Source organism: Rhincodon typus, chromosome 1 (assembly GCF_021869965.1).
Source record: "Rhincodon typus isolate 14 chromosome 1, sRhiTyp1.1, whole genome shotgun sequence".
NCBI classification, from domain to species: domain Eukaryota; kingdom Metazoa; phylum Chordata; class Chondrichthyes; order Orectolobiformes; family Rhincodontidae; genus Rhincodon; species Rhincodon typus.
In genome coordinates this window covers 45,659,167-45,731,255 of record NC_063332.1, presented here as the reverse complement: position 1 = coordinate 45,731,255, position 72,089 = coordinate 45,659,167, and the positions used below count along the sequence as shown (strand labels likewise).

General features: G+C 40.9%; 3 protein-coding genes across 3 annotated transcripts in view; 1 reads left to right on the top strand and 2 right to left on the bottom strand.

Annotated features, from left to right (window-relative positions):
- The window catches only part of ubap2a (ubiquitin associated protein 2a), a 108,922-nt gene extending 105,015 nt beyond the window's left edge, over positions 1 to 3,907 (bottom strand). Inside the window, exon 1 of the mRNA XM_048611363.1 lies at positions 3,840 to 3,907. The gene's annotated coding sequence lies outside the window, so the exon portion shown is untranslated. The remainder of the gene's footprint in view (positions 1 to 3,839) is intronic.
- A 17,356-nt stretch (positions 3,908 to 21,263) lies between these two features.
- Positions 21,264 to 67,700, bottom strand: LOC125485752 (DDB1- and CUL4-associated factor 12-like). Its single transcript, XM_048610452.1, has 6 exons — positions 67,661 to 67,700; positions 66,262 to 66,455; positions 62,266 to 62,331; positions 53,333 to 53,495; positions 41,189 to 41,376; positions 21,264 to 27,594 (listed from the first exon to the last, which is right to left on the bottom strand). The coding sequence occupies exons 1-6, from the start codon at positions 67,698 to 67,700 to the stop codon at positions 27,436 to 27,438; spliced, it is 810 nt and encodes a 269-aa protein (XP_048466409.1). The 3' UTR covers positions 21,264 to 27,435.
- Positions 67,701 to 70,245: 2,545 nt separating this feature from the next.
- The window catches only part of nol6 (nucleolar protein 6 (RNA-associated)), a 110,431-nt gene continuing 108,587 nt past the window's right edge, over positions 70,246 to 72,089 (top strand). The window contains exon 1 of the mRNA XM_048604782.1: positions 70,246 to 70,257. Within this exon, the coding sequence (XP_048460739.1) occupies positions 70,246 to 70,257 (12 nt within the window). The remainder of the gene's footprint in view (positions 70,258 to 72,089) is intronic.

Below are 72,089 nucleotides of genomic sequence, written 5' to 3'. Positions count from 1 at the left end.
GGCCTGCTGTGTTCCTCCCGCTCCACACTGTTATCAAATCATCTTTGATGCCCAGTTTAGAGTTAGCAACATTCCATGATTCTGCCCAGGCTTACATAAAAAGAGGCATTATAAGCCAGCAAGGGACCATGAAATTGAGATAAATACATTCAGAAGAGGCGTCACAGGGAGAGAGGTTGGAGACAAGAAGAAGAGGGATGACTCTTCCACAATGATTTTTAGAAAGGCAGGTATCCCAACTTCTTTGTCAAAAGAAACTTGAATGTTCTTCTTTCAAAGTCAGTCTATTCTAATGGCTAAATCTATTGCATTGAATGAGATTCATTCAACTCCAGTGGTTTACTGTAAGGCATAGCTTTAATAGCAATGGGAAATTCACCTTAGTACTTTAATGAACATCATAATGTACTTCCATAAATTGTTAAAAGCAGTGTCAAAACATGCACAATCCTTGCTACCTCCTTTTCTTGTAGATTCTCTATCCTCTCCTTAATATCTTTGTCAGACAGTCCTCAGGATTAGATGGCTTGTTTCTTTGCTTTTATGAGTTGCACGATATCTGGAAAATTCTCTGATCAAAACAAAAGACATGTCCAAATTGTTTGTGGTCTTCCTGGAAGTCTCCTTCCATTCTGTGCATGCTCTACCCAACAAAACTGGCTTTGAATCATAACTGCCTCTACACCAGGCACGTTTGCTTGGGGACAGATGCTACTATTGGATTGTATTTCTTGCCATTGAATACAAAGCTGGGTGGAAGGGTGAGCTGTGAGAAGGATTCAAAGATGTTACAGTACTTTGGACAGGCTGACTGAGTGAGCAAATATGCATGCTAATGCAGCATGTGGATAAATGAGGTTATCCACTTTGGTAGCAAAAACAGCAAGGCAAATTATTTGAAGACTGCAAGTTGACAGGGGAAATGTTCAGCAAGACCTGGTGTCCTTGTGCACCAGCAGTAAAAGCAGCAAATTACTGACCTTCAAGAGCAAGAGGATTTGATTATAGGAGCAAGGATATCTTACTGCAATTACACAGAGCATCACTGAGGCCACATCGGAATAACGTGCAATTTGAGTCTCCTTATCTTAGGAAGGATGTTCTTGTAGAGGAAGTGCAGCGAAGATTTGCCAAATTGATTCCTGGGATGACAGGTCTGATGTACAAGGAGAGAATGAATCTGTTAGGACCGTATTAACTGGAGTTCAGAACAATGAATTGGGAGTGGACGGAATTTCTTAGAAACCTACAAGTTTCTAAAAGCACTAGACAGGTTGGATGCAAGAAGGGTGAGGAGTCCGGAACCTGGGGTCATAGGATAAGGAATAAACCTTTAGGACTGAGATGAGGAGAAATTTCTTCACCCAAGTGAGCCTGTGGAATTCACTACCATAGAATGTGATTGAGGCCAAAACACAGTTTTCAAGATTATGGTAGATATAGCTCTTGTAGGTCAGAGGATATTGGCAGGGGGTGGGGGAGGAGGTGGTGGTGGTGGTGATCGTGGTCGTGGTGGTGTCATCATACTGAATGGCAGAGCAGGCTCGAAAAATCAAATGGTCTACTCCTGTCTTCTAGTTCCTATGAATTTTGAAGAATCTTGAGAACCTGGTGGTACTTCTCAAATGCACTCAAGTGGCAGCTGTCAGTTGTGCAAGCCTCCGAAACACATGGAAGGTGGTAATCACTGTTGCCCAATAAACCAGGAACTTTAGTCTCAGGTCCAAGATCCTGACAGTCTTTCCCTCAAATGGGAAATGGTCTAGTTGGCAAAGTGGAGGCAATGATGAATTTTGTCATTTTGCCTCCCTTTGTCCAGAGATGCCTCCCAAAATACAGAAAAGAATCCATGTTCCAGGATCTTGCCATTGATTCAAATCAGATGAGAAGTACAGTTCTGTGGAAGCATATTGAAAAACGAACATGGTTTTCCATGTGTTCATTAAAAGGCTCATTTTCCCATACAAGAATGTCGATGATAAGCAGGCATTCAGTTAATACCAACTGAATTCTTAAGTCGCAAGGTTCAACATTCCAGTTGCACTCCAAACCTTGACAGCAAAAAACATCAAGGCGAATAACTCATGCGGCCTGACTGAAGCACTGTCTTTAGGCTAATCAAGTCACCAGAGGCTCATTTCCTTCTTGGTAGGATGTAAGACAGGTGGTGGGCTTACTTTCCTGTGTCCTGGCCTACATATATTCCTCAATCAACAGATTATCAAGTCATCAAAATTGGTTGTCTATGGGAACCTGTCGTGAGTTTCTAACATTACAACAGTGAATACATCTTACAAGTACTTGGACAGCTGTTAAATGTTTTTGAGGCATCCGTGAGTGTGAAAAGCACGATATAATTACGTTTTTAATCGCCTGCCACTCCTGCCCAATTCAGTTCCCCACGTTATCACAACCACAAATATTCCCCACTTTAGCCTAAACAGGAGGAAACAGGAGGTTAGCAGACTGCACAACTGTAACAACAAGAATGCTCAGCGAACTAACATGTTCAACAAGACCTGGTACTGGACTAAAACCTGATTTTTCTGAGTTAGTTGCACTGAAGCCAAATCCAACACTTACGCACACTGGGCAAGTCCATCCTGGCCTCTCCTCAAGTTTAAACTTCAAAAAAGTTAATGGCAAAACAGCAATCTATTTTTAAGCCCAGAAAGCTAAAACCTAATGACTATGTATCTGAGAAATATTGTAACTCAAACTAACACACCATATTGACCTGTAACGTTTTGATAACTTCAGTACCTGGGGCTCCAAGAATAAAATTTAAGGCAGTTCTCAAGTCTAAAAATAGGATGTCTGGTATTTTGTAATCAGGAGGGTCAAGCTCATATTTCTTCCCCCTCCCAACCACAATTTCTTTCCTCCCTATCCACGAATCAAACTGACCTCAAATGAAAGCTGAGGTTCACGCAAACCAGCCTTAAATTTTATTCTACAAGATTTTATTCACATTTCAGTTAAAACGTTAAGATTTCAACACTCAATCGAAATAAGCACATCCTCCGTTTAATTCCAACTACAGATTAAAAGTACATCTCATTGATGGTAAACATCGAATTCAAGATTGCATTCTTTCCAACTCGAGGGTCTTGAATGTGCGTTAAAGCTACCATTTGATCTCTTAACCGCACACCGTCTCCAATAGGATCCCACCTTACTAACGGGCTTCATCAACTGACTTTCGTCAGTTCTTTGAACCGATAACAGGGCATACTGAAACAACTACCAAACAAAAAGGAAAACACCCAACTTCAAAATTAAACTACTGACGGTTTAATTAAACTAGTAGGAAAGCAGAGATGTCTCCCCCAGTACACCCTGTCCACAACAATGACAGCTTAACACCACAATATACCAAATACCACAGGAGCTGAAAACGTGAGATGGGGTGGGGATAGAAAACGCTGGAAATACTCGGGTCCAGATAAAACAAAGCTAACGGTTCAGGTCGATGACCTTCCATCAGAAACGTGGCTACCGGTCCAAGACCCAGGTCTGGATCGTGGTGAGGCTGCGTTTGAAGAGTGCCCGGAAGAGAAGATGTGAGTAGATCAGAAGCCCCGAATCCCTGGGGTGGGCGATTTGGGACACAGAGTCCGCTCTCCAGGAGTAGGCCCCTGCCATTAGTCCCCATCCCCCACCGGCCTCGGACCGACACCATCGAGCCCACGCCGCACGCCAAAGAAGCGGCCTCCAGCCCACGCGCACACCGTCACCTTTCCGTTAGCTCTGCGCTGAATTGAAAAGGCCCAGGTGCGGCCACGAGCCGCACTCAGAGCGTGCCTGCGGCGTGAGCGCTCCTGCCGCCGCTCATTTACCTGCTAATGTGCTCACAAAGCCGCGCGGCCCACGTGACTGCCTCAAATCCCCGCCGCCATCTTAACAATGTGACGTCATGGAGCGTCGCACCGTCAACCGCTCCTTTTCAGAAAAAGCCTTTTCCGAATCAATAATAGTAACAACTGTTTCATTAAGATCATTCGTTTGGTTTTCCATTCCAAAGGACAAAATAATTTTCCGCCCCTCTCCCTCCTCGTTTTTCCCTCTTGTGACTCGATGACTGACGTCATTTTCGAGCGCCGTTGCTCGTGGTGATGGTGACTGTATACTGCTTTGGTGGAGCGACTGGAGTTTAGTAATTTGGACAAAGGTTATATAAATTACAATTAAAATTAATATAAAAGCTCTAAATATCCAAAGTTAAACAAAAATAAAGTCTTAAAAGCATTCATTTGGTTAGGTTCTTTGAAGAGGATATAGACGTAGAGACCATCTACTGTTGTTTTGCATAGAGAATGGTGAAGGGAAGAAAACTGTTACTACTTTGTTTTTCTTCATTTATTTTGAATGAAGATGCAGACTGAGACTGAATTATAACACTGTGTGATATCGTTCTCAAGGGCAACTGGGGATGGGCAATCAATGCTGGCCGATCAGTCAGCGATGCCAGTGTCCCATGACTGAGTATAAAATCCTCTTTATGTATGGGAGTGATAACAGAGCATTAAACATAAATGTGATGAACTTGGGAACTACTGCTGTCAGTGGTGGGAAAATTACTGAAGGGTTGTCAAGGATAACATTAATTTTTTTTTCAGAATTACATAGGATATACAGCAGAGAAACAGCCCATTAGACCCAAACAATCCTGCAAATGCAAATGTTTTTGCTCCAGCCACCTTCTCTCATTTAAATCTATCATTGTACACCTCTTCCCATTTACCACTCATATACTTATGTCCCTTCCTCTTAAACGCATATATACTGTTCAGTTTAGTCACTTTTTAGGGTAGCAAGTTCCAGAATCCTGCCTCTATTTGGGTTTTGTAGTAGGAACTGCCGATGCTGGAGTCTGAGATAACATGATGTAGAGGTGGATGTATGCAGCAGGCTGTTTTCATCCCGCTCTACACCTTGTCATCTCTTTCGGTGGGTACGTTTCTTCAGAATTTCCTATTTCTTGGTGACTACCTTTATATTGACAACCCCGAGTTATGTTTGTCCTAGTTAACATGAATATTAACTCTGGATCCACTTGGTTAAACAAGACAGCCAGTAGAGATTGTTAAAGGCAAATCAATCTGATTAACCTCATTGACCTGATGTGACTTCTCTGATTAAGTCACAGGGAGGGCTGATGGGCTTGTACAGTTGACATTATTTATCTGTGTTTGTATGTATAAATTTTATTTGTGTGTATAGTTAACATAAATACTTGCAAAATGCATCTGTTAAATCAGATTGGTCACAACATAGAAAGATGCTATTCAGCCATTTGCATTGTGCAGTTCACTGTGAAGTCAATTCAACAAGAGCCATGCACTCAACTTCATTCCCTGACCATGTTTCCCCCTCAGATAATTCTCCAACACCTTTTTGAAAGACAGTGTTTTTGGTAATATCCTTGGTCCTGTTATGCTGCTAAAGAATATTTAGAGTCTGCTAAGGAATACATTAACTTTATTTAGAATCATAGAGTTATAAAGTTATACAGCGCAGAAACAGACCCTTTGATCCAACTCGTCCATGCTGACCAGATATCCTAAACTGATCTTGTCCCATTTGTCAGCATTTGGGATGTATCCCTCTAAACCCTTCCTTTTAAATGTTGAAATTTACCAGTCTCCACCACTTTCTCTGACAGCTCATTCGATGCACACACTACCCTCTGCATGAAAACATTGCCGCTTAAGTTCCTTTTAAATCTTTCCCCTCTCAAGTTAAATCTATGCCCTCTAGTTTTGGACTCCCCTACCCTGCCAAAAAGACTTTGGCTATTCACCCTATCCATACCCCTCATGATTTAATAAACCTCTGTAAGGTCACTCCTCAGCCTCCGATGCTCAGGGAAAATAGCCTCAGCCTATTCAGCCTCTCCCTACAGCTCAAACCCTCCAATCCTGCCAACATCCTTGTAAATCTTTTCTGAATCCTTTCAACTTTAACAACATCGTTCCTACCGCAGGGAGACCAGAATTGCACACAGTATTCCAAAAGTGGCCTCACTAATGTCCGGTACAGCTGCAACATGACATCACAAGTCCTATACTCAATGCACTAACCAATGAAGGCAAGCATGCCAAATGCTGCCTTCACCACCCTGTTTACCTGCAACTTTACTTTCAAGGAACTGTGAACCTGCATTCCTCGGTCTCTTCGTTCAGCAACACTCCCCAAAATCCTTTCATTAACTGTATAAGTCCTGGCCTGGTTGGCCTTTCCAAAATGCAACACCTCACACTTATCTAAATTAAACTCCATCTGCCACTCCTTAGGCCATTGGCCCATCTGATCAAGGTCCCATTGCACTCTGAAATAATCTTTGTCACTGTCCACTACACCACCAATTTTGGTGTCATTTACAAACTTACTAATCATACCTCCTATATTCACATCCAAATCATTTATATAAACAGCAGTGGACCCAGCACCGATCCTTACAGCACACCACCAGTCACTGGCCTCCAGTCTGAAAAGCAACCCTCTACCACCACCCTCTCCTAACTTCAAACTAATTTTGTATTCAATTGACCAGCTCCCCCGGATTCTGATTTAAGAACTATCTTACTGTGAATTCTTTTTGCCACGAGACTGCAAGACAGCATGATCATTTGACATTGTATCACATCCTCCAATAATATATACTGTGCCTCTCTGGCATATCACAGTGAGACTTGGCTCCTTCTATGACACTTGCCAGATTACTGCTAGCCTACACAGGAAGTGGAGCAAAACTAAAACTTCTGGTTATTTTAAACTGAAAATTATTCCAAAAATCAATTTTCCTGAAGTTTTTGTGTATGTCCATAACAATGGTAGTATGCATGAAGACGGAGTGAAATTGTGAATCAATAATGTGTGAAATAGGCTTCCCAGTGGCCTGTGTAAAAATTGCAGCACATTTGTGTGTTCTTGTGGTACAGTGGTGGTGTCCTCACCTCTGAGCCAAACAGTCTGGGTTCAAGTCCCACCTGCTCCAGAGCTGTATGATAACATCTCTGAACAGAATTATTAGAAAATATCCAATTAGTATGTCATAGAGTCATAGACGTATCCAGCACATAAATAGACCCTTCGGTCCAACTCGTCCATGCCGACCAGATTGCCTAAACTGAACTAGTCCTATTTGCCTGCATTTGGCCCGTATCCCTCTCAATCTTTTCCATCCATGTATCTGCGTACCACTTCCTCTGGCAGCTAGTTCCATATATGCACCACCCTCAGTGTGAAAACGTTGCCTCTCATGTTCCTTTTAAATCTTTCCCCTCTTACCTTAAACCTATGCCCTCTAGTTTTGTTTTTCCACTGCCTTGGAAAAAGACTTTTGCTATTCACCTCATCCATGCCCCTCATGATTTTATAAACCTCTATAAGGTCACCCCTCAACCTCCTATGCTCCAGGGAAAAAAGTCCCAGCATGTTCAGCCTCTCCTTATAACTCAAACCCTCCAATTCTGGTAACATCCTTGTAAATCCTTATTGCACCCTTTCCAGTTTAATAACCATCTTCCTACAATGGGGTGATCAGAATTTACACAGTACTCCAAATGTGGCCTTACCAATATCTTGTATAGCTGTAACATAATGTCCCAACTCCTGTACTCAATTCTCTGACTGATAAGACAAGCATGCCAAATGCCACCTTCATCACTGTGTATACCTGTGATGCCACTTTCAAGGAACTATCTACCTGTACCCCCAAGTTACCTCTGTTCAACAAAATTCCCCAGTAAGTCCTGCTCTGGTTTGTCTTACCAAAATGCAACACCTCGCATTTATCTAAATTAAATCCAACTGCCGTTTCTCAACCCACTTGATCAAGATCCCAGTGTACTCTTGAGATAAGCTTCTTCACTGTTCACTACACTGCCAATTTTGGTGTCATCCACAACCTTACTAAGCATGCCTCCTATATTCTCATCTAAATCATTTATATAAATGAACAATGGCGAACCCAGGACCAATTCTTGTGGCCACTGCTGGTCACAGGCCTCCAGTCTGAACAACAACGCTCTACCACTGCCCTATGTCTCCTACCATCAAGCCAATTGTGTATCCAGTTAGCTAGCTCTCCCTGGATTCTAATGAGTCTATCTTGAGGAATCTTGTTGAAGGCTTTGCTAATGTCCATGTGGACAATGTCTACCACTCTGCCTTCATCTATCTTCTTCGTAACCTCTTCAAAATATTCAAATTTGAGAGACATGATTCCCCATGCACAAAGCTATGCTGGCTATTCCTAATCAGTCCCTGTTTTCCAAAGGCATGGAGATCCTGTCTCTCAGAATCTGTAGTTCTGTGGCTTTTTCCTTGCAACCTTTCTTAAAAGAATGGCACAACATAAGCCACTCTCCAGTCTTCCAGCACCTCACCTGTGGCTGTTGATAAAACAAATACCTCCGCTAGAGGCCCCACAATTTTTTCCCTGGCTTCCCACAACATCCTGGGTGATATGTTTAGATCCGCTAGCTAATGAGATCAAAGTCATCTTAATAAATAAAATCCAACTTGCAGTTATAAGCAGGGGGTGTAATGTCCATAGTTTAACCTTTGGATGTGTGACTCAACAGGCCAGTCATGGCTCATATCTATGCTGACTAGAATAGGTAGATCATTATCTTTTTCATCAATCTTCACAGTGGGGAAAATGCATTCCACTCTGTTTAATTTTTTGTTTTGCTTCATCATCAAATGCACCAGTATCATCAGATAAGTCAACAAATGCAAAATATGCAATTCGATGTATGGAGAGCAAGATATTTTGTGGAGGGAAGATTCTGAAACATAAAGTGCCACAATTTATCCAGAGTGGGTTATTTACTGCAGTCAAAAGTGAAGCCATAGCCAAAGTGGGTCAGAATGAATTTGATGAATCCTTTGCATTGAAAGGCAAGGTAATTTATGGGTTTGAAAACTGATTGTGGTTAAAAGGTATTTCTGCAGAATTATTTCATTCAATAAACTATGCTTTTTGCTGTCCCTGAAGAGAACCTGCAGTGATATGCCATCCTTGTACTATCATCACCATCTGCTGCAGCTTGTCTGCAACTACCTTATGATATGCATTATCCAACTACACCTAAGTCACCTAAATACCCTCTACCTTGAGCTTTATAAGATCTTTGTAGCTTTTGAGTATTGATCAACTACTAACATTTTCCATTCTGAATGTCATTTTGTAGAATTCTTGCTCTTATAATTTCACACACCTCAACATTTGTCTTTTGTTCTGAATACGGATTTTTAGCACAATCTTAGTGCCTACATTTCAAAGGCTTCTATTTTATCCACATAGATCTTATTATTATCTAGGTTCTTTTAGGTCAACAGAAAAGTGAACAGAATGTGGCATCTTATGAGGTTTGTTTTTCTTGTTACAAGTTGAGTTTTCTTGTACTTAACATGTTTTATATCTGCAAAAAAATTACTTGTGACTATCTCTATCCTTCTCCGAACTTCAGCATCACATTGGTTGTTATCATTTGTCCCTCATGTACAAATTTACATAGTCCAATGTGACTCCATCTACTTTGACTTCCTTCTCATGATGTTCTGATGTTCACGCTTAAACCAAATTCCAAGCATCAGGATTTTCCTTGATCTGCAAGATTTTGTAAGACCTCTTCCAATTCCACAAGCAGCACTCTGTCATTAGTATACAAGTTTATGTTCTTGCCTTCACTTTTTAATCCAAGGATATATTTAATTCTAGAAATTTGATGAGCGCAGAATTAATAATTCTGATAACAGTACATAACTACGTTGTACTCCTCTCTTCATTTGAAAAAGGTCTGAATGGCTGTCTTCGAGACTCGCTATTTGGTCCCAATATAGGTTCTGGATAAATCTCTAACCTTTGATGTTTATGTCACATTTCAACAACACTTTCAATTTTTGGTGATAAACATGATTGCCTGCTTTTCACAGTTCACAAAGCATTTTTTAAAATATTCACTTGTGCTATGTGGGCATCACTGGCTGGCCAGCATTTATTACCCATCCCTAGTTAGCCTTGAGGAAGTGATGGTGAGATGCCTTCTTGAATTGCTGGAGTCCACATGCTGAAAGTTGGTCCACCACACCATTAGGCAAGAAATTTAAGGATTTTAACCCAGTGACAGTGAGGGAACAGTGATATGTTTCCAAGTCAGGCTGGTGAGTAGCTTGGTGGGGATCATGCAGGTGGTGGTGTGTCCATATATCCGCTGCCTCTGTACTTCTAGATGGAAGTGACCATGGATTTGGAAGGTGCTGTCGAAGGATGTTTGGTGAATTTCTGCAGTGCATCTTGTAAATAGTACACACTGTTGCTACTGAGCGTCAGAGGCTTGTGGATATGGTGCCAATCAAGCAGGCTGCTTTGTCCTGAATGGTGTCAAACTTCTTGAATGTTGTTGGAACTGCATTCATCCAAGTTACTGGGAAGCATTCCATCACACTCCTGACTAGTGCCGTTTAGATCGTGGACAGACTTTGGGGAGGCAGGTGAATTACTTGCAGCAGTATTCCAAGCCTTCAACATGCTTTTGCAGTCACTATATGTTAATGTAGTGAGTCAAATTGAATGGCTGGTCAATGGTAACCTCCAGGATATTGATTGTGGGGGATTCAGTGGTTGAATGTCAAGACACAGTGGTTAGATTGCCTTTTTATTGGAGATGGCCATTGCCCGGCCTGTGTGATGTGACTGTTTTAGTGGATATTTATTCAAGATTGTTCTTAAGTTAAACATTCCCTCTCCTATTCCTACATCAGTTCTAAATCCAGACTGGATTTCACTAATTTCTGCTTTAAATGTGTTATTATTTTTTATGTTATGATTATCAAGTTCACTTTAAGATGACTAATCATGATTAGCTCTAAAATGATGGCACTCCACCACGAGGCTTCTTCAGTAAACCATGCCTTAGAAGTAAAATATCAATGAATAGAACAATGTTAAATTCAGATTTCAAAATATTGATCAAAAACAGTTCACATTGTATATTCGGTTTTGAGTTGATCAGTTTTTTGGAAGGATTATGGAGGCTTCAGAGTTTGACATATGTAACATATTGCAGAACATCGTGCATAAGAATGACTAACATTATGGGGAACAAGAGTCAGCACGGACACAATGGCCAACTACTCTCTTGTGATAGTGGGGACTGCCGATGCTGGAGAATCTGAGATAACAAGGTGCAGAGCTGGATGAACGCAGCAGGCCAAGCAGCAAAGCTGACGTTTCGGGTCTGGACCCTTCTTCGGAAAACAGTTTTCTGAAGGGTCCAGACCCGAAACATCAGCTTTGCTGCTTGGCCTGCTGTGTTCATCCAGCTTTATACCTTATTATCTCATACTCTCCTTCTGTGCTGTATTATCTCATGATTCTAATCCACGACTTTATTTTTTTAAGCGACATTATCAAAAATTGCTTTAATAGGATGGTGTGGTAAACATTACTGTATATACTGGTGCTCAAGGTTTGGTCTGGGATACAATGATTAATTAGCAAAGAGCAAGTGGTGCACTAACTGCAGTTTAAGATGTTTGACACACATATGGGGTGCATGGAATTGCCTTTGTTTCCTTGCACTTTGAAATGAGAAGTATTGTCTCTCTCTGCACCAACATTCCTCACTTTGAGCTCAAAAATTCACACCAAGGTTTTCAAAATTTCAATAATTTATATAAAATAGGTTAGAAAGAATTCTAACAAGTTGTAAGTAACACAAATACAAAATTAGTTCTGTCAGTGTACATTTTCAGCAGTGGATTTCACAGAATGCAGACATGAGACATACCACACTTCAAAATCTATATTATGGTTAAGTTAGTTCCATGTTTAAAGGTGCACAAAGAGATAAATAAGTGAATGCTTAACCATCACAAAACATAATGTTGATCACTACCTCTTTTTAAGTATCTTACAAAGGTTGACATCAGTACTTATACGTGCCTGATCAAAACTGTACAAAGCAGGCAAAATAGAAAAAATGCATTTCGTAAGCAGGTTCCATTAAAATAAACAGCTGCATATGTTTCAAGAACATAGTACAAAGACCTGCTTTAAAACAAATTATAGCCGAGAATGTTATTGAAACTTATTTCAACAAGATATTTTGCGTATGTACAAACTTAAATATATTTAGAAATCATAGCCCAGCCCACATAACTGTTTACACACCCAGATCAAAGTATTGCCCATGCCAAGTTTCTGCTAATTCTGCTTTTGAGGAGAATCTTCAAGTTAAGCTCATTCCATTAGCAAGGCACTAGACGAGTAGGCACATTTCAAGTTCTTTAAATATGAAAAATATATTCACATACTATCAAACTTGGGTGCCATAAAAGTTCTGCAAAAACAGACTAAAGTACAACACTGATAGTAATAGATAATTCAAGACTGTTTAGTATTGCTCTTAAAAAGTAATTCTCAGTGATTTTAAATCAGTTTACTCACATGGTGCAACAGACACTTTTACTCAAATATTTGTGCTAACTAAATTGTCATTTTTGAGCACAAAATATTGCATGTTTTATGTACATTTTGTACAAATTTTTTTTAGTTGTTAACATGAACTTTAAATTATGAGTAGGTCAAATTTTAAGTGGAATGTCAAACCAATTATTTTATTTGGAAGTAAAAATGGTCCCATAAGAAGAAAATGTCAGTACTAAAATCAATTGAAAATGTTCCTCTCATGTTAAGTTGTAGCTAAGTAAAACGAGCTTGCCTTCGCCATGCTATAGCAGTTAGTGATACTGCTGTACAATTACATGTTTCTTTTAACCAATCTGCACTGCAAATTTGACAATTCGTTTAATGATAATTAATAATTACCCAGAAGTAATGTTATGATTGTTGTGCTTTGTAGCAGAAAGTAAACGCTTTTCCTTTAAGTTAAAACTTTAAGGGATGTTTACTGTCTCAGTTTGTTAAGTAATGGGAGAAACAGAAAAATGCTGTTCAGTTACTAAAAAGGTAATTATTTTTTCAAAACCAGTCCGGCCTTAACCTGCAAAAGGTCAACTTCCAACACTGCATCCTGAAAACTTACTTGCTCCAAAGTTTAACTTTCTTTTGCCATTCTCTTTCTGGCTCTTGGTCAGTTAAATGGACTGAGGTACGACATATTGAGGCAGTAATGTCTTTCTGAAATGCAGCACAAAGGTCACTGACATTTTCGGTCTTGCCACAGTATTCCCTTTTATCTGAACGAGAGCAGACCCTGCAGCAACAATTTAATTGCACCAGTGAATCCCACTATTCAGCTTCATTTTGGCAACTTATTCTTATTCAGATCAGGGTGTAAACCTGACTGCGACCACAGACCTATCGAGCGGAGTTCTGTGATGGGATATAACACTGCAGGAAGTTTGGGACTGAGAGGTTTCAAGGCTGAATGTGACAGTTGAATTCTAATTCTGTCCCTCCAGATTGGTCCAGTGCAACTTGAGGAGCTGGAATCATTTGGAAGAGTGGTCAAATTCCCTAACTGATACCAAAAACCTCACATGGAAAATACATTCTCTTAAATAACTCAGCATATGAGAAATGACTTCATCTTCCAATAAATGCCTTCCATCAGCTTTTCCAGGTAGACACTGTTCCTGTCAAGCTCTGCTGTGCATGTCACCTTCTGATGTCCTATAGCTGACTCTTTAAATTCTCCAGGGTGCCTTTAAACTGGTGAGTGGATAGGGCAAGTGCAGTGATAGGGTAATTGTAATTGATGTTTAGTGAGGGATTCCAGGTTGACCTACCTATCGGACCTTAAACTTCTGCAAAGACAGAAAAAAAATGTTAAGGTAATTAGTTTTAGTTTACCCAAAAAGGCAATCATGATTCATTGAGCAATAGCACTTTAAATAAATAATATTTGAGCAGGTTAGAGCACAATATGAAGGATGGACAGCGTAGAATGCCAACTTTAAACTGAAAATGGGACACACCTGCCTGCTTTCCCATTTCAAACCACTTCATGAATGTTGCAGTCTAAATTTACATGGACCATTTCCACAAAAGAATTGAGATGCTATTAGTCATTTCTGTTTTCAAAATTATGAATGGATTGGAGTGTGATTAGGTAGAAAGAATTTGAGTCACTGAGAAGGGGTTAGTGGTCAAAATGATCAGAGTGGATACCGCGGTTACGAAACTTCTGAATTTTGCTCAGTGACCATACCAGGAATGAATGCTTTTTCACCTCCAGTAACTATTCTGGGGTTGCTTTCTCTTGCAAGAAAGAGGTTTTTTTTTTTTAAAAAGTGTCTACTGCCAAGTAGAATCCATGTATGAAGGGAAAAAACGATATTCAGAGTTGCAATCTTACTTGGCAATGTGCACCGCAAAGTATGCTTGATACGGAGTGTGTTGTGCAAGGTATGCGAGCACCCTGCAGAGTATGGAAGTCCATACTAAATAAAAACCGAAAGAACTGTTGATGCTGAAAATCAGAAACAAAAACGAAAGTTGCTAGAAGAGCTCAGCAGGTCTGGCAGCATCTGTGAAGAAAAAAGAAATCAGTTAATGTTGCAGATCCGGTGACCTTTCGTCAGAACAGACCCTTCTGCAGAAGGGTCACCGGACCTGAGACATTAACTGATTTTTTTTGTTCACAGATGCTGCCAGACCTGCTGAGCTTTTCCAGCAACTTCTGTTTTTGTTCCATTTTAACAGTGGCAAGGGCCATACACTGCAGTTAAGATACTTTTTTTTTCACAAGGACAAGCAGTTCAACCTCATTTTACCTGAGCTGTGTAACCCGTACCAAGGTTACACAGTGTTACAGGTACTTACACAGTGTATGACTTTCTGGCATGCTTTCAAGCTTGTTGTAATGAACACATTTCCCTGTTGCAAGCAAAGTTCCATGCTCCTTTCCAACATTGATAATAGGAGCATTATGCTGTACTATAGTTGTTAAAGCAGTATCCTGCTTCTTCAAGGAGGTGCATGTAGAAAACTGCCTTGTTAAGTAACAAGAACAGAGCTGAAAGCATTTATTTAGGAAACAAATTGCAAAGGCAATATAGTTAGTATGAGAAGAAAGGTATAATAAACAACAGCATTGGATCAAAAAATCTATTGGATCAAAACTGAAAAGCACCAGTATGATCTAATAATGTATACATTGATCCATCCCTTCAAGCTGGTAACTGGCTTTTTTCTATCACAATGCTTTAATTACCATTGAGTATTGCAGTTGGGATGTCACAGTGTGGCTGAACAGGACGTTGGTGGGGCTACTTTTAGAATATTGCGTATAATTTTGGTCGCCCGGATATAGGCTGGATGTTGATAAACTGGAAAGAGTGCAGGAAAAAATTTACATGCATGTTTCTGGGATTGGAGGGTTTGAGTTACAGGGAGAGGACTGGGTAGATTGGGACCTTTTTTCCCCTGGAGCATCGAAAGCTGAGGGGACACCTTACAAAGGTTTATAAAATCATGAGGGGCATAGGTAAGATAAAGAGCCAAGGTCTTTTTGCCAAGGCAGGGGAGTCCAAAACTAGACAGCATATGTTTAAGCTAAGAGATAGATTTGAAAAGGGACCCGAGCACAGCTTTTTCACACAAATGATGTTGCACGTATGGAACGAGCTGTCGGAGGAAGTAGTAGACGTGGGCGCAATTACAACATTTAAAGGCCAATTGGACAGGTACATGAATAGACAAGGTTTAGATGGAATTCTGAGGAAGGGTCACTTGACCCAAAACGTTAACTCTGATTTCTCTCCACAGCTGCTGCCAAACCTGCTGAGCTTTTCCAGCAATTTCTATTTTTGTCTCTAATTTACAGCATCTGCAGTTCTTTCAGTTTTTATACAGTTTAGAGGAATATGGACCAAATCGAGCAAATGGGACTAGTTCAGTTTAGGAAACCCGGTCAGCATGGAAGAGTTGGACCGAAGGGTCTGTTTCCGTGCTGTATGACCCTAGTACTCCAAACAGCATTCCGATGTGTACCACAGTATAAGTAAGGTCTCAGGGAATACTGTACTCAAGGTAAATCCATGAAGAAAATATTTTTACCTTGGGATGTTTTACAATTACAAGAATAAACTTATAGGGCCACAGAGAAAGGGGGAATGGGACTTCCTGGATTGCTCCATTGAAAGAAGGAATGGACTCCACGGCAAAATGTTGTAATTGATTCTATGAATTTATCACCACAACTTGTAATTTTGTTGCACCTCGAAAATAGTAAAATGTCGCAAACAAAAACAGAAAATGCTGGAAAATGTCAGCAGGTCTGGCAACATCTATGGACATTTTTGTTTAAGAATTCCAGCACCCAAAGTTCTTTTGGTTTTTTGTAAAACGTCCCAAGGTGTTCCACAGGACGGTGATTGAAAAAAACTGAAATCAAGCCACTGAAGGCAATATTCAGACAAATTACTAAAAGCTTGGTCAAAGTGATGTTTTAAAGAGCATTCTGGAGGACAGAAATTTAGAGGCTGGGGGTTTTCCAGAGTTGAAGGCCTAGGGAAATGAAAAAATAAACAGCCATCAACAATGGAAAATTAAGATCAGAAGTTTGACAGAATTGGAGCAGTGCATTAACAGTGGAGGGCTGGAATGTCACATTAGGGAGGAGACAGACCATGGATAGACTTGAAAACAGGTAAAAATGTTAAGACTCTTGCCAGAATGAAGTCAATCTAGGGCAGTAACACAAGTGACCAGTGATCTAGACTGAGTATAAATTACTGGAAGAACGCAGGAAGCCAGGCGGCATCAGAGGAAAGGAGAAGTCAATGTTTCGGGTTTTACCATTCTTCAGTCCTGAAGAAGGATAATACCCGAAACGTTAACTTCTCCTTTCCTCCAGATATTGCCTGGCTTGCTGTGTTCTTCCAGCCTCCTGCTTGTCTACCTTGGATTCCAGCGTCTGCGTTTTTTTTGTCTTGAACGGAGTATAAATTGCAATGACTTCATATTTCCTGAAAGTAGAAGTTGGGATATCAATCTGAGAGTATTGGATTAGAATATTCAAAATAACAAAGGTTTGAAATTAGATTTCAGCAGATTAGCTGAGGCAGAAGTGCTATTGGTGACATGAAAACAAAAACAAACAAATTGCAGCAAGTTTGGTAGCATTCATGGAGACAGAAACAGAGCTAATGTTTCCAGTCCAATGCAAATCTCCTTCAGAATTGAAGACAGATATGGAAAAGTGATGGGCGTTATAGTGTAGAAAAAAAGGTGAGTAGCAGCAAATAGAACAGAAAGGAAGGGCGAGGGAAATTACAGATCACAGGTGTCACAGAACAGAAAGGGTGTGGTAGATCCAGAGTCAGTATTAATGGCAGATTTAGGTCAGCTCTGCTAACAGAAAAGCAAAGAAACAGACACTGGGTTGGAGCCAGGGAAGAGGTGTTTAAGCCAGGGAAAACAAAATGGAGAAATCAAAGAATTGTGAGCACTGGAGATCGGAATCAAACAAAAACAGAGATAGCTGGAGAAACTCAGCATCTGTGGAGGGAAAACAGTTAAAGCTTCAAGGCCAGTGAACTTTCTTCAGAACTGACAGCAGCTAGAAAAGGTGGCGTTTATGCTGATGACAGGGGATTGGGGGAATACGAGTGAATGGATAAGTGTACATGAGCCCAGAGAGAAAAGAGAAAAAAGGTAGATAAAGGGATCGTTGATAGCAAGCCAGAGAAAAAAATTTAGGTAGGTGATAATGGCTATGAGCTTGCTGGAGGAACAGCGCCTCATCATCTGCGTGGGGACATTAAACATTTCAGGACTCAACACTGAGATTAACAACTTTAAAGCACGAACATATCCTTTCATTATCTTTTAACTACCTCCTATGCCCCAGGTCTTGTCATGACATAGGTTCCTTACAGCACAGACAATCCATTTTCAACTACTCAGAGTGCCCATTATCACCTACCTAACTTCTCTTCTTCCCTGGCTTACTGTTCTCTATCTGGGCTTGGCCTCCACCTATTTGCTCACTGCTTCCTCCCAACACACCAATCACCATTGCTGGAAAAACTCAGGTGGTCTGTCAGCATCTGTGGAGAGCAAAGTTAATGTTTCAGGACCATTCCAGCAATTGCTGATTTTGCTTCTGATTTACAGTTCTTTGGATTTTTTTGAAGGACAGAGTTCATTGTCTGAAGTTGTTGAAGTCAGTGTTGTGTCCAGAGCTTGTAAAGTACATAAATGGAAAATGAGATGCTGTTTCTCCACTTGTGTTGGGCTTTCCCTGGAATAATTCAGCAAGCCTAGGGCAGAAATTTGAACACCAGAGCAAGATGCAGTATTATAATGACAAGCGATCAGGAGATCAAGCTTGTGGACTAAGTGGATTTCCAAAGGCAGTAATCTCGATTGAGAGAAATTCACGTAAATTGTGCTTCATATAGGAGGCATATTTGAGGCTACAGACTGTGGAGAGGGAGGAGGTAAAAGAACAACTGTTACACTTTGTGGGTTGCACGAGAACGTGCCAAGGGAAGAGCACGAGATACTGGGTGTGATAGAGAAACGTATTCTGGAAGGAACTGTCACTTTGCAGGGGAGGGATGGGGCGATGTGCTTGGTGGTGGCATCATGATGCAAGTGGCAGAAAAGGCAAAGGATGATGTTTCGGCCATGGAGGCTAGTGAGGTAGAAAGTGAGAACAAGTGAACTTTACCAGGACTCACGGAGTGAGGGGGAAGGGCCGAAGGTAGAAGTGCTGGAAATGGGTCAGACCCAGTTGAGGGTCCTGTCCACCAGTGAAGATGATGTTCAGTTAAGGAAAAAGGAAGATGTTGGAAGCATATTGTGCACGATTGCATCGTTGGAACAGATGCGACAATGAAGAAGCTGGGAGAATGCAACAGAATCCAGTGAGCATGTGCAGCTGAAGTAGCTGAGACAGTCAGTGGGTTTGTAATGAACATTAAAATAATACTAATCACCCCCAATTAACAGATTTTCATTTTGCTTTCAGCAGACTTTCTGCCAATAGCACCTATTAACACCACGCTGGATTTCTCTTCTCTTCAACCATCACCACTCCTTTTGTTTTTTGTTGTATAATATCAATGATCTCTGACCTTCTAGAAAGGGATCACGATCCTTTGGCAACTCCTTGGTGTTCGTGTGTCTGAGCCAGGAGGCCCTTGTTCAATTACCACCTGCTCCAGAGGTGCATAGTAACATCTCTCAATGGGTTAATTAGAAAATATGAAAAGATACAAGAGAAGCAGTGGAGGAGGATGGTATGATCAATTATGTCGAAGGCTGCAACTGGTCAAGAATTACAGAGTTCATTTGTTATTGTAAGACACATCGAAACCAATTTTACAGATCTAAATATTTAACAACAATGAAGGTAGCCATTCCAGCACTGCTGGCATCCCAAGAACATAAGACAGTGGTGTTTATGCACACACAAGCAAAGTTAGACACCTGTTACTTACTCTTCAGGAGCACAGCTACATCAAAATAAATTTGGTGCAATGGCATCCAGTATCAACTTTTATGTAGTGGTATCACCCTTTTCTCTGAACTAGAAAGTTGCAGATTCAGGTCCCCTCAGTTATGGGTTGCCCACTTTAAGAATACTTAATCTAGACTAATATTGCAATGCTACAATTTGAGCAAAACTATCTTTCGGATTAAACATCAAACCAGAGGCTTCACCTGCCCTCTCAGGTGGATGTAAAAGATCCTTGAACAACATGTACAAACATTTTCACATCATACTCATCAATGCTTATCTCTTAATAACATCTGTCAAGAAACAATATGATGTTCACAGCCATGGAATGCTTAAATTCTTGTTTTGCCCTCTTCTGTCACAGGTTCAATGACAGGCCTCAATTGGGGTCAAAGAGCAGATTTAACACTGACTCATGAATCTCTCAGCTGTTTTGGGGTCTTGCTGTCCCTGAGATGACTAGCAGTGAAGCACTCAGTGTCATTGAGTTTGTCATTGGCATTATAAACACAACAAAAAAAAAGTGCTGCAGAAACTCACAAGTCATATTGAACTTGAAATATTAACTGTTTCTCACCCCTCAGATGCTGCCAGACATGCTGTGTTTCTCCAGCATCCACAGGACTTTGCTTTTACTATAGCAACACAAATTCTACTTAATTCTAAGTATTCAGAAATTGTAACAGATGATTCAACCACATTGAAATTTGAACAAAAATATCACGTGCAATGATTTGGTTGAATTTTGAGACTCTTCTAATTTGAATCTTTAACATAATAAGTTGAGCCAAGGCACTTCACAGGGCCATTGTAAAATAAAACCTTCATAGTCACTTCAACAAGATAGTTTAAATGAATTGCCAAAGTAAAATTTCACAGCCGAACATTTCACTCATATGAATTAACCGTATAACATATTTTCACTTGTAGATAAACCTCTCAAATCCCTGTAAAACAATACAATGTATTCATCAGTGACATGCTTAAATCCTTGGTCATGCCTTCTTAGGCAGAAATTCAAAAAGTGGGACTCTACTGGCAATCTAAACAAGAAGGCTTAAAAACCTAAAATGACAAAATACATCAAAAGACATTTCAGAATTTCAGAAAAGACAACAGTTTTAAGGAATAAAATGCAAATAGAATGAATTAGCAATCAGAAACATGTTACGTGTTTAACAAATAAACACGACACTGTTAGCTCAATAGGTACTTAAATTGATAAGGAAGCCAATTTACATAAATCAGGTTAGCAATAGATAACTAAACTTTTATCATAATTAACTAGCCAATATTTTATGTACCGTAATTCTGTAAAGCAGCTGTACTTCGTATTCCACCTATAAGTAATGAGTAAAATTATAGAAGGCAAAGTAGAACTTAGAATTATATTAATGTACTGAAGTTAGTGCATCAATATGTCACACTTTGTTTAGATGATCATCTTTTGACATGGGCAGATGGCAGCTTTGCCCAAAATACCATATCATGAAGTTGTAAACACAAGCAAGTTAAATCAGGCATTAAATATCCCTATTTCAAGATCCACAATTGGCGAGGCACTTCTCTCAGGAAATAACAGTTCTCAATCTTTCTCATAGCCCAGATTTGAAGTAGCAAGCATGAGGAAAATGCCATTTTCTCTCTGTCAAATTAATAGAGTTCTCTTGGACCAAAAAAACTGTATGATAGAGGTATTATTTACATTGGGTGCTATTGTACATTTGACCTGTGTTCAGTGAGTGGTGCTTACACACATGCAAACTACAATACAGATCTGTGCTCTAATAAAGAGTTCGAGTATTCCCCAAATTGCACTGGTGTGAAATTCAGCATCTTTTATTTGAGGCAAATATTGTTCTTAGCATGGACACATTTTTAAACAACCAATGTTGGTCCGGTTCTTCAAGGTGATAATCTGGAATCCAAAATTAGCTCATTTAAAGGAATGATCGCTTAAACATTAAAACAGTATAGCATTCATGAATTCAAGTTCCAAGTATTATTTTACTAGTACAAAGATCATAATTTAACCACAAGCTGTGTTTTCTTCACTAACTAATAGAATCATTTTTATTAGTATGACACCCTTTGATGTGGGAAGAGGGGCATGGGATAAAATCTCATACTAATTACGTAAAAAAGTAATGAAGTTGCGATGTTGTAGTAGTCAGGCACCCAGTTCCAGCGATGTTGTTTATAAGTGAAGTAGATTTTACCAATAAATAATGGTTTTACTGCTTGATGCTAAAGGCACATGGATTCAATGTGTACTTGACCCGTTGGAAGTCTGGATCAATTGTTGGGACAATTTACCCTAAGCTTTCAATTTAAACTCAATGAAAAAGTACTTCAATTTAATTATTTAAAAGATAGTCTCAAGAATAAAGCTAATGAACAGATTTTTACAAAAATATTCATCCAGTTACTTCAGTCCTTTCATATTCAAAAATATAAAGTTAAGTTTGTTTCATCCAAAAAAATACAAAATATGCAAATACAAACATAAGCATAATGCATCAGAACATTATTAAAAATTAAAGCATCTGGATTTTTTTTGTTTCAGAAATTAATTTACACTTAGAATGGTTCTATGATGCCGATTTCTTTTCAATTCTGAATGCAAGCTGAATTCTGTCAGCTATTATTTGTGATGTTGATATTATACCAGCAGGGCCACACTGACCAAGTAACACCAACATTCAAAAGTGGTTCAGTTGTATTAAAAATGATTACAACACAGAATACCTTTGGCCCAGTGTCCATGCCAGCTTTCTGCAAAAGCATTACAGGTAGTCTCACACCCAAGCCCTGCAAATTCTCTCTTCAGGTGCCTGTCCAATTATTTCTTGTGTAAGTCAGGACTGAATCTGCATCATTGACACCCTAAGAAGTGCATTCTAGATCCTAACTACCGAACTACTTGCTGCTTCAAAAGCCTTTTCCCCATATTGTTGTTGCTTCTTTTGGCAATCACCTAAGATCCGTCTTCTGAATCTCTATCCTTCTACCAATGGAAAAGTTTATCTCCATTTACTTGGTCTGGATCTCTTAAGATCTTGAATACCTCAAATAACTCTACTCTTGACCTTCTCCAAGGAGAACAATCTCAGCTTCTCCAATTTGTCCATATTACAGGAACCATTCTCATAAAGCTTTTCTATATCCTCTCGAAGACATTCATATCCTTCCTAAAGTGAGGTTCCCAAATTGGACATACTATACTAGTTAATTCCAGTTAACTCCAGGTATGTACACATGCTCCAGTTTTATCAGAGAGAATTTGTCACACTGCAATCACAACCCTCTCTCTTTGGCATTTTGCCTGTATAGGTTGTTGTAAAAAAATTCTTAACTTGAACTCTTTTTTTTTGTTCAAAATTACAAAACGAGCATGAACTATTATAATGAAATACCTGAATTACATTCTACGTGGTGCTGCTGTGTAACACATTTTTGAACAGACTAGTGTTGACCACACATAGCATACTATATTCATTATACGGTCCCCAACTCTGCATTTGATTACAAATATTAAACTGCATTGCCAACAATTGGGTGCTCTTATTCAAAGATGTTTAAAAAGTACTCAAAAAAAATTTGCTCAAAAAATTCCCCAGATTATTTTCCCTACATCGCTCGATAGAAACACTTGGGATCTATTAAATCTGGAGCACAGTAAAAATGCTGTTTCATTTGGAAATTGAATTACTCAAAGTGATCTCCTTTTGGACTACATTTTTACTTGTCAGGAAATCTAATTTCAAAACACTGGAAAGATGAAAGGAAAGCACTCAGGAAACTGTGTTGCAATAACAGAATGATGTGTAGAATTGGCTTGTTCTGAGTGAGTGAAGATAATTTTAAAATAATCCAGCAGCACAAAACCAGCAGCATCTTGTGATACTTTTCTCAACTAAGTTAAAAATACTTATCTTTTAAATAAACAGCACGTTTTTCATAAACGTCCCAATGAAAGGTCACAGATCTGAAACACGAATTTTATTTCGTTCTTCACAGTTGCTGCCAGGCCATAGTATTTCCTGCATTTTGTTTCGTAGATTTCCAGCATCAGCAATATTTCACTTTGGTATTCTTTTCATTCTGTACTTATTTTCTCAAACATTGACTATATGTCCAGTTTTCAATTTATAGGTGTTGAATTATCCTTCCAACTTAAAATGAACTAAACTTACTACTGTTATCCTCAGTACAGGACTTTCAGTCATAGTGCCAAGGCATTGGTTCATTGTACGTAGAATATAAATACTTCAGTGTAAGAAAACTATAACTCAAAAGGGTTCAAAAGATGTACATTGAAATGCCAATCTAATGACTTGATATATTTTAACAATCTTCACACACCATGCTATTTCTTAATTTTAACAACATTTACAGTTTGTAAATTTTGTTTGTAAGAGAGACAATGACTTTGCTCCTTAGAGCAAGTGCACGACTCTCAAAAAGGTAGCCAAATAACATTAGTTCCCAGTGTACTGAAATATTGGACCAGAGATTATACACAGAAGAAAAATACTGCAGATAGTGAAAATCAAAAAAGAACACAGAAGCTGTTGGAAATATTCAGTTGGTCAGGCAGCATCTATGAAGAGAGAAGCAAAATTAATGTTTCAGATTAATGACTATTGGTCAGAATGAAAAAAATTAGAAAGCTGGACATGTGCAGAAGTCAAAAGGGAGGTGGAAGAAAAGAACAGTGGGGAAGGTCTAACTTTTTGGAGGAGAGTACTTACATGGAAAAAGCAGGTGGTAAGAGGAGAATGAAGCAACAGGAATGGTCCTAGAGGAGTAATAATGGCAGAGAAACCATTATCAGTACCTACTATTCAAAACAGGTGGGAGCAATTGTCATAATCAGATATTGTTGAATTCAGTGTTGTCTTTTGAAGGTTCTAAAATGCCTAACTGAAAGATGAACTGCTGTCTCTTAAGTTTCTGTTAAATTTAATTGAAACAGGATATAAATCCAAAGACAGATAGACAAAAAAGCAAGTGGGCTAAAAAAAATTAAATGGCTAAGAGTCATGTTTACAATCTGTATGGAGGTGTTCAGCAAAACAATCTTAAATGTCCCAGTTTTGAAAAAGTACTTTGTGAACAGCAAATTATGAATACTGAACTTAAAGAAATGCAAGCAAATCAGTTCACTTGGAAGTAGTATTATGGGGAAGAGTGAAAAAGTATGTGGTGCAAAGATAGTTAGTGCACTTTCCACAGTTACACAGGAGGGTGCCATAAGATGATGAGCAGGTTCCGGGGCTACTGAAGAGCAGACCGGATTATTGCAGAGGTACTCATTTTTTTCAGGATGCTTTCAGGAAAGGAAAAGGTGGTTATGGATCTGGCAGAGATTTCAAAAGGATGATCCACTGAATATGGAAGCTGGGGAAGTGAATGGTGATGATAAAGGAAGCCTGATTGTGATTTTGAAAAAGAAGAAAGGACAAAATGGAAAAAGGTGAAGACAGTTGAGGGCTCTGCCAGCTATTGTGGCAGGAATAAAAAAACCCTACTGGAAGCATAAATGTGGTAATATCAACAGAGTAGATATAACTGAGCTGATAAAACCAGGAAAACAGAAGAGTCCTGAAATGATGCAAGGTCAGAAGAAAGGTCATTGAGGGAGCTGTGGGAGTCAGTGGCCTTATTGTAGATATTAGTAGAGAGTCAATCAATATAAATGGTTGACACCTGTTGTTTGGCAAAAGGTGCAGAGGCCCAACCTCAACACTGACAAATCCATCTAACCACATTTGCTTGACAATCTCACCAGTGAACATCAAGCCATTGATTCCCAGTCATTGATATCAGCCACTTTAGAGTTATTTCCCGGACACACACCACCTGGTAGTCTCATTCTTTCAGATTGCTCTCTGCCAACTTATTTCTTCCAAATACAAACTGTATCTTTGCTGTACTGAACATCTTTGTTTAGTACACATGCTTGATCCAGAGCTTCTAGTTTGCTTGCCATTTTAGTTCTCCGTCAAATTCCAAGCTTGACCATCTTATGGTTCCAATGAAGGTTCCAATGGAACTCCACAAGCTTGAGGAACAGCAATGCCTCTTCAGGTAAGAGATAGTAAGAACTGCCGATGCTGGGGTCAGAGATAACACAGTATGGAGCTGGAGGAGCACAGCAGGCTAGGCAGCATCAGATGAGCAAGAAGATTGACGTTTCGGGTCAGGGCCCTTCTTCAGCAATGGGGGAGGAGGAAGGGAGCTCAGAAATAAATAGAGAGAGGAGAAGTGGGGCTGGGGAAAGTAGGTGGGACGGTGATAGGTAGGGAGTGGTGGGGATTGGTCAGTGAGGTGGGTGGGGCGAATAGGTGAGAGAGATGATGGACAGGTTGTGTCAGTCAAGGAGGCATGGTCACTGGACCCAAATTGTCAACTGATTTCTCTCCACAAATGCTGCCAGACCTACTGAGTTTTTCCAGCAATTTCTGTTTATGTTTCTGAAATCCAGCATCTGCAGATATGTTAGCTTTTTATTTAGTAGATTACAGCTTTCTGATCACAACCACTACTCCAATTTTTTCAGGCAGCAGGTGTTCGTAATGGTTTTGCTGTTGCAATTTCCAATTATCCTAAACCTAGCTTTTGTCTCTTTCCATGTGCCATCATTGTCCCCTACAACTTCCACACTCATTCCTTTTGTCATTTAATCATCCCGCCTTCCACTATATCACACACATACCTTCATTTATGTTATTTGCTCCTACACCTGTGCTTGCTTGAAACCTTTAATCTCTAATTTGACCAGTACTGATGAAATGTTATCACCCTGAAACACCAGTTCTTTCTTTCCACATATACTATCTGACCTCAGTATATCCTGTATTTTATATTTGTTTTAGAAATTTTGGACTAAACAATAGTACTGAACAATTTTCCACCTAGTTTGACAACAGCATCAAGTCTCAAATATTAACCAAATATTAAATGCACCTTAAACCGAGCCAAATCATGAATTTTGCATCCTAATCTGTAAAATTCTTCTCTTACCAAGGTATTTTCAATTATGCTATTTCAACAAAAGCAAAAAAAATTCCAATCAGGACTGCACCTGAATCTGGCAGAGATTATTTTAATAAGGGAACCAAATGCAAGCAAATGTTTCTGTGCAAACACTAAACTATATCACAGCAGATTTTATACAAAGTAAAGTGGTCCCTTCAAATTAACTTGTTAAAAAGAGCAATTATTAACTGGCATGTAAACTGGAAGAGCTGCACCCAACAATAATTATTTTGAAAAGACTGTTCTCTCAAACTAAGTCTCTTTGCCATTCAAAAACTTGCTTGTTCCAAGCAACACCAAGTAACTAAGCATATGATATCTATTCAAAGCACAGAAAATAAATTCCATCATAAACTTGCATTTAACACCTTGATGTCATAATTTAAAAATGTACAATTTTCATTCATACAGCTTTATTAATAATTTATGAATTTCTTTGGGCATCATTGGGCCTATACTTCAAAACATTCAACATATTGTTACAAGTAGAATTACAAGTCCATTAGAAACATGGACTAAAAACATTAACATATTTCAATATATGTGAAGGTAACGCATCACTCCTGCACAAAATCAGTTAAGTCTTTTTTCTATTTAATTGACACAAAGTACCTTTACACACAATACACCCCTCCAAACTTTCACAGAAAATCTGGTAGTGGTCACGCAATTATTCAAGGAACCTATCTCACTATCAGTAGTGAACCAGTTTTAATCTACATACATTTTCAGAAAGAAACTTATGTCAAGGTGGAAGTGGAAACAATCCGAGAAGTACTGACGTAAATTAAAAGAAATAAAAGACAGTCATATAATTGAAAGAAAAAAATATTGTGTATTTCACACAATATTAAAACACTGGAAGGATTACTGCAATGTGAAAACTCAAGAAGAGATAAAATGCAACAGATCTGCAAATACAGTACATGACGAGGAATCATTAGCTCCATAGGCCTGCATAATTTCCATGAAGACCTGAAGGCAGCGGGCCCCCTGCAACAAACAGCTTTGTTCCAGAGGAGTCATAACAATGTGTATAGACTGCATTCGGGAAGTGGTCGATGTCTGAAAAGTAATTCCTCCATGTTTCATCGTGATTCTGTGAGTATATAAAATAAAAACAAGAATCAAATTAAAAGTGCAATAAAATATTCATCAATTATCTAAAAAGTAAATCAATGAAAACTAATTAAAAGCAACAGTGCAGTTACAAGGAACATACTAAAATAAACAAGGAGAAATGTTCTATCAGTGTCCCAGAGATTAAGTAAATTATCTCTGAGTCATAAAGCGCACAAAAATCCTAAATTCACAGTATCTGGTCTGTGCTCAACCTGTGAAGAGGTAAAGACTAAAACATTTTTCATTTTGAGGAAGGAAAAATATTCAGGGTTCTCCAGACGGTTGTATGCTCTCTTCAAGGTTTATGTACACACTGGAACAGGAGACAATGAGAGTTAGGTGTGAAGGCCTTCACAATCAACTGCCAAGGTAAATTTAGTGAGGCCATGAAACAATTAACAGATAAAGGAGCTATCCCTTGAAATGGAAAGAACAGTATGGACAAAAATGTTAACAAAAGCATTTAATAAATTATTCTTGTATGTAAGAGATCCAATATATTGTGCCCAGAAATCCTATTAACAGTGCTATAACTTCTTATACATTCTTGAACCATCGGTTAAATTCTTAAATGATCAAAGATACTTTCAACATGCTGACAGAGCAATTCAAAGTGGCAGAACAGAAATTTGAAAACATTGCACGGTACAGAAATCAACCTCAAGTCTCTTGTTTGGTCCTACAACCAGCACGTAGAACATAGATCATAGATGAAATGCACGTTACAAATACTAAATATGTTATAGCTTAAAATACTGTAGTGGCCAGTGAAGAAGGTTACCTCAGAGTACAACAGGATCTTGATCAGATGGGCCAATGGGCTGAGGAGGAGTTTAATTTAGATAAATGTGATGTGCTGCATTGTGGAAAGGCAAATCAGGGCAGGACTTATACGTGTAATGGTAAGATCCAGGGGGGTGTTGCTGAACAAAGAGACGTTGGAGCACACATTCATAGTTCCTTGAAAGTGGAATTGCAGGTAGACAGGATGGTGAAGTCGGCGTTTAGTATGCCTGCCTTTATTGGACAGTGCACTGAATAGAGGAGTTGGGAGGTCACGTTGCAGCTGTACAGGACATTGGTTAGGCGACTTTTGGAATACTGTGTGCAATTCTGTTCTCCCTGCCAAAGAAGGATGTTGTGAAATTTGAAAGGGTTCAGAAAAGATTTACCAGGATGTTTCCAGTGTTGGAGGGTTTCAGCTATAGGGAAAGGCTGAAAAGGCGAGGGCTATTTTTCATGGAGCATCGGAGGCTGAGGAGTAACCTTATAGAGGTTTATAAAATCATGAGGTGCATGGATAGGGTAAATCAACAAGGTCTTTTCACCAGGGTGGGGGAGTCCAAAATTAGAGGGCATAGGTTTAAGCTGAGAGGGGAAAGATTTAGGAGGGACCTAAGGGGCAACTTTTTCTCGCAGAGGGTGATGCGTAAATGGAATGAGCTGCCAGAGAAAGGGGTGGTGGCTGATACAATTACAACACTTAAAAGGCCTCTGGATGGGTAGATGAATAGGAACGGTTTAGAGGAATATGGGCCAAATGTTAGCAAATGGGACTAGACTTATTTAGGATATCTGTTTGGCATGAATGAGTTGGACCAAAGGCTCTGTTTTCGTGCTGTACGTCTCTATGACTTAAAACTGCACTTGAGATTAGATCCTCTCAGTAAATTTATTTAATTTAATAATATTTTGTAATTTTGCTCCTCCTAATGATGAGGTAACACAGGGGTTCCCAAACTGTTCTGCTGGGACCTTATTTCATTGCAAATTGTGACAGCGGAAGTGGGTCCAGTCTGGTAAGTCTTAGGTTAACCCAAGACATTGAAATTTTGTCCTCTTCAAAACAAGGATCTATCAATAATGGATATAAAACTTGGAGTCACAGAGTCATGCAGCACGGAAATATACCCTTCAGTATAATGACTTTGATTAGACTTATGCTAACTTTAGAAGATAAGTGGACACCCATCAGCAAATGATCAAGCATTTTCCTATCCAGGATGACCATTTAGCAGAAAGTATCTTTTATACAAATCCTGCTATACAGCTACTTATGATTTAAAAACTACTGAACAAATCTAAGACTCAAATATTTCATTGAAAGCAAAGCAACATAAATTGTAAACACCGCACAAAAGTCGCAGCATAGTTAAAGATGTTTTGCCCAGACAAAATCTATCTCCTCCTTAAATTTACTCAATATCCCTGCATCCACCACAGTTTAGGGTAGTGAATTCCACAGATGCATGACCCCTTCAAGAAAAATAATTTCTCCTTAGCGGTTTTAAATCTGCTTCCTTTATCCGAAAACAAATACCTTTCATTATAAGAGATAGTAAGAACTGCCGATGCTGGAGTCAGAGATAACACAGAGTGGAGCTCTGAAACATCAATTTTCCTGCTCCTCTGATGCTGCCTGGCCTGCTGTGTTCCTCCAGCTCCACACTTTTACCTTTCATTCTAAGTTGTCCAAAGAGACATCTTCTCTGCATCTACTCTGTAATCCCTTTTAGCATCTTATATATATCTCGATTAGATCCTCCTCACACTCTTCTAAACTCCAAACAATATCGGCTAAATTGCTCATCTTTTCTTCAGAAGACAAACTCATCTCTGGAATCATTCTAATGAATCTCCTCTGAACTACCTCCAATCCAACCACATCCCTCTTCAAATAAGGGGACCAAAATTATGTAAACTACTCCAGGTGCAGTCTCACTAATGGCTTGTACAGGTGCAGCAACACTTTCCTACAGTTATACTCTATTCTCTTAGCAATAAATGCCAAAATTCCATTTGCCTTCCTGATTACCCACTGTACCTGCATACCAGTTTTCTGCGATTCATGCAAGAGAACACCCAGATCCGTGTGCACCAAAAGACACTGAAGTTTCTCTCCATTTAGATAATAAGTTGCCCTTACATTCCTCCAAAATAGATAACCTTCACATTAAACTTCATCTGCCAACTGTTGGCCCATTCACCTAACCCATCCATGTCCATTTGTAAATTTCATATTTTTTCATTACAACTTACTTTGCGATCTATTTTAGTGCTATCTGTAAATTTGGCTTCAATCCTCACATCCAAGTTGTAAATACTTGGGGCCCAAGGACCGAACCCTATGGCACCCCACTAGTTATGTCTTGCCAACCAGTAAAAGACCCTGTTATCCGGACTCTACTTTCTGTTGGTTAGCCAATCCTCTTTCCGAGCTAATAAATTACCCCTATGCCATATGATCTTACCTTGTGGATGAATCTTTTACATGGCATCTTATCAAATGCCTTCCTCAACTCCAGATATGCTACATCTGTAGGATCGCCATGATCTGCATTGCTTGCTACATCTTCAAAGAACTCTAGCAAATTAGTTAGACATGATTTACCATTCACAAAACATGCTAACTCTGATGGCTTGGATTTTGACTTTCCAAATGTCCTATTATTACTGTACTTCCTTAATAATAGATTCTAACCATTTCCCATTGATACATATTAAACTGATCTACAGTTTCCTACTTTCTGCCTCACTTTTTAAATAAGGGTGTTATATTAGCATTTTTCTAATCCACCAGAACCTTTCCTGCATCCAGGAAATTTTGGAATAGTATTTCAAATGAATCTATTATCTCTGCTGCCACTTTCTTTCAGTTCTTATGATGTAAGCTGTCAGGGCTCAGAGACTTGTCTGCCTTCAATCCCAATACTGTGCTCAGTACTTTTTCTCTCATGATGATGATTGTTCTAAGTTTCTCCCTTTCCATAACTACTGCATTAGCATCATCCCAAGAGTAAAAGGTAATGTCTTCCACCATGAAAACTGAAACAAAGTATTGATTAGATGACTGCCATTTCTCTGTTCCCCATTAACTCCCCAAGGGACCAATATTCACTTTAACTATTCTCTTCTATTTTACATACTTATAGAAGCTTTTGCTCTGTTTTTATATTTTGCACTAGTTTTCTTTCATAAATTACCTTTGCTCTTTTTATTACATTTTTAGTAACCCTTTGCTGATATTTAAAAGTTTCCCAATCTTCCAGCATGCCACCACCTTGCAATGTGATATGCCTTTGTTTTTGTCTTTATGTTATCTTTAACATCCTTGTTTAGCCGTTGATGCTTTTCCACCTCTTAAAATCTTTCTTTTTTTTTAAGAATATAATGTAATTGGGAGCAACTGAGAATCTCCTTAAATATCTGCTACTGCTCATCAACTGTCCTATCTTTTAGTTTTCCCGCCCATTCCACCAGGGCCAAATCTGTCCTCATGCCTATGCCTACTTTCATTTAACTCTGGAACACAAGTGTGGAACTCCAGTTTCTTGCCCTCCAACTGAATTCGAAACTATATCACTCTTCCCTAGAGGACCCTTTACTATGAGATCGTTCATTAATCCCATTTCATTACACAATACCAAATCCAGAATAGCATGTTCCCTGGTTGGTTGCACAGAATATTGCTCCAAAAAACAAACACTAATGCAGTCAACAAACTCTCCCTCCAAGCTATCTTTGTTAATTAATCCAGCCTATACGCATTTAAAATCACCAACAAATACTGCTGCTAGTTTCTTACAAGCCCCCACTATTTCCTGGTTTGTATAGTGCCCCACTGCAGGAGACCATTTTGGGAACATATAATTACTCCCATCAGGAACTTCTTTCCCAACTGTATATTTCTATCCAGATTAATTCTTCATTTTGATTTCCAGTCCTGATATCATTTCTCACTGCAACACTGATCTCTTCCTTTAGTAAGAGAGCTACATCACCACCTTTTCCTTTTTGCCTATCCATCCAAAACAGACTGCCCTTGGATATTCAATTTGTAAGTACCAATTAAACTTTTAAGAAACTACTATATAGCAAATGTCACTTTTGAATGCAAACAGAAGATTGCAACTAAACTGTCCGGGAAATCAATAGAAGACAACGGAATTAATTTAGTTGTATGCAAGTAACAATACTGGCTTCACGTAAGAGTATACTTGCATCAATCTCTCAATTTTGGTCTGTTATGGCTATACTCGGGTTATTTAAGTAGGCTACCTGTGTTAATCAATTGTGGTATAAATCATTAGCCATGAGTCAAGAGTACGGTGAACAATTTTCAGCTCTCAAGTACAAAAAGCCAACTTGAATGTACAATGTAGAGTCAAATAACTAGAGTGCAGATGCAGAAAAGAAATTAACGTTGCAGAATGCCTTGCTATGTTGGGACGATTTCTACAAGAAAAGACCAAGAACAATTTTAATAGTCTTTTTGAAGTTTAGGAAGGAATTCGAATGAATGAGGAAAGACAACAGCTAAGGAGTCAATGCTAATCAGGGAGGGGCAGGGTGGATTGTATTTTGAGGAGGTGGGAAGATAGGGAGATGGAGGCAGAGACATTGGGGAGAGATGGGGATAGGGAGGGGGGAAATAAGAGGGTAGAGATTATCAATACAGTGGAAAGGAAGGGAGTTCAGATGTTTCTTTGTAAGGAAGGTTTTTGGAGCATGGAATGTTTTGCCATAAGGATTTGTTAAAACTGGGACCACTGCATATTTTAAGGGAAAACTGGATGTAACACACAGGAAGCACACAAGCCTGGGAATCCAAGTGTTCGGTTAGTTACCGTACAATGGAGTTAGAAACATAATAATGACTCTATTCTCACCCGATATTCCAACATACAAACCAGCTGCTGGCTAAGGATTAGCAGAATTTTTTCCTTCTTAACCAAAAAGGCATTCAGGACAACTATTAAATCTTGATAGCAGTCCCAGCTGATTGGCTGATGACACAGAACTAAGGCCAAATCTGAGAGTTTTCCATCTCTCTATGGCTCCAGTGACAGGCATCAACTCAAATACTGAATGGTCTCTTATAGTTTAATGCGAAGACCCCTTCGTTCTGTGATGTAAAGGCACATAACAGTACAGAAGGAAATCCAGAAACTCTCAAAAAGATCAGGCTGATGTCCTATTGGGGTGAATTGGCTAATCTCCAAGCTGGAATGTGTGCATACGTGGATGTTCACATTGACAACAATTAGTAATGTCTTCCATTAGTAAATAAATGGCTGATACTTCATGGAGAGGTGGTGGTTTATTTGGATAAGCACCACAGGGCTTGTGGAAACATACCTTATGAATGCAAAGCACAGAAACAACAACACAACAGGGAATTTCTACAAAAATAAGTTCAGTCGGCTTCAGCTGCCACACACAACAGATACAATTCATTCAACCGTGGTTTTCTACTACTGCTACTGACTCTCACTCAACCAGATATTACATATTGCATACCCTAATGCTAAATCATGTGATTCCTCTTCACATTTCAGTCATACTTTGATTTAAATATTCATTCTTAAGATGTGGGTGTTGCTGTCAAATTTCTACACAGTTCTGCACATTGCACAATCAAAACGCTACTCGGGAAATTAGTGAACTATTTATTTCATCAATTAAGAGACGATAGGCAACTCAACTTAGCAACTCATAAGATATATGGGCTTATTGTCCTTTGAATAAACATTAAATTTGATTTACTGTAAAATTGTGTCAAAAACAGAAGATGAGAAATATGTCAATCATTTGGCCCTATGAAGAGAAAATTACAACAGTTGAACCATCAAAAAACAGTGTGAAAATTTTATAAAAATCCAATCACCTTTTCAATTGGACACCAAGTATGATTTTCAGATCCTAACCTCCAAACCCCAACAATCACTAAGCCAACAGCCAGTCGTCCCTTCTCACTAAAATCTTTCCTGCGATTAGTAGGATTACAGAAGGGGTGGTGCTGGACATCTTAAAACGCATAAAGGTGAATAAGTCCCTGGGACCCAATTAGGTGTACCCTAGAACTTTGTGGGAAGTTAGGGAAGTGATTGCTGGGCCCCTTATTGAAATATTTGCATCGTCGATAGGCATGGATGAGGTGCCAGAAGACTGGAGGATGGCGAACATGGTGCCACTATTTAAGAAAGGTGTTCAGGAAAAGCCGGGGAACTATAGACCGGTGAGCCTGACATCAGTGGTGGGCAAATTGTTGGAGGAGATCCTGAGGGCAGGAAAGGCAGGCACTGATTAGGGATAGTCAACATGGCTTTGTGCGTGGAAAACTGTCTCACTTTATTGAGTTTTTTGAAGAAGTGACAAAAAGGATTGAGAAGGCAGAGTGGTGGACGTGATCTATATGGAGATAACAAGGTGTAGAGCTGGATGAACACAGCAGGCCAAGCAGCATCAGAGGAGCAGGAAAGCTGACATTTCGGGTCGAGACCCTTCTTCAGAAATGGGGGAGGGGAAGGGGATTCTGAAATAAATAGGGAGAGAGGGGGAGGTGGATAGAAGATGGATAAAGGAGAAGATAGGTGGAGAGGAGACAGACAGGTCAAAGAGGCGGGGTTGGAGCCAGTAAAGGTGAATGTAGCTGGGGAGTTCGGGAGGGGATAGGTCGGTCAAGGAGGCGGGATGAGGTTAGTGGATAGGAGATGGGGGTGGGGCTTGAGGTGGGAGGAGTGGTTAGGGAGGCGGGGACGAGCTGGGCTGGTTTTGGGATGCGGTCGGGGGAGGGGAGATTTTGAAGCTTGTGAAGTCCACATTGATACTCTTGGGCTGCAGGGTTCCCAAGCGAAACATGAGGTGCTGTTCCTGCAGCTTTCGGGTGGCATCATTGTGGCAGTGCAGGAGGCCCAGGATGGACATGTCATCCAAGGAGTGCGAGGGGGAGTTGAAATGGTTCGTGACCGGGAGGTGGAGTTGTTTGTTGCGAACCGAGCGTAGGTGTTCTGCCTCCGCTTGGTTTCCCCGATGCAGAGGAGGCCACAACGGGAACAGCAGATACAGTATACCACATTAGCAGATGTGCAGGTGAACATCTGTTTGATGTGGAAGGTCTTCTTAGAGCCTGGGATGGGGGTGAGGGGGGAGGTGTAGGGGCAGGTGTAGCACTTGCTCCGGTTGCAGGGAAAAGTGCCGGGGGTGGTGGGGCTGGAGGGGAGTGTGGAGCGGAGAAGGGAGTCACAGAGAGAGTGGTCCCTCCGGAACTCAGATAAGGGTGGGGAAGGAAAAATGTCTTTGGTAGTGGGGTCAGATTGCAGATGGCGGAAGTGTCGAAGAATGATGCGTTGGATCCGGAGGTTGGTGGTGTGGTACGTGAGGACGAGGGGGATTCTGTTTTGGTTGTTACTGCGGGTAGGGGGTGTGAGGGATGAATTGCGGGAAATGCGAGAGACACAGTCGAGGGCATTTTCAACCTCTGTGGAGGGGACGTTTTGGTCTTTGAAAAACGAGGACATTTGGGATGTCCGGGAGTGGAATGCCTCATCTCGGGAGCGGATGCGGTGGAGGCGAAGGAATTGGGAACAGGGGATGGCCTTTTTTCAGGAAGGTGGGTGAGAGGTGCTGTATTCTAGGTAGCTGTGGGAGTCGGTGGGCTTGAAATGGATATCGGTTTCCAGGTGGATGCCAGAGATGGAGACAGAGAGGTCCAGGAAGGAGAGAGAGGTATCAGAGATGGTCCAGGTGAACTTAAGGGTTGGGGTGGAAGGTGTTAGTGAAGTGGATGAACTGTTCGAGCTCCTCGTGGGAGCATGAGGCGGCGCCGATACAGTCATCGATGTAATGGAGGAAGAGGTGGGAGATAGGGCCAGTGTAGCTTTGGAAGAGGGATTGGGAGCACTCTCTCCGTGACTCCCTTGTCCGCTCCACACTCCCCTCCAGCCCCACCACCCCCGGCACTTTTCCCTGCAACCGGAGCAAGTGCTGCACCTGCCCCTACACCTCCCCCCACACCTCCCACCTTCCACATCAAACAGATGTTCACCTGCACATCTGCTAATGTGGTATACTGTATCCGCTCTTCCCGTTGTGGCCTCCTCTACAACGGGGAAACCAAGCGGAGGCTTGGGGACCGCTTTGCGGAACACCTACGCTCGGTTCGCAACAAACAACTACACCACCCAGTCGCAAACCATTTCAACTCCCCCTCCCATTCCTTGGATGACATGTCCATCCTGGACCTCCTGCATTGCCACAATGATGCCACCCGAAAGCTGTAGGAACAGCACCTCATATTTCGCTTGGGAACCCTGCAGCCCAAGAGAGAGTATCAATGTGGACTTCACAAGTATCAAAATCTCCCCTCCCCCGACCGCATCCCAAAACCAGCCCAGCTCGTCCCCGCCTCCCTAACCACTCCTCCCACCTCAAGCCCCACCCCCATCTCCTACCCACTAACCTCATTCCGCCTCCTTGACCTGTCCGTCCTCCCTGGACTGATCTATCCCCTCCCTAACTCCCCACCTACATTCACCTTTACTGGCTCCAACCCCACCTCTTTGACCTGTCTGTCTCCTCTCCACCTATCTTCTCCTTGATCCATCTTCTATCCGCCTCCCCCTCTCTCCCTATTTATTTCAGAATCCCCTTCCCCTCTCCCATTTCTGAAGAAGGGTCTCGACCCGAAATGTCAGCTTTCCTGCTCCTCTGATGCTGCTTGGCCTGCTGTGTTCATCCAGCTCTATACCTTGTTATCTCAGATTCTCCAGCATCGGCAGTTCCTACTATCTCATGATCTATATGGAGTTCAGTAAGGCGTTCGACAAAGTTCCACATTGTAGACTGGTCAGCAAAGTTAGATCACATGGAATACAGGGAGAACTAGCCAATTGTATACAGAACTGGCTCAAAGGTAGGAGACAGAGGGTGGTGGTGGAGGGTTGCTTTTCATACTGGAGGCTTGTGACCAGTGGTGTGCCACAAGGATCGGTGCTGAGTCCACTGCTGTTTGTCATTTATATAAATGATTTGGATGTGGAGGAATGGTTAGCAAGTTCGCAGATGACACCATAATTAGGGGTTTACTGGACAGCAATGAAGGTTACCTCAGAGTGCAACAGGACCTTTTTCAGATGGGCCGAGCAGTGGCAGATGGAGTTTAATTTAGATAAATGTGTGGTGCTGCATTTTGGAAAAGCAAATCAGGGCAGGCTCTTAATGGTAAGGCTCTGGGGACTGCTGCTGAACAAAGAGACCTTGCAGCGCACATTCATAGTTCTTGAAAGTGGAGTCACAGGTAGATAGGGTAGTGAAGATGGCACTTGGTATGCTTGACATTAATGGTCAGTGCATTGCGTATAAGAGTTGGGAGGTGATGTTGTGGCTGCACAAGACATTGGCTAGGCCACTTTTGGAATACTGTGAGAAATTCTGGTCTCCCCGCTGTAGAAAACATGTTGTGAAACTGAAAAGGGTTCAGGAAAGATTTACAAGGATGTTGCCAGGGTTGCAGGGTTTGAACTATAGGGAGAGGTTGAATAGGCTGGGACTTTTTACCCCGGAGCAGCAGAAGCTGAGAGGTGACCTTATAGACGCTTATAAAATCATGAGATGTGGATAGGGTGAACAGCTAAGGTCATTTCCCCAGGGTAGGGGAGTCCAAAACTAGATGGCATAGTTTTAAGGTGAGAGGGGAAAGATTTACAAGGGAGCTAAGGGGCAACTTTTTCATGTAGAGGGTGGTGCGTGTATGGAATGAGCTGCCAGAGGAAGTGGTGGAAGGTGGTAAAATTAACAACATTTAAAAGGCATCTGGATGGGTATATGAATAGAGGGTTTAGAGGTTTAGAGGGATATGGACAAATGGGACTAGATCAGCTTAGGATATCTGGTTGGCATGGACAAGTTGGACAGAAGCATCTGTTTCTATGCTGTACATCACTATGACTCTTGCACTGAGAGGAAAATCCTGAATTAGTGAAGTATACAATGAGTTTCAAATTGCTCAAAAAGCAGATTAAGTCTAGGGTCATCGAGTCTTTCAAAGTTTTCTTTTTCTTCTAATTCTTTACCTTTGGCATCAAAATGCATGTTGAACAATCATAATCATCTTTTGCCTCAATTACCTCTACTTGAAGCATAGAATTCCTACAGTGAAGAAGCAGGCCATTTGGCCCATCTAGTCCACCTACCCTCCAAAGAGCTTCCCAGCCAGACTGACCCCTTACCCTACCTCTGCAACCCTGCATTCCCCATAGCTAATCCACCTAACCTACACATCCCTGGACACTATGGGGCAATTTAGCATGGCCAATCCAACTATCCTGCACATCTTTGGACTGTGGTAGGAACCTAGAGCCCTTGGAGGAAACCCACGCAAACACTGGGAGAATGTGCCAACTACAACACCGACAGTTGCCCAAGGTTGGAATCAAACCCAGATCCTTGGTGTTGTAAGGCAGCAGTGCCAACCACTGAGTTATTATGCCATCCCTTATTGGTAGGTTTAGGACTAATGTACAGAACTCTTCCCCATGTCTGATGAGCAGCTTTCACTCTGTTTTTGTATATCAATACATATCCACAAATCTAACTTTTTTGAGGCACTTTGAAGTTATCATCTGATACTGGTTTCTATTATTATACATTTATAAATCTGTTCTTAAATGAGATCTAAAACTGATCAGCTTCTACGGCTTATAAACTTCCCTTTTCATAATACTACACTGCAATCAGTTTTGTCAATCATTTCAATGTCCTTCTCTGCAATACATCTTTTATGCAGCCTGGTAAAGAAGATTTCACAGTATTGTTACTATGATCTGACAAGTCCATTATGAAGCTACAGACCAAGCTCTGTGGACTTCTAACCAATTGCACAAGTGACAAGTCTTTGTATGTTATAAGCTTTTCCAACGGCTCTGACTCGCAGCCTGGATTTTAAAGCTTACACCTATTGCTCTGCAAGTCTCACTGCATGACATTTAATTTCATTCATCATATGCAATGAGCCACATCTTTCCTACCCCAGTATCCATACTAATACTTCATATTATTCAATATCAATTTTCATTTGCCATTTAATATAAATTACAGAACTAAAATACATATTTTTGTGAATTTACTGCATGCCAGTTTCTTCTTCTCTCTCTCTATTCTGTATCATCACCTCTTCTTACCATTTTATAGCAGGATTTGGTTACGCATATAGGTTGGGAGTCAAAAGGATGCAGTTATTGATATTTATCGGATTCCAGTCCGGACACTGCTGACTTCATCCCTTCCCCAGTGTGAGACATTTTAAAATCTCAGATTATTGGGTTAGTGACAGCTTGTATTGCTCATCTCTCACTGCTCAGTGGCGGTTGGCCTTCTTGAACTCTGCAATGTCTATAGTATTCCTATAATGTAAGGAAGGACGTTCTATGATTTTAAGTATAAAAGAACTAAGAGCAGAAATAGATGTTATGAACCTACTCCAACATTCAATTAAATCTTGGCAGATCATCTATCTCAACTCCATATTCCCAACTCTTCTCCATATTTTTGATTTTGATCAAAAAAAACTATCTAATGCAGCCTTGAATACACTCAATGGAGTACTCGTACTTTTGGAAAACAGAATTTCAAAGATTCAGAATCCTTCCAGTGAATAGTTTTATTTCTTCATTCAGTCACAGGATTTAGGTATCATTGGTTAGGTCAGCATTTATTGCCCCATCCTAATTGCCCAGAGGCAGTCAAGAGTCAAACACACTGCTGTGGGTTGAAGTTACATGCACACCAGACCAGGTAACGATGGCAGGTTTTTCTTTCCCCCTAAAAGGACTTCTGTGAACCAGATAGGTTTCCTTAAAAATCACAATCAATGGTGGTTATTGAGCTAGAACTTAAATTCCACTAGCTGCCATGATGAGATTTGAACCCGTGTGTCAAGGGCATTAGCCTAGTCTCTCGATTACTAGTCCAGTGATATCACCACTTATACAATTAATTTCCCCTAATAGCCAGCATCAATCGTTAAAGCTTACATGGATGACGTACGAATTTATGAAGTGCTTCATATACTTTGTATCAGGTTTGGACCCAGTGGTAGCACTCAATTTGCAGTTAAAATGTTGTCTTCAAACTTTTAAATCATAGAACTACAGAATCCCTGCAGCATGGAAGCAGTCCATTCGGCCCGCGTCCACATCGATCCTCTGAAGAGCATCCCACCCTATCTCTGTAACCCCATATTTCCCATGGTTAATCTACCTAGCTTGCACATCCCTGGACACTATGGGCATTTTAGCATGGCCAATCCACCTCACCTGGACGTCTCTGGAGTAAGAGAGGAAACTGGAGGACTTGAGGAAACCCACGGAGACATGGGGAGAATGTGCAATGCCACACAGACACTTTCCCGAGGGTGGAATCGAACCAGGTCCCTCACGCTGTGAGGCAGTAGTGCTAACCACTGAGCCACCATGCTACTCCTGGACAATCTAGGCTGATGCAGTAGTGCAATGCAGGGTGTGCTATGCTTTAGAGAAGTCAATATGTTAAACTGAGGTTCCAACAATCCTCAAATGGACGTAAAAGAAGCCATGACACTACTCAGTGCACAGCGACAGAGGCCTCTCTTGTTGCTTGGCCAATACCGTGCTATCAACGTTGTTTTAACAATTATCTAGCGATGAATTAATCTTTGTGCCGAAATGACCAAGTACTTCAGGAACCCTACGGAACAGGTATTCTAGGATTCTTCACATCTTGCATTTAATGGAAAACAAAATCTGCCAACTTACCAACCAACCCTTCCCTGTTGTTAACTTTAAAATTTCTTCACAAGACTTGAGTTTCAGCTTCTCACTGTAGTGGTTTGCTTGACACAGCCTTTCCATGAACTTCTGAGCTCTGATGTCATAGAAAAGCAGAGAACCTTGTCCCGTTCCTACTGTTATAATGTGTTCATAAAAGCTTACAGATCGGATACCTGTTTAAAACAAAACAATTTTTTTTTAACCACTTATTATCTTCCTTCTTAACTTCAAAATAGCATTTGGATTCTTTTCTTCAAACATTTTTCTTCAAATGTGAAAGCATTTCTGTCAAAATGCACAGCTGCAAAAAATGAACAAAGTAAAAATTAAAATTCTTTGCAGAAGTACAATATTACAGTAGTCAAAGGAAAGGTGAAAACCGGTAAAGATGCTAACTTTAAAATTTCTTCACAAGACTTGAGTTTCAGCTTCTCACTGTAGTGGTTTGCTAGATACAGCTTTTCCATGAACTTCTGAGCTCTGATGTCATAGAAAAGCAGAGAACCTTGTCCCATTCTTTGTCCCATACTGGCTTGAATCAGAGGATAAGTACAAAATAGTAGTGTCACAAATTACAGTTAAATTGTATAACAGAAAGTAGATCTAGGGGGCATAGCCTCAAAATAAGGGGGAGCAGATTTAGGATGGAGTTGAGAAGGAACATCTTCACCCAAAGGGTTGTGAATCTGTGGAATTCCTTGCCTAGTGAAGCAGTTGAGGCTACCTCATCTAATGTTTTTAAGGCGAAGGTAGATAGATTTTTGATCAGTAAGGGAATTAAGAGTTTTGGTGAGCGGATAAGTGGAGCTGAGTCCATCAAAAGATAAGCCATGATCTCATTGAATGGTGGAGGCGGCTCAACAGGTCAGATAACCTAAATAGGAGCAGGAGTAGGCTATGCTGTTATGTTTAATTTGAGCCAAAAGTTAATCTGTTTTTAAAATCAACACAAGCAATCTTACAAAATAGTTCCCAGAAGTCACAACACCACTCATCAAATCAGCTGGTATTAGGGCCAGGCTGCACTTGTCTCAAGAAGAAATTAAAAAGAGACTGTTAGAAATTCAATTATTATTTCCAAGGGTTAAAATAACTCGGATGATTATTTCCTTTGACATATGAATAGCTTTTCCTATCTCACCAAAAATCTGACAGGATGAAAGCTTCCAAGCTCAAGATTGAGACAGTTAAAAATACAATTCTATGAGAAAGTACCAAGGATGATTCTAGGCTGAACGATTAATAATTCACAGCCCCAAGCTAATTCTCTACTTTAATAAACACTAATTCTGCCTTCTTCTCACAGCTGCAGCCAGACCTGCTGAGTTTCTCCAGCAATTTCTGTTATTGTTAATTCGCTGGAGAGCTTGGTTTGAATCCCACCATAGTGTTTAGTGAAATTTAACCTCAAAAATCTGGAATAAAAAGCCAACCTAATGGTGACCACAACGACTGCTGATTGTCACAAAACCCAACTTGTTCAATTGTAACCTTTACAGCAGAAAATCTGTCATCCTTTCCTTTTCTGCCCTACATTTGACTCAAGATCCACAGCAATGTGGTAGACTCCTGACCACCGTCTAGACAATTAGAGATGACAATTCATCTCACAAACAAATAAAAAAGCTCCATAATAATCTCGGGCGGATCCAGTTTTAATTGTTGCATACACATATTTAAACTAATTACACTGTTGCTTTTACTTAAATAGCTACAATAGTAGTTTTGCAATAAATCAACCTTCATTTTGTTTAAAGCATAAAGCTGCGCAGTTACTTTCAAATCCAATCACACCAAAAGGGGGCTAGAAATAACTTCATGCAAATTCATAATTCACAGACCACTCTGATAATTGCCTGGTTAATGCAAAGTCAGTAAAATAGAAACATAGAAAATAAGAGTAGGGTCTAATGGGCCTGAGTCTGTACCAACATTCAATATGATCATTTAACTAAGTACCTGTTCCCGCTTTTCCCCCATACCCTTTGATCCCTTTAGTGCTAAGAGCTATTTGGAGGGATGAATTGGTAAAGGATTTGAGTCTTCTTGGGCTTGAGACTGGAGACCAGTTCTTTGGCATGCTTCCACAAAAGCATAAAGATTCTCTTCTGAGACAGAGAAGCTGTCATTGTCATCTGCATAGTGAAGATCCACAGGCAAAGGTGGTGTTGTTTTCTTCTTGGATTTCAACTGGTTGAAGTTGAAGAGTTTTCTGAGCATCCTGTAGACAATGTCCAAACCACCAGGAAACTTGGTCTTGACAGGATGAAGAGTGGTGACAATGAAGATGGAGAAAAGGGGACGATGACACATATCTGTTTGACCCCTGTCTTGACCTCAAAGATCGTGTCATATTACCATTGGTGAGGACTGTCACCAACATCCTGAGGGGAGGAGATGAAGAACATTGATGAATTTTATTTCAGCTGGCATTTGACAGGATTTTCCCTAACACTTGAAAGTGATAGAGTCAAAATCCTGTGTCAGGTCAATGAAGGCAACCTAGAGTAGTGGTTGTTGTTCCTGTTATTTCGCTTGCAATTGCTGAGCAGTGAAAAGCATGCCCATAATTCCATGGTTTTGTCAAAAGCCACATCGGTTCTCAGGAAGGATTTTCTTCACGACTGGAAGTTGGCACCTAGTGAGGATTTGGGTGATGATCTTCCCCAGCGACGGAGATAGGAATATTCCTTGGTAGCTCCTACATCCACTTTGTTTCCTCTCGAAGACAGTGACATTGGCAACATCCCTGAGAGTGGCAAGAATTTCTTCTTTGTCATAGATTTTCAGGAACCGTTGATGGAGATCACAGGTAAGCTCTGCTGCTCCAATCCTCAAAATCTCTGCTGGAATCCTGTCTACCCCTCAGCTTTTCAACTCTACATGCATCTCATAGCGGTTTCAACTTCTGCCTGATGAGGTGGGTGTCCAAGATCATCTTTGGTGGGGAATTGGGGACATCCTCAAGCACATGCTCACTGGCATTTGAATCATGGTTTACAAATTCTTTGAACTGTTCTCTCAAAAGGTACCAATCTTACTCCGTACTGGTGTGAGGCCAAGGGTATTGGGTCCGCATATTGCCTTGCTGGTCCTGAAGAAACTCCAGATGCCGTGCTTGTCAGCAAGGGACTTCTTAGTTTTCTCAGTACACTATTCGTTCTTGATTCTACTTCGTAATTGACTTTGCTGTTTGATGAGTTCTCCTCTTTTGTCTCGCTGGTGGTGTTGCTTTGCCTGGCATGGTGAATTTTTCTCTTCTTGTCGATGAGGTCTTGGATGATGTGGTCATTCTTGTTGATTCTTGGTCTTGTATCCAATGGTTTCTTCACAGCATGAAATGATGACTGTCTTAAGCTCTCTCCAGACTTCCCCAGCTCCATTAACATGAACTTTATGGAGATTTTGATAAAAACATTGATGGAGGTTTGCTAGTCTGCTTGACTGTTGAAGCCACTCAACATTATCTTATGAACTGTTTCTTTGTCTCCAACTGCTTCTGCTGGCATTTAATGGACAGTGAGGAGCAGATGAGCCAGTGATATGTCCAGCAGTCGCCTTCACTGGTCATTGCCTTGGTAAAGAGGACATCCTTTACGTTTTGGGATTAAATGATGACGCAGATGCAGACAAGTTAACAGTGTTTAAAAGACATTTAGACAGACTTGAATAGACAGGGAATAGAGTGATACATGTAGCATATGGGATTAGTTTAGAATGGCATCATGGTCACCACAGACATGGTGAGCCAAAGGGCCTGCTCCTGTATAGTACTGTTCTACATAGTTAATCACGTGCCAGTGTTTTGATTGTGAATACCTCCAAGAAGTCTTGGACTTTTTGGCACAACAATGTGTTGATGACCAGCTGGAGTTCCACACATCTGGTGAGGAGAGCCCCTTTGGTTCCAACCCTGGCAGTGAAGTCTCCAACAAGGATAATTTTATATTCCTTAGGGATGTTGGTGAGTATGGTGCCCAAGGTAGAGCAGAAGCCTTTTTTGACCTCAGGTATGGCATCACAGGTTGGAGCAGAGGTACTCATGATGATTGTAAGTTCTAAGTGGAGAGACACAAGGCAATCGTTGGTGCCAACAGGGAGCTCAGAGTCGGTTGACAAGTTTGTTCTTCTTAACATATCAATGCCATGAGTCTTAGGTTGATCCTCGAGTTTTCCTCTTCAGAAGGTGTAAGCACATCTCTTTGCAGCGATATTAATGTTCACGGGCAACAAGGGTAATTCTTCATTTGTGTTGTGTCTGTGGATGGTCTTGAATTCCCGAGTAGACATCTTGTACAGGACATCCTTTAATGTAGGAATGCTATTGCACATCAACAGATACAGGTCCTTGACAGGAAGTTGATCTAGTTCCAGCGGTAAGAAACCTCAACAACTGAGGATTTCCCTGCTGCTGCAGCCTTTGTCTGTTGCTGCAGTCTTTGATATCACCTTAGTATCTTCCACCTAGATCGCCACTAAGGACTTGTTTTGAGGATCTGTACAAGTGATAGACCACCTAAAATGCACCTCAAATAGCAAAATGCACTCGAGGCATCCCACAAATTTTTCAGCAAATTTTTTCCCAGATTTACCGCGGGTTACCAAATCTTATTATAATTCACAAGGGACCACAATTTGTTACTTTTGCCAATTAATCTTCAAACTCCCTCACAAGAGTCATGCTATCATGGTCTGCCTCAATGACTGCTCTTGTTCTGGTTGGTCAGTAACAACCACACTGTCCACCCTATTTCCTTTGTTACACTCCTCTGGATTTTGAAACTGCACTTCAGTACTCATTCACATGCATAATTCCAGCTCTGCACTGACAGCTGGTCCCTGGGTTTTATTTGGGTTTGAGTCTTATTCAGTTATATCAGGCAAATATTGCTGGCAAATTTTTTAGACCTGACTCACTGTTGCATTCAAATATTAATGACCACAGGGTTTTTCTCAGCCCCTTACAGATTTACCCAATTCAGACCCAGTGCCCTTCCTACTTTCTCAACAGGACTTCTTCAGAGTCTTGTAATCCTAGCAGTACAGCTAACGAAAGCACTCCTAATGTGGAGTCATCGTCTGTGTCTTTTTCTCTTTCTCACTGCCTGTCACATTTGAACTCAGTGATTCTCTGAACTTTCGTTAATGACCTATCAAAAACATCACAGTAAGTTCCTCTGCCATTTCTGGCCAGAATTTAATGTTGCTACCAAGCAACTCTTGGAACCATCTGTTCCACAAATATTACCAGTCATAGATTGTTGGCTTGTTCAGTACAAAAAGATACAAATAGAGGATTTCAGTACAACTAATAACTTACTATTTATACAAAGTGCAGTTATGCTTAAGATATCAGAAGTAGCATGAATACAAATACTTATATTTTTCACTGAACTTCACAACTTTCCTTCGACAGCCATCTGACTAAACTCTAAGAAAGCCAAGTCAGATACGAAGTAAAAATTAGAAGATTAAGCACTTGGCCTGAGCACTGTTTCAAGGATCATATTTCTTGTGTCTTCGGGAAGGTTGTCCTTTCAAATCTTTTCCAATTGTCCCACGGTTGCGTGCATCCATTTAAACAGGAGTGTCCTCAGCAGAGCCATCTTAGATCAGAACTCTGCCGGTTCAAAAATTCTGAACTCTGGACTTTTGCATCCACAACACTGCTATTGCAACTTGCTTACTACAGGCATTCAACTCATTGTTAATAGAGTCTTTCAGTTATCAAGTTTTATAAAACTATTCAGCCTGTACATAGAATTAACTGAACTGCACCTGAAAGAGATAATTCCAACAGCGAGCTTGCTGTATACAAAAAAGCCTAAAACTAAAGGGGCAGCAGAGTGGCTCAGCAGTCAGCACTGCTGTCTCTCAGTGCCAGGGACCCAGGTTTGAATCCAGCCTCCGGCAACTATCAAGTGTGAAGGCTGCACATTCTCCCCGTGCCGACATAGGAAACCGGCACACCCAGAGGAAACCTTCCACAGTCCAAAGATGTGCAGGTAAGGTGGACTGGCCATGTTATTTTGCCCATAGTGTCCAGGGATGCGCAGGCTAGGTGGATTAGCTATGGGAAATGCATGGTTACAGGGATAGGGTAGGAGTGTGAATCTGGGTGGGATGCTCTTTGGAGAGTTGGTGTGCACTTGATTGGCCAAATCACCTGCTTCCACATTGTAGGGATTCGAGGATTCCAAAATGCTGTTCAAGATCAGAGTCACACCTACAGTCTACTCACCTTTATAATCTTTGATTCTTTCATAAGATGTGGACCTAACCGGGTAGACTGTATTTAGTGCCCATTCCTAACTACCCTTGAGAATGTTGTGGTGAGCTGCCTCCTCAACCACTGCAGTCCGTGGGAGACAGATAAATCTGGAGTGTTCTTCTGTATTACTGTAACATCCATCTTCCAGTCAAACTGATCACATAATCAAGGTGCTCCAGAAATCATCACATGGAGGAACATGGCTCTTAAAGGATCAAGGATGTCACAAAGTAGCTACAGGACATCCTTCTGAGGGCGTAGGATCAGCCAGAAATCATCGCCCACATTGGTACCCATTGAGAGGGAAAAAAGAATTACAGATTTCAGGCAATTTGGTAGGAAGTTAAAAAGTAGGTCATCAAGATCAGTAATCTTAGGTCAGGCCCAGTGCCATGTGATAGTGAACATAAGAGCAGGAGGATTGATCAACTGAATATTGGAAGAGTGATTTAGGAGGGAAGGCATCAGATTTCTGAGGATTTGGGAGTGGTTTTGCAGAAGATGAGACCTTAATCAGTTTAAGGGATTATACCTTAATGGAACTGGGACCGGGCAGAAAGATTTGCTGGTGCTGTTGACGTGGATTCAAACTCCCCTGTCAGAGGGCTGGGAACTAAGGTATAAACCAAATTGGAAGGAAATAAAAGTTAGTAACAGGAAGTCAAAGAGATGGCAGGGAGACTAGAAGACAGGACAAACAAAGCTGAGCACTGAGTGTGCTTCAAAATTGACAGGTTTATAGAATGCAAAGGAAGACCAAGTGGCAAGGGAAAATAGAATACAAATGCAATTTAGCAAAAGATATAAAAATGGATTGTAAAAGCTTCTGTTCATACGCAAAAAGGAAATGTTTGGCTGAAAGAAATGTGGGACCAATACAGATACAGTCAAGAGAATTTACAATGTTAAATATGGAACTGTGTGAGAAGCTAAATTATTACTTTGTGTCTGTTTTCATTGAGGAAGATACCAGAATTCTCTCAGATCTACAGACCAAAATGGCTGCGCAGTATGAGGAGTTGAAGGGAATTAGCATAAATAAGAATACTATATGGTGAAATTAATGGGGTTTCAAGTTGTGAAATACCCTGGTTGACATTCCAGAGTATTGAAGATGGTGGTTATAGAGGTATTTGATGATGTTTGTGATGATTTTCCATAATTTTATAGATTCTGGAATGGTTCCTGTGGATTGGAAGATAGCAAATGTCATCCAACTATTTAAGCAGGGAGCAAGAGAGAAAACAGCAAGCTACCGACATGTTGGCCTTACATCAGTAGTAGGAAAATGCTGGAATCTATTAAAGGATGGGTTAAATAGACTTCGGCTTGATAATCTGATTGGCCATAGTTAGTATGGATTTGTAAATGGGAAATTGTGTTTGATGAACTTGGAGTTTTTTTAATGAGGATGTTAGTAACAATGTTGAAGAAGGGGAGTTGATGGATGTAATATATTTGGATTTTCAGAAGGTTTGTGATAAAGTCTTCCATAAGAGGTTGCTAAGCAAAATTCAAGCACATGGCAAAGGAGGCAATGAACTGGCATGGATTAAAGAACAGCAAATAGATGGAAAACAGATTTGGAATAAATGGGTCATTCTCTTATTAGCAGATTGTGACTAGTTTGGTTACCACAAGGATCAAGTATTAAAATATATGTAAAAATTATTTGGACATGGGGACTAAACGTGATATTTTCAAATTTATGGATAATACAAAGCTAAGAAGGAATGTGTGTTGTGAGGAACAGCTTCAGGATTTCAACAGGCCTAGTGAATGGGCTTGAATGGCAGACGGAACATAATGTGGAAAAATAAACAAGAGGACTACATGCGGTTTTGGTATCCTTATCTCATGCAAGATCTTATTTCTATAGAGGAAGCATAACAAAGATTCACAAGACATGTACCCAGGATGCTAGGTTTGTCCAATGAAGAGAGATTGAGCAAATTGGGCCTGTATCCTGTAGAGTTTCAAAGAATGAGAGGTGATCTCATTAAAATCTGTAAAATACTTGGAAGAAATAGACAGGGGAGATACAGCCAAGATGTTTGTGGAGTCTTGAACTGGGGCACAATTTAAAAATAAAGGGAATGCGATTTAGCACAGAAACCAGGAGGAAGTATTTCATTCAGATCTTTGGATTTTGTCTACCAGAGGGTTGTGCAAGCTCAGACATTGAATATACTTGAAGTACAAATTGATAAATTTTTGATCATCAATGGAAAAACGTGAGTAAACAGCACTGAAGTGCTCGATGAGCAATGATTGTATTAAATACAGAAGCAGGCTCAATCAGCTGAATTGCCATCTCCTGTTCCTACGTTCCTTTCTTCTGTAAAAGGAAGGAATAATCTGCTAATAGGAAATGAACCAGAGATGATTAAGCGGAAGAAGCACAGGAGACAATCTATCCAATAGTGATCACAACCTGATCCTTGGTCCTAACTTTTCGAACAATTGAGATTGCCATCAGTCAAACACATATCAAAGTAATAGATCGAAAAAGCAGAGTTTAATTACAAAGGGACAAGGAAAGCATTATTGCAGGTAAATTGGAAAAAGTAACCTTGATCAACAAAGGAGATACAATCTGATGACCAACAAAGTTCTGAACAAGTATGTTTCTCTAAAAATTAAGATTCAACCAGACAATAGTGCACAATTATACATGAATAAAAAGAGAAGAATAAAGCTACAGTAAAAGAACAAACATATAAATGACAATCGAGAATATTGATAAATGATCAATTAGCCCCAGAGAACATTAATCATGACTTCAAAATCTTTACATAACAACTTTTGTCGTCTTTGGGCATCCTAACATCAATATGTGATCTATTGTGGCGCAAGTTTACTGTACACATGCTAAAATCTTGGGTATAGGCAGATATTTAGTGCAGGTAATAGGCTCAAATGTTTACCGTACAGGCCCATCGTGCCCATTCAGGATGATAATTTTGGTGGATTTAACATTCAAAACGCCAGGTAGCAACTAGACAAGAATTCCAGAGGCAAGATAAGAGTGACTGCCCTTGTCATAAAGACAATGCAATGAAGAAATAAGAAAGTTATAAATGGCTATGGATCGGTAGGTGAACGGGCCAAAATTTGGCAGATGGAGTTTAATGTAGATAAGTGTGAAGTTATCTATTTTGGTTGGAAGAGTAAAAGGCAAATTATCTAAATGGAGAGAAAATACAAAAAGGTTTGGTGCAGAGGGATCTGGGTGTCTTCGTGCATCAATCACAGATACAGCAGATAATGAGGAGGGCAAATGGAATTTTGGCATTTATTGCTAAAGGAATGGAGCATAAAAATAGGCAAATTGTTGCTTCAAGGCATTGCTGCATCTGGAATTCTACACAGTTTAGATTCCCTTACTTGATTAACTATACATGTGAAGAAGTTCAGAGAAGGTTCACTGGAGTAATTCCAACAGTTTGTCTTATGAGGAGACAATGAGCATTGTAGGCTAATACTCGCTACAGTTTGGAAGAGAGAGAGGAGATATAACAGAGATATAAAAGATGTTTAAGGGGATTGACAAAGTAGACACAGAGCGGATGTTTCCCCTTGTGGAACAATCTTAAACATGACGTTACAGTTTTCATCTCAGGAGTGGCAGATTTAAAACTGAGATGAGGAGGAATTACTTTGCTCAAGGGGCCATGAATATGTTAAATTTACTATCCCAGAGTGTGGTGGACTCCAGTATATGAATAAATTTAAGCAGCTAGATTTTTAATTACAAATGGGTTAAAAGGCTAAAAGGAAGCAAGCAGGAAAGTGGAGTTGAGTCCGAGATGAGATCAGCTATGATCGTATCTAATGGTGGAGCAAATTCTTAGGTCTGCATTGCTGTATTTGACAAAGTGTGGCATCAAGGAGCCCTTGCAAAACTGAATCAAAGGGAACTGGGAGAAAATGTTCCATTAATTGAAAGTCATACCTGGCACAAAGGAAGATGGTTGCAATTGTTGCAGGTCAGTGATTTTAGCCCAGGGCATCTCTGCAGAAATTCCTCAGTAGTGCCGTAAGCCCAAACCTCTTCAGCTGCTTCACCAATTACCTTCTTTCCATCATCAGGTCAGACGTCAGATGCTAGCTGATGATTGTGTAATGCTCAGCACCATTTGCAACTCTTCAAATACTGAAGCAGTCCATGTACAAATGTAACCAGACTTGGACAATATCTAGGCTTGGCTGACAAGTGGCAAGTAACATTCACAAACAACAGGCAATGACCATCTCCAACATGAAAATCCAACCATCATCCCTTGACATTCAATAGCTTTATCATCACTGAAACCCTCAAATAACATTGGAGGTTACCACTGTCCAAAAACAGAACTGGACCTGCTATTTAGATACAATGGCTACAAGAACAGGTCAGAAACTAGTAATCCTGCAGTGAATAACTCACCTCCTGACTTCACAAGCACGTCCAACATCGACAAGGCATAAGTCAGAGGTACGACAGAATACTCTGCACTTGCATGTTTGACTGCAGTTTCAAGAACACTGAAGAACCTCTACACCATCCAGAACAAAGCAGTGTACTTACTTGATGCAACATTCTCAAATGTTCATCCCGTTTCCCACTGATCCCCAGTAACAGCAGTGTATACCATCTACAAGATACAAGATACACCAAGTTTCCTCAGACAGCACCTTCCAAACTAAGGGCAGCCAATACATGGTAACACAACCACCTGCAAGTTCCCCTTGAAGCTACTCACTATCCTGATTTGGAATTATATCACCATTCCTACTGTTACTGCTTCAAAATCCTGGAACTTCCTCCCTAGTGGCATTATGGGTCTACCTACAGCATGTGGACTGCAGTGGTTCAAAAAGATAGCTAACCGCCACTTTCTTAAGGGCAACCAGGGATGGGCAATAAACGTTCATTCAGACAGCAACAAGCCCATCCTATGAATGTAAAAAGAAACAATTTGGTCTCACATCTGTTGATATGAAAGGGCCCCTCTCAGCTGATGATTAGGTAGATGCAATTGTAGATTAAAACTAGTAAGAGCATGCACCTCCACCTCTGATGTACAGAAAAATTAGTACCTTCATGGTTTGGGACACAGGTTCAAATCACATCATGGCAGATGATGAAATGTGAATTCAATCAAAGTGTGGACTTAAAAGTTGCCCCAGTGGCAACTAACGTAACTACTGCCCATTGTCCACATAAACCTCTCTGGTTCACTAATGTTCTTTAAGGAAGAAAATACACCATTCTTACCTGATCTGGCCTACATGTGACTACATACCCACAGCAATATGGTTGGCTTTTAACTGTCTGAAATGGTCTAGGAAACTGCTCAGGTTAAGGACAACTTAGAAATGGACAACAAATGCCAGCCTTGCCAGTGACACCCACGTAAAAAAGCAGTTGTCCAACAGCTAAGATAGTACTTACCTGGTTGTTTTATTTTCATTTTTTTTTCAGAGCAGAAGTATGTTAAGTTATTGTACAAATTTAAATAATCAAGTTGGATATGTGTCTTGTGAATATCTTAAAAATATAAAGGCCAGTAGTACTCTTGTCAGCATATAAAAGAGTGCATATAAAAGAGTGCAGAACGTCTCTCCAACAAAAAACAAAAGATGTAATTTTTTAAATATTTCATGTTAAAAACTTCATTCTCATCTAAATGAAGAATTGTAAAATGCCAATATTCTGGTTTGAACTTCTAACCTGTTAAATACATATTCATTTTATTTCAAGAAAGGATATAAGAAAATAAATGAATGCCTGTGGATCCAGAAAAAAAAAGGACAATGCATTTAGCCAACTAAGTCACAAGTAGACAACACAGCTTCAGTTTCTTCCAACTTACCACTGCCCCGCTCCCTGGAACTGACTGATTTTACGTAGCTTTGAGGTTGCCTTGGATCAAGGAAAGAAACATGTGCTTGCGACCCCACAGCATATACTGACCACTCTTGTCCATATGCCAAGCAAACATTTTCTCGACAGTGCGGCAACTTGGTAGACAGCAACTTGAATAGAAAACACATTTAATTTTATTTGAAGCTGAATTTTACAGATTGCTAAATTTTCTTTTATGCTAATTCCATATATGCTTACATGGGTTAAATGAGGATATGTCCCTGAATTAGATCACTGTCACTCATTTTGTTACTAGGGGTAGGTCGTATGTGTAAAGAAGGCATTTGACAAGGTGCCACGCCAAAGGCTGCTACATAAGATAAAGTTGCACTGTCATTGCTAGAGGGATGGAGTTTAAAAACAGGGAGGCTATGCTGCAGCTGTATAGGGTCCTGGTGAGGCCACACCCAGAGTACTGTGTGCAGTTTTGGTCTCCTTACTTGAGAAGGGATATACTAGCACTGGAGGGGGTACAGAGGAGATTCACTTGGTTGATTCCAGAGTTGAGAGGGTTGGATTATGACAAGAGACTGAGCAGGCTGGAATTATACTCATTGGAATTCAGAAGAATGAGGGGAGATTTTATAGAAACATAAGATTATGAAGGGAATAGATAAGGTGGAGGCAGGGAGGTTGTTTCCACGAGCAGGTGAAACTAGGACTAGGGGGCATAGCCTCAAAATAAAGGGAAGCAGATGTAGGACTGAGGTCAGGAGGAACTTCTTCACCCAAAGTGTTGTGAATCTGTGGAATTCCCTGCCCAGTGAAGCGGTTGAAGCTACCTCGCTGAATGTGTTTAAGGCAAGGCTAGATAAATTTTTGTACAGTAAAGGAATTAAGGGTTATGATGTGCAGGTGGGTAAGTGGAGCTCAGTCTCAAAAAGTTCAGTCAAGATCTTATTGAATGGCGGGGCAGGCTCAAGGGGCCGGATGGCCTACTCCTGCCCCTAGTTCTTTTGTTCTTATGTTGGAGCTGATAAGCTGGGGACCAAGCTTGGGAGACTGCAATGGGTAGATGATGATCAAGTAGCATTGTAGCTAGACTGTAATCGAGAGATCCAGATAACACTCTGATGATCCGGGTTGAAATCCCAATATGGCAGGTGGTAGAATTTGAATATAATAAACATCTAGAATTAATATACTAGTGATGTCTCTGTAAACTATTGTCAATTTTAATAATAATCCATCTGGTTTACTAATGTCCTTGAGGGAAGTAAACTGTCATCCTTTCCTCATCTGTTATATGTGACTCCAGATCCACAGCAATGAAGCTGACTCTTAACTGTTCTCTGTAATGGCCTTGCAAGGCACTCAGTTTCACCAACCGTTAGAAAGGAAAAAAAAGACAAGGAACTGGATGGACCACCTGGCATTGACTAAGATATCAAAAATGATTATGATAATGACACTGCAAAGTCCTCCTTAGTAACATACCAAAATTGGGAGAGCTGTCACTCAGACTAACGGTGCAACAGCTTGACAGTCATACTCACAGAATCATACCTTACACACAATGTTCCAAGCAGGATCACTGGGTTTGTTCTGTCTTACTGGCAGGGCAAACCAAGCAGCGGTGGTGGCACAGTGATATACAATCATGAGGGAGCTGTCATAGGGGTCCTCAATATTGACTTGGGACCCTATGAAGCCTCATGACATCTGGTCAAAGAAAGGGTAAGGAAACCTCCTGCTGATTTCCACAGACTGTAACCCCTCAGTTGACAGATCATTCCTCCTCCACATTGAACTGCAATTGGAGGAAGTACCAAGGGTGGCAGGATTGCAGAATGAACTCTGCATGGGAACTTCAATGTCAAATACCAAGAGTGGCTCACCAGCACCATGAATTACTGAGCAGATCGAGACCTAAAGGACATAGCTACGAGACTGGGGGTCTGCGGCAAGTGATGAGGGAACCGCCGACAGGACAAGCATTCTTTACTCCATCCTCACCAATCTGCCTACCACAGATGCTTCTCTCGATGACAGTATCAGTAAGTGTGACCAGTGGATGGTCCTAGTGGAGATGAAGTCCCAACTTCACTGTTAGAGTACTCTCCACCATGCTTTATAGCACTAGTACTGTATTAAACAGGATAAACTTCTAATTGGAATAAAAACAGAACAGAAAAAAAATCAGATATTGCCAGCACTGCTAAACATTTGCAGCAACTTCTGTTTTTGTTCCTGATTTACAGCATCCGCAGTTCTTTTGGTTTTTATTCAGACTTCTAATAGTTCTAGCATCTCAAGACCAGGCATCTATGAGGTGCTGTGGGTCATCAGCAACAGCTGAATTGTAACTCCAATACAATCTGCACCTTATGGCCCAACACATCCCTCATTTCTGAAGAAGGGTCTAGGCCCGGAACGTCAGCCTTCCTGCTCCTCTGATGTTGCTTGGCCTGCTGTGTTCATCCAGCTCTACACCTTGTTATCTCAGATTCTCCAGCATCTGCAGTTCCTACTATCTCTGAAACAATTGGATACAGAACTGGCTCAAAGGTAGAATACAGAGGGTGGTGTGGAGGGTTGCTTTTCAGACTGGAGGCCTGTGACCAGCGGTGTGCCACAAGGATCGGTGCTAGCTGTGAACATAGGAGGTATGGTTAGTACGGGATCTTGATCACATGGGCCAATGGGCTGAGGAGTGGCAGAGGGAGTTTAATGTAGATAACTGTGAGGTGCTGCATTTTGGTTCGGGAAGTCAGGGGAGAACTTATACACTTAATGGAAAGGGCTTGGGAAATGTTGCCAAACAAAGAGTCCTTGGGATGCAGGTTCATAGTTCCTTGAAAACAGAGTTGCAGGTAGAAAGGATAGTGAAAGCGGCGTTTGTTACGCTTGACTTTATCGGTTAGTGCATCGAGTATAGGAGTTGGGAGTGTTGTCACTGTAGAGGATATTGGTTAGGGCACTTTTGGAATACTGCATTCAATTGTGGTCTCCCTGCTATAGGAAGGATGTTGTGAAACTTGAGAGGGTTCAGTAAAGATTTACAAGGATGTTGCCAGGGCTGGAGGGTTTGAGCTACAGGGAGAGGTTGAATAGGCTGGGGCTATTTTCCCTGGAGTGTCGAAGGCTGAGGGGAGACCTTACAGAAGTTTATAAAATCATGAAGGGCATGGATAGGGTAAATAGACAAGGTCTTTTCCCCAGAGTGGGGGAGTCAAAAACTAGAGGGCATAGGTTTACGCTAAGAGGGGAAAGATTTAAAAGGGAGCTAAGGGGCAACTTTTTCACGCAGAGGGTGGTGCGTGTACGGAATGAGCTGTCAGAGGAAGTAGTGGAGGTTGGTACAATTACAACATTTAAAAGGCACCTGGATGAGTATATGCATAGGAAGGGTTTAAGAGGGATATGGGCCAAATGCTGGCAAATGGGACTAGATTTATCTAGGATATCCAGTTGGCATGGATGAGTTGGGCCGAAGGGTCTGTTTGCAAGCTGTACATCTCTATGATTCTAAATGTTCGGAGGCATAGACACCACCAAAGCTAAAGGCCCTGAACATAATTTGGCCATAACACTGAACTCTTGCGCTCCAGAAGGTGCCACATGCCTAGCCAAGCTACTCCAGTACAGCTAAAACACTGGTATCTACGTAAGTGTGGAAAATTGCTGAGGTAAGGCTTCCACTTAAAAAGCAAGATAAAAGCAACTCATACAATTACCATCCGATCAGGCTATTTTTGATCATTAGTACAGTGATGGTGGATGTCATCAATAGTGCCATATTGTTTCACTCCAACCTGCTCACTGACCCTCAGTTTGGTTCCATCACAGCCTCTCAGCTCCTAGCCTCATCAAAGCCTGCATTTAAACATGGACGAATAACTGAATTCCAGAGGTGAGGTGAGAATGACTGTCCTTGACATGAAGGTGGCAGTTGTCTCAGTATGCAATTAAGGAGTCTTTGCAAAACTACAGCAATTGGGAATTGGGAGAAAACTCTCTGTTGGTTGGAGTCATACCTAGTACAAATGAAGATGCTGCAGGTCAGTCACCTCAGATCCTGGTTATCTCTGCTGCAGTTCCTCAGTGCAGTGTCCTCAGCCCAGCCATTTAATCATAGAGTTGTACAGCATAGAAAAAGACCCTTTGGTCCAACTTGCCCATGCCAACCAGATCTCTTAAATTATTTTGGTTCCATTTGCCAGCATTTGGCCCATATTCCTCTAAACCCTTCCTATTCATGTACCCATCCAGATGCCTTTTAAACATTGTAGTTGTGACAGCTCCCACCACTTCGTCTGGCAGTTCATTCCATACACGCACCACCCTCTGCATGATAAAGTTGCGCCTTACGTTCCTTCCAATTCTTTCTCTTCTCACCTTAAACCTGTATCCTCTAGTTTTGGACTTCCCTGCCCTGGGAAAACAAGCTCAATTATTCACCCTATCCATGGCCCTCAAGATTTTATATGCCTCCAAAAGGTCATTCCTCAGCCTGTGAAGCTCCAGGGAAAATAACCCCAGCCTATTCAGCCTCTTCCTATAGCTCAAACCCTCCCTTCATGGCAATACCCTTGTAAATCTTTTCTGCACCTTTTCAAGTTTAACAACATCTTTCCTATAGCAGGGAGACCAGAACTGTATGCAATATTCCTAAAGTGGTTTAACTAATGCCCTGTACAGCTGCGACATGACAACCCAACTGCTATACTCAATGCACTGACCAATAAATGCAAGAGTACTAAACTGCTTCTTCACTACCCTCCATCTTCAGCTGCTTCATCCAGATCTTCCTGCCATCATAAGGCCATAAGTGGGGTCATTATCTGATGACAAACAATGTTCAGCAACATTTGTGGCTCCTCAAATATTGAAGTAGTCCACATCCAAATGCACCAAGACCCGGACAATATCGAGGTTTGGGCTGCCAACAGCCAAGTAACATTTACAACACAAAGTGTCAGACAATGACCATCTCCAACAAGATTCCAACTATCACCCCATGACATTCAATGGCATTACCATCACTGAATCTCCTACTGTCAAAATCCTGAAGTTACCATCAACCAGAAACTGAACATTAAAGAACCATATGAAGACTGTGACCGTAGGAACAGGTCAGAAGTTGGGAATGGTACAGCGTGCATATCTGACTCTCCAAATTCTATTCACCATCCACAAGGCACAAATCAGCAATGTGGTGAACAAAGAAAACAAAGAAAAATTACAGTACAGAAACAGGCCCTTCAGCCCTCCAAGCCTACACCAACATGCCACCCATCACAACTAAAATCCCCTTCCCTTCCAGGGACCATATCCCTCTATTCCCATCCTATTCATATATTTGTCAAGACGCCCTCTAAAAGTCACTACAGTATCTGCTTCCACTACCTCCCCCGGCAGCGAGTTCCAGGCACCCACCACTCTCTTTGTAAAAAAACTTGCTGCGTACATCACTTTTAAACCTTGCCCCTCGCACCTTAAACCCATGGCCCCTGGTAACTGACTCTTCCACCCTGGGAAAAAGCTTCTGACTGTCCAGTCTGTCCACACCCTTCATAAATCTTGTAGACCTGTATTAGGACCCCCTCCATCTCCGTCGTTCCAGTGAGAACAGCCCAAGTTTCTCCAACCTCTCCTCATAGCTAATGCCCTCCATACCAGGCAACATCCAGGTAAATCTTTTCTGTTCCCTCTCTAAAGCCAACACAGCCTTCTGGTTGTGTGTATGAAAGACTCCCTCAAAATGCCTGGACAACACAGTTCAACAACACTCAAGAAACATGACACTGAACTGGACGAATCAGTCTGCTTGATTGGCGCCACATCCATAAACTTCCTCTACTACTGATGTTCAGTAGCAGCAGTGTGTACCATCTATAAGGAGCACTGCAGAAATTCTCCAAGGCTCCTGAACACCTTCCAACTCATGACCACAACCATCTAGGAGGACAAGGGCAACAGACACCATCACCTGCAAGTTCCCCTTCAAGCCGGACATCATTCTGACTTGAAAATTTAGCGCCATTCTTTCAGGGTTGCTTGCACAAAATCCTATTACTTCTCCCGAATGGCATTATGGATCTACCTATAGCTAGTGGACTATAGCACTAGAAGGAGACTGCTCAGCATCACCTTTTTCAAGGACAACTAAAGATCGACCATAAATGTTGGCTCAAGTAACAATGCCCATAACCCATAAATCATGTGAAAAAGTCAGGCGGCAGACAGTTACCTGTACACAGTGTTTCAAGGAACAGTCATACTCCTTAGATTAATTGCATCGAATTTGGTCCGTGGTGAGCAGTAAGAGTTGTGACTCTTGCACTAAGTAGGTATTGGACTGCAAAATTTAGCTTCAGAGGAGTCTCAACAAGTGCCTGCTTTCAACAGCTACAAGATTCTTGGCTTTCCTTGCGTACAAGGGCACAAACTGCAGGTAGGATGAGTGAATGTGGTACAGAGCGCCATGCAAGAAGATGGAGGGGAATGAAATGACATAGAAATAGGGGATTGTAAGGGCAATGGATACTGTGACAACAAGGTGCAGGGCTGGATGAACACAGCAGGCCAAGCAGCATCATAGGAGCAGATACTGTTCTCTGCAGTAAACAGAGAGAGTCCTAAAGGGTCTGTTACCTACATGATGCCAAGGTTCTTGTTGGGTACAGTCACTACGTTGCTTATTGTGAACAGCTAACACATGCTACTTGATATGATCCGTCAGTCTTTGGGATCTGCGACCTACACTGGCAATAGTACTGGAATTCACATAACATTATTTATTTGTGTGCTAGGCAGTACCTCATTTTGGCTCAACAGCAGTATCCTGTTTGTGGAGAGCAATACTTGTGTTGTTACTGCCTAGCAGCAGCATGAAATAACTAAAGAAACTTTTGATTCCCCCTTGTTCCCCTTGTCCTTACCTACCATCCCACCAGCATCCACATCCAAAAGATCATCAGATGCCATTTCCGCCACCTCCAGCAAGATGCCATCACCAGACACCTATTCCCCTCCCCTCCCTTGTCCGGCTTCCGCAGGGACGATTCCCTCCAGGACACCCTGGTCCACACTTCCTTCACCGTCAAGATCTCCCCAAAGCCCTACTGCATGTTCCCCTGTAACCGGTGAAGGTGCAACACCTGCCCATTTACCTCCTCCCTCCCCAATATCCAATGGCCCAAACAAAGCAACACTTCACCTGCACTTCCCAGAATCTAGTCGACTGCATTCACTGCTCACAATGTGGTCTCCTCTACATTGGGGAAACAAAGTGTAGACTGGATGACCGCTTTGAAGAACATCTACGGTCTGCTCGCAAGAAAGACTCTGAACTACCTGTTGCCTGCCACTTTTACGCACCACCCTGTTCCCTGGAGCGAAGAAGGATGAGAGGTGACTTGATAGAGGTTTATAAGATGATGAGAGGCATAGATAGGGTGGATAGTCAGAGACTTTTTCCCAGGGTAGAAATGACTATTACGAGGGGGCATAATTTTAAGGTGACTGAAGGAAGGCATAGGGGAGATGTCAGAGATACTTTTTCACACAGAGAGTGGTGGACGTGTGGAATGCACTGCCAGCAGTGGTAGTGGAGTCAGATACTTCAGAGACTTTTAAGCGACTCTTGGATAGGCACATGGAGCATAGTAAAATGTAGGGTATGCAGGGTAGATTGATCTTAGTAGGATAATAGGTCAGCACAACATTGTGGGCTGAAGGGCCTGTACTGTGCTGTACTGTTCTATGTTCTATCTCTGTCTCAGGCTTACTGCAATGTTCCAGCGAAGATCAATGCAAGCTGGAAGAACAGCACCTCATTTTCCGCTTGGGGACCCTGCAGCCCTCTGGACTCAATATTGAGTTCAATAATTTTAGGGCCTATAGTCTTCCATGTCCCTGCCCCCTACCCCACACACCAGGCCTTGTTACCACATAGCCTGCCATTACACACCACTGTGGGTGAAGGTAGTTAGTCAGTCACTGATAGTCCCCATTAACAGCTATTCACCCTCCCAGCCTGATCATTATCAACTCCTTAGTCTATCCAACGACTCTTCTCACTCTTTGGGCTCTATCCTATTGTTTACTCCCTACCCCACCCACCTCCCTTTTTTCTGCATATAAACTGACGTTTTCCCAGCCACAATCACTTCTGAGGAAGGGTCACCGGACCCGAAACGTTAGCTCTGTTTTTACCTTCACAGATGCTGCCAGACCTGATGAGCTTTTCCAGCAACTTTGTTTTTGTTCCTGATTTAGAGCATCCGCAGTTCTTTTGACTTTTAAAGCTAAAGACAACCTTCGGTAGAGGCTGAATGTATGAAGTAAATATTTTAACAAAGGTATTCAAAATTACCAAACAAAATACCATGTAACAGATAAGTTTAAATATGTTGCGAATTAACTACTCTTAAACATTTGTTTGGACAGAAACTTCATAGAATCATAGAATTCCTCCAGTGCAGATGGTGCATTCTACACCAAATCTATTCTACACATAAGTCTACACTGACCCTTCTAAGTGTGTACCATCCAGACCTTGATGAGAAAATTATCTTGGTTATATAGCATGATTTCTCTCTCCAAACTCTTTCAGGGCAACTGAGTAAATCTGTAGTGTAATACCAGAAATAAGTTCAAAACATCTTAAAAGCAACCAACAAAATTTTTACCAACCAACCAACTTACTCTATTTTCCAACATTTTGACAAAAAGAATTCATTTAACTCCTCGGTAAATAAGTTAACCAAAGACACTGGTCTTCATTTATTTAATTTACTATTTAGCAACATATCATAATACAAAATAATTGTTTCAACAGTAAGGACAATAGGTAGCCAAACTGTAAGTTACCTCATTAAATATAATTTTCGGTGTGTTATTTTACAATAAATTTAATAAACAAAGGAAATATACCTTTGTTAAATTGTCCTCTGCTTTCCATAAATGAAAGTAACCATCGAGAGATACTGCTCCAAGTTCCTGTCAAACAGTTAACAGAAATGTTGAGTACAAATCAAACTCATGTCTAATTATTTGATGACAGATATGCAAATTAGAGTTCAAATCAATCACAATAATCACATTTCTTTTATACTGTATGAGTTATCAAAATTTTTTGCTCTTTAACCAAGTTTCAGTCTAAGGATTATTGATAAAATACATGTTTAATCTTTACAAAAATATAAGTTTTAATTTGCCAATTTGTAAAAATATTTTCTTTCAATGATAGGGTTTAAAGCCCATAACATTATGTTCTATACAGAACATCGAACCTGGACTACGCTCCTGTGGAAGCCTCTGGGAACTAATATTTTGCTTCAAAGGGCCACTCACATGAAACTCATTTTGTTTAGTTTCCAAAGGGCCAGGTGATATTTGCAACTTCGATACATTATTTCAAGCTGCCTTAGAAAGACAACTCGATCTATTTCGGACTAAGAAGTGTCAACACCGATATCTTGAAACCATCCAGAAATGGCTTGAATGATCTTTTCAGAAACTAAGTCAGTAATGGAATCAAGTCACCCAGGAGAACTTTCTAAAAACCGAAAGAACTGCAGATGCCATGAATCAAGAACAAAAACAGAAGTTGCTGGAAAAGCTCAGCAGGTCTGGCAGCATCTGTGAAGAAAAAAATCAGAGTTAATGTTTCGGGCCTGGTGACCGGTTCTGAGGAAGGGTCACCAGAGCCGAAATGTTAACGCCGATTTTTTTCTTCACAGATGCTGCCAGACCTGCTGAGCTTTTCCAGCAACTTCTGTTTTTGTTCAGGAGGACTTTGTTTTGGAGGGGGGGGGGCAAAAAGAAAGGTGATGATGAAAGAAAAATAGAACAGAATCATAGAATCCCTACAGTGTGGAAAAAACACATTCAGCCCATCAAGTCTGCATCAACCTTCCGGAACATCCCATCTTGACAGAATCCCCGGCCCTATCCCCATAACCCTGCATTTACCATGACTAATCCACCTAGCCTGCACATCCCTGAACACTACAGTTAATTTAGCATGGCCAATCCACCTAACCTGCACATCTTTGGACTGTGGGAGAAAACCAGAACCTGCAGGAAACTCACACAGACATGGGGAGAACGTGCAGACTCCTCATTCACAGTCATGCAAGCATGGGAATTGAACCAGGGTCCCTGGTGCTGTGAGGCAACACTGCTAACCACTGAGCCACCGTGTCGCCCCACAATGATGGTGATGACAATGACTGGAAACATTAGCCCAGGATATGGCTAAACAAAGAAAGGCCAATCCTATATCTGGAAAGGAGCCGCAAGCAGCTACAAGGTGGGTAGCCACGGTTTTGGGACTGTCCCTTAATGTTCACACTGGCAGTTAGTACAAAATCAAAGTAAAAACAACTGCAGCAAAAAGCTGAACGATCTTAAGAACCTGGTGGCTGTATCATTTTCAAAAGCCTCCAAGGCCAATTCTTGAATCCAAGATCCAAGACAGTGACCTCTGCAGGAATTCTGTAATAATACCGACATTTGACTCCACTAAATTCACCTAAATTGTCATTCAAGAATGGGAAAAACTCTCTTCCTCTGGAGAAGTAAACTAGTGAGCTAGACACAAAGTTTGAACCATTCTTTTAAGTTCTCCATTCTCTTTAACACTACCAAGTGTATATTCAATGACCAACACAGCATTTAGACTCAGGGTAAATCTCTGAATAAACAACTTTTATTCTTTAACTAACAAATGGCTGGTACTTAGAAAAATACATACCTATCTTTCCAAAACTAAACACATTGCTTATAAACTGTAAGGGAAGATAATTTCAGTTTCTCTCTCCTCCCCTGCAAAGAATGTTATATCTTAGCCCTTCTCCTTTTATTTTGGGTAAAACAAAGGAGATAATATGACCTGCAATGAAGTCGCCCCGAACTGGTGGTTTGATTGTTTGGGATTAAAGGGGCACAAGATTGTTTCACTTGAAGTTGATCCGAGGTGTTCACAGCTGGAAACATTGGCAGCAACGGCATGCTACTAAATTGATGGACGCACCAACGACACAGCAAAGTGTTGACAATGTGAAGTTGTAGACAATTTCGCTTCAAACTATACATTTAGATTCAACATAGGAGAGAGATGGGCTGCCAAGGGTAGCAAAGCAGCATTCATACCTACAAGAGCCACATGACTCATGCAGCCATGGGGAAGAGTGTAGAATAAGCCATTCTAAACATCAGGTTATAGGCTTTCCTAAAACATCACTGAATACCACAGAATAAAAACCAAAAGAACTGCGGATGCTGTAAATCAGGAGCAAAAACAATGTTGCTGGAAAAGCTCAGCAGGTCTGACAGCATCTGTGAAGGGAAAAAACAGAGTTAACGTTTTGGGTCCAGTGACTCTTCCTCAGAACCAGAATACCACAGGTTGACGAGTCTGTCAGTGTCTGGGACAAAGAAAGCAGCTCAAAGCCGAAGTTGTTTTGGTTTAGTGTGCTGAATATGGGTAAAGGTTCATGTTCAGGCTGACAAAACCAAATTTGCAAAGCGTTAAAACATGGCTGATGATTTTCTTAACTTGTGCTAGGGGAAGGATCTCCAGTAACATTATTACTGTGAAGGACACATTTAGGGTTGGAAGTCATCAGGCTGAGAAAGTAATAGAACAGAAGTACATATTCAGGAGCTAAGAATCATTGTGAACTGATTCTAGGAGAACTGCACGCCTGCTTATAGTATAATGCATATAAGATACAGCTTTTCAATTGTAGTTTAAAATATAAGTCACCTCAGGTCAAACTATTTCACTACTCTTGGAAAAAGCTAACCTGTGCATTCTTGAGAGTCTCAAGCCGCACACACTGGTAGGTGGGGTGCCAGTTAAAGAAAGGAGGCTGGCACTTTCAGCGAGAAGGTGGGATATTCTAGTGAGGACGCTGTGTACGACCCCGAATTAAATGGAAATTTTCAGAGGGTTTTAGGCTTTATACAAAGCACCCAGCAGAATCTTTGATTTTCCAGCAATTCTTTCAGAGTCTGCTATAAAAGGGATTCTGCAGGGTCCCCACGCGCAACTCCCATCTATGCTGGAATAACACTGCCTGGCCACGGCAAAATCCGGGCCATTATATACAGCTGTCAAATTCTATGAATATCAATGGAAAATATTTCACACTCCTTGGGGCAAAAATAAACCTCACCTATAATAATAAGCATCCATAAGAGCATGGATTAAAGCATCCATATTATGGCTCTAAAGAAAATAAGCCTTGTATTACTTGTTCTGAATAAGTTCTGTTGAAGGGTCACTGGACCCAAAATAATAACGCTGATTTCTGAATTTTAAGATTATCAACTTTCCTCAAAAAAAAACTGAAGTGTGGCTGCATGCACACTGAAATATACCTTCCTATCCAGACGAAACTTTGTCACTTAGTGTTTATTGGACAATTAATTTCAAAATATTGTACAGGTAGAATAGGGAAATACAAGTGAGTCACTTCAACCATAAGCAATATAGCAGGATGCAAATTTGTACTGATGATTCTCAATTCACGTGGGGCTATAATAGGGTGCATTTTAAATATTCCGTAATATGGGATGTTCAGGGGAAGTGGTAAGGGGTAAAGGAGGATGGAGGGGAAATATTGGTTAAGCAGTATATTGTGGGGGAAAAAAAATGTGCTAAAGAATTCAAGGACTGAATCAATTTGACTAAATTTAAGAAACAAATTGCATGATGACCACCAACTGGCAAAAAGGATTTATGAAATAATCTGCAAGGAAATTACAGAAAGAACACAAGTCTCACCAGCATTTATTTCTTATGGCAAGAACATATTTTTGGATAGAGTAAATTATACAAAAAGTACAAAAGAAAAACAAATTTGCCAAATTTTCCAAAACGCACTCTTGTGGACATAAATGGACTTTGTTGAAATTTACCTTGCTGTTGTTGTTAAAAGCCAAAGCTCTCACTTTGCAGTTGTATGGACTTGTATATTCCTTGGGAATATCCTTCAATGCCTTGTGCGTTATGTGGGTGTAACTGGGGACTTGGGTGGGATTTAAGTTTATATCAGTCTGGTTTAACACTTCTTCAGTCACTTCCCATAATCCCATTGAACCATCTCGTGAACCTGTAGGATTAAAAACAGAGACAAGTGATTTTTGCATTTGGGAACTGTTGGCCATTTTACCAGAGTTTGGTAAACAGACTATGTTGCATGTTTGAAATCAAAATCTTTTCATACAAATTTAGAGGAACACAGCAACGTTCTTTGTTAATTTTAGAGCCATTTAATGCTCCATCTACATCCCAGAGCCCAGGACTAGTTGAGTGGATGGGATATGATGGGAGATGAGGTGGCAGGATTTCAAAGCAAATGTTGGGAGTCTTAATGCAGAGGCCAGAGCAGGAGGAAGCATCTGCAAGCAACCACCTTGGGAGTGTAGTACTGGATGTGGCCAGGGAAGGCCTTGAGCGATATGGGATCCGCTAATACAAAATAAAAATATAGACAGGAAAACATAACAGGAAATCAGTTTTTTTTTTTTTTAAAAAGAAATTTTCTTTAGACTCATGATAATGAAAAAGAATAGTTAAGATAGATGTTCACACAAGTTTTCCCAGGGAAAAGAACAGAGGGTGGGATAGTGGTGTGAGAGGAGAAGCGGTGTGGAGTATAAGAATTTATGAGTAGTTCGATCACTTTTTCAAAGCATGAAAACTCTTCCATTTTTACTGACGGAATCGGGCCTCAAGAATGAGTCGTTTAATCCGTAGCAGCAGGTTTAAAAAATATGGAAGGAATCAAAGCTGTCTTGCAGTCCTTCACCTTGTCAAAGCTCCATGGCAGCCTCAGACTCTCCAGGTTACAAACCCCTCTGTAGAGGTTGGACCATTATCACTCATGACATTGGGAAGCAGGGTTACATTGTCCATGTCAAGTAGAATGAACAATTGCCAATTTTTATCTTTGAGACTCAGAAAGGTTCAAATGGCACTTCTAAGTAGTGCAAAAGTGTGTGAATACTTAAACAGGAAGTTGACATCATTGACAGGCACCTGAAATTTTTGTATTGACTGTGATCAGTTTTAATACCTCCTCTCAGAGGCTCTACAGCGTGTTAATTAACTTAAATATGACTAGATAGCAAGTGAGCAACCATGACAAACAGACCACAAATTTGGGATCAATAAAATAAAAAATGTGAAATAAAAGGTGAAGTAATCTGTGTTTGGGTGGGTGTTGATATCACTGCGCACAGAATCTACCGATGACATCACCACACGCATGGACACATGAAGCCTGATACGACCATCTTATATCACCAGCCTCACCTGTGCCTGCCTGGTGGTTGGCAGCCATTTTATTGGTCATTGTGACATTTGGAGCAATTAGACATTTGTAAAATCATTTTCTACCTTGTTGCTAGAAAGATCCATATTTTCTGCCTATCACTAACTGAGAAAGTGGTGATGAGCTGCTATTTTGAAGTGCTACAGTCCTTGGGGTATAAGTATACCAAAGGTGTGGTTAAGAAGGTAGGTCAGGATTCTGACCCAGCAATAGTGAAGAAATGGCATTGTAGTCCATGTCAGGATAGTAAGTGTCTTGGAGTGGAGCTTGCAGGTGGTGTCGCTCCAAACATTTGTTGTCGTTGTTCTTTTAAATGTAGGGGTGTTTGGTGCTGCTTTCGCAAAATCACATGGAATCCATGATGAGTAGGCAAGTTGGATATAAAGTTGGCTTGATCATGGAAGACGGATGGAGTTGTACAGGGACAGTTTTCTGATGACTGAAGGTCATCTACAAGGATCAGTGCTGAAACCTCGATTGTTTAAATGATTTGGATAAAAATGCTGGTGCTCTGATTAATAAGTTTACCGATGACATGAAAATTGGAGGAGTTGTGGATAACAAGGAAGGTTGTCAAGGATGCAGCAGAACATAGATCAGCTGGAAAGTTGGTTGGAGAAATGGCAGATGGAGTTTAATCTGGACAAGTGTGTGAGGTGATGCATTTTAGGAGGTCAAATGCAAAAGCAAAGTATACAGTAAATGACAGGACCCATAGGAGCATTAATACACAGAAGGATCTTCCTGAAAATGGCAAAATAAGTGGATAAGGTGGTAAAGAAGGCATACAGCATGCTTGCCTTCATTGGTTGAGGCACTGAGTACAAAAGATGGCATGTAATGTTGCAGGTGTATAAAACTTTAGTTAGGCCACATTTGAAGTACTGTGCACATTTCTAGTGGCCATACTCCAGAATGGTGTGCTCTGGCAGTCCTTCAGCAGGCCTGGACTGAAGATCATCACTGGAACCCTAGAGGTAAAGTAGGTGACGAGGGATTGCCCTAGTTCATTTTGAAGGGCGGTTCGAGGCACTCCTGGCCAGTGGTTCTCTCCCCAAGCTATCCAACTTTATTTGTTATCTATTCCTAATCGTTTTTAAGGTGTTGGTGGTGGTGGTGAGTCACCTCCTGGAACCATTGCAGTAAGCTCTTCCAATTCACTGTTACAACACTGGCATCTACCCAACAATGTGGAAAATTGCTCAATTTATGTCCTGTACACAAAAAAGTACAACAAATCCAATCTGGCCAATTACCACCCTATCAGTCTACTCTTGATCATCAATAAAGTGATGAATGTGTGATCAACGGTGCTATCAAGCAGCACCTGCTCAGAAGTAACCTGTTCAATGACTCCTAGTTTAGATTCTGCCAGGGCCACCAATCTTCTGACCTCATTACAGATTGTTTCAAACATATCAAAAGAGCTGAATTCCAGAGGTGAGGCAAGAGTGACAGACCTCGACATCAAGGCTGTATTCAACCAAGTGTGACATCAAGGATCCCTTGCAAAACTGGTATCAATGGGTATCAGGGACAAAGTCTCTGCTGGTTGGTGTCATACCTAGCACATAGGAAGATGATTGTGGTTGTTGGAGGTCAGTCATCACAGCTCAAGGACATCTCTGCAGGAGTTCCTCAGGATAGTCTCCTCGGGCCAACTATGAACAGCTGTTTCATCAATGATCTGCGCTCCATCATAAGGTCAGAAAAGGGGATGTTTGTTGACGATTGCAGTATGTTTAGCACCATTCACAACTATTCAGATACCGAAGCAGGTCATGTCTAAATATAACAAAATCTGGGCAATATACATGCTTGGGCTGACAATTGGCAACTAACCTTCACACCACTCAAATGCTAGGCAATGACCATCTCCAATAAGAGACAATCTAACCACTGCCCCATAATGTTCGATGGTGTTAACATTACTCAACCACCCACTATCAACATTCTGGGAATTACCACTGATCAGAAACTCAACTGGACTTGTCAACATAAACACAGTGGGTACAACAGCAAGTCAGAGGCTAGGAACACTATGGCAAGTATTTACTCCCCAAAGCCTGTCCCTCATTTTACAAGGCAGAAGTCAGGATGGGATGGAATACTTCCCACTTGCTGGGATGGGTGCAATTCCAAAATCACTCAGGAAGCTTGACACCATCCAAGAAAAAGCAGACTGCACCACATCCACAAGCATCCACTCCCTCCACTACCAATACACAGTAACATCAGAGTGAACTATCTACCAGATGCACAGCAGAAATTCAAAGATCCTTAGACAACACCTTCCAAACCTCCAACCACTTCCATCTAGAAGGACAAGGGCAGTAGGTTTGAGGGAATACCATCACCTGCAAGACCCCCTCCAAGCCACTCACCATCCTGGCATGGAAATATATCACCATTCCTTCACTGTCGCTGGTTCAAAATCCTGGAATTCCCTCCGTAACGGCACTTTGGGTCAACCTACAGTGCGTAGACTGCAGCAGTTCAAGGAGACAGCTCACCACCACCTTCTCAAAGGTAACTAGGGACTGTCAATAAATGCTGGCCAGCCATCATGTCCCATGAGGTAATGGAAAAAAAAAATCCATGGGAGTTAGGTATACTCAGTATTGTCAGGGAGGGAGTTCCAGGATTTTCACACAGCAACTGTGAAGGAATTGTGATATAGGTCCATAAAGGTGCACCAATATAAAGAATCTTGATTTCAACATTTTTGATATAGCTTTAGGTATCAGCAAAACATCTATGCTGACATATTTCAAGTCAAATTCCTTTGATTTTAGTTATGGCACAATGCTGAAAATATCTAATGGAGTTCTAAACGCTTGCAGAATACGTGATTCAAAAGTTTTTTTTTCTTTATTCATTCACAGGATGAGGGCGTCACTGACCAGGCAGCATTTATTGCCCATCCCTAATTGCCCAGAGGGCAGATTAGAGTCAACCACATTGCTGTGGGTCTGGAGTCACATGTAGGCCAGACCAGGTAAGGATAGCAGTTTCCTTTCCTAAAGGACATTCGTGAACCAGATGGGTTTTTCCAACAATCGATAATGGGTTCATAGTCATTATTAGATTCTTAGTTCCAGATATTTTTATTGAATTCAAATTCCACCATCTGCCCTGGTGGAATTTGAACCTGGGTCCCCAGGACGTTATCTGGGTCTTTGGATTAATAGTCCAGCGATAATACCACTAGGCCATTGCCTCCCCCTGAAGTGCTCAATATCAAAATAATTAAAGCAATGGTTCTGAACTAGCATTCTCTAAGACAAATTCAGGAATTGTGTAAAACAGAGCCAAATCACAGGCTTGCCATGACACCATTCAGAACAGTAAGAAAGAAGCATCGGGGTGTGTGCTTTGTCCTGTGCACTGATGCATCAGCCCTCACTTTATCTCATGTTTTACACCTTTTACTGGTTCCCTTTCTCATACTTGATGGTCTCTTCCCCCGCCCCATAAACTTTCCAAGTTCCTTATCATTTTTCCCCGGCTCTTGCAATCTGCCTGTTTTTGCTGTTAACATTAACATGGTGCGCTTCTACATAACTCCAGCGTTACCCTTGCCCCCCACTTATCCTTCCGTCCTTGCCCTGGTCTACATCGAACATCAGCATATACTGCAATGAAAAGCAGATATGTTAATGTCACTAAAATTTGGAAAAATGCCCTTTAAAAGCGTTGTTTAAGTATTTCTTACATGCAACACTTCCACATTAGAGATATGGTATATCATAATATAGATGAGAAGTCCCATGATTACTAAGCCATTGAAAACAGAGTCTTTAACCATAGAGCAGTTTGAGAACCACTGACCAACATAAACACAGAAAATAGGAGTAGGCCATTCAGCCCCACCATTCAATATGATCATGGCTGATCATCCAACTCAGTTCCTGGTTCCTGTTTTTTGCTTTATTCCCATACCCTTTCATCCTTTTAGCCCTAAGAACTATACCTAACTCTTTCTTGAAAACATTCAATGTTTTGGCTTCAACCACTCTCTGGGTGAAGAATTTTATTCTCATCTCAGTCCTAAATGTGTTGTATCCTTTGAATGTGACCCCTTGGTCTGGACTCCGTTGTCATCAGAAACATCCTTCCTGGGTTTACCTTGTCTGGTTCTGTTCAAATTTTTTACATTTCTATGTTATCCACCCTCAACCTTCTAAACTCCAATGAACGTAGTCCTAATCTATGCAATCTTTCTTCATACGTCAGTCTTGCTGCTGTGGGAATCAGTCTGGTAATCCTTTGTTGCACTCCTTCCATGACTAAAACATCCTTCTTCAGTTAAGGAGACTAAAACAGCATACAACATTCTGGCTGTGGTCCCAGAAAGGCCCTGTACAATTGTACCAAGGCATCCCTGTTCCTGTACTTGAATCTCTGCAC

What these genes read in the sequence shown, in the direction of transcription:
- LOC125485752 (XM_048610452.1), bottom strand. Translation starts at nt 67,700, where the DNA reads ATGACCAATAAAATGGCTGCCAACCACCAGGCAGGCACAG. An exon ending in CAACCACCAGGCAGGCACAG is followed by an intron (nt 66,456 to 67,660) that starts GTGAGGCTGGTG and finishes TTAATCCTACAG; the next exon opens with GTTCACGAGATGGTTCAATG. An exon ending in CTTTTAACAACAACAGCAAG is followed by an intron (nt 62,332 to 66,261) that starts GTAAATTTCAAC and finishes ACTGTTTGACAG; the next exon opens with GAACTTGGAGCAGTATCTCT.